Source organism: Cajanus cajan, chromosome 10, assembly GCF_000230855.2.
Source record: "Cajanus cajan strain Asha chromosome 10, NIPB_CcT2T_4, whole genome shotgun sequence".
Classification (NCBI taxonomy): Eukaryota; Viridiplantae; Streptophyta; class Magnoliopsida; order Fabales; family Fabaceae; genus Cajanus; species Cajanus cajan.
Window position 1 is genome coordinate 41,609,043 of NC_138526.1, and position 72,089 is coordinate 41,681,131.

The 72,089-nt window shown below is 29.9% G+C and overlaps 5 protein-coding genes across 7 annotated transcripts; all 5 read right to left on the reverse strand.

The window, feature by feature from the left end:
• Positions 1-5,102: 5,102 nt before the first annotated feature.
• LOC109816516 (chaperone protein dnaJ C76, chloroplastic) lies at positions 5,103-10,199 on the reverse strand. The gene is made up of 9 exons (XM_020381562.3): positions 9,862-10,199; positions 9,379-9,507; positions 9,149-9,278; positions 8,343-8,463; positions 7,818-7,899; positions 7,342-7,395; positions 6,910-6,948; positions 5,889-5,988; positions 5,103-5,423 (listed from the first exon to the last, which is right to left on the reverse strand). The coding sequence occupies exons 1-9, from the start codon at positions 10,090-10,092 to the stop codon at positions 5,293-5,295; spliced, it is 1,017 nt and encodes a 338-aa protein (XP_020237151.1). The 5' UTR covers positions 10,093-10,199; the 3' UTR covers positions 5,103-5,292.
• A 1,681-nt stretch (positions 10,200-11,880) lies between these two features.
• Positions 11,881-16,795, reverse strand: LOC109816493 (shaggy-related protein kinase eta). Of its 3 annotated transcripts, none has more exons than XM_083064548.1 (12): positions 16,514-16,795; positions 14,965-15,057; positions 14,461-14,520; positions 14,064-14,336; positions 13,888-13,962; positions 13,754-13,810; positions 13,287-13,427; positions 13,119-13,169; positions 12,937-13,032; positions 12,788-12,871; positions 12,518-12,619; positions 11,881-12,262 (listed from the first exon to the last, which is right to left on the reverse strand). In XM_083064548.1, exons 1-12 carry the CDS (start codon positions 16,634-16,636, stop codon positions 12,083-12,085), a joined length of 1,335 nt encoding a protein of 444 aa, XP_082920674.1. In that variant the 5' UTR covers positions 16,637-16,795; the 3' UTR covers positions 11,881-12,082. The 3 variants fall into 3 exon arrangements, with proteins under 3 accessions (XP_082920674.1, XP_082920676.1, XP_082920675.1); XM_083064550.1 differs by having other exon boundaries at positions 11,881-12,265; positions 16,514-16,789; XM_083064549.1 differs by lacking the exon at positions 16,514-16,795 and adding an exon at positions 15,303-15,442 and having other exon boundaries at positions 11,881-12,265.
• A 15,839-nt stretch (positions 16,796-32,634) lies between these two features.
• Positions 32,635-36,301, reverse strand: LOC109816509 (peroxidase P7). The gene is made up of 3 exons (XM_020381552.3): positions 35,936-36,301; positions 34,973-35,164; positions 32,635-33,656 (listed from the first exon to the last, which is right to left on the reverse strand). The coding sequence occupies exons 1-3, from the start codon at positions 36,140-36,142 to the stop codon at positions 33,096-33,098; spliced, it is 960 nt and encodes a 319-aa protein (XP_020237141.1). The 5' UTR covers positions 36,143-36,301; the 3' UTR covers positions 32,635-33,095.
• A 5,046-nt stretch (positions 36,302-41,347) lies between these two features.
• On the reverse strand, positions 41,348-45,859 carry LOC109816503 (Protein kinase superfamily protein). The gene is made up of 6 exons (XM_020381547.2): positions 45,549-45,859; positions 44,797-45,041; positions 44,418-44,553; positions 42,266-42,524; positions 41,990-42,122; positions 41,348-41,807 (listed from the first exon to the last, which is right to left on the reverse strand). The coding sequence occupies exons 1-6, from the start codon at positions 45,694-45,696 to the stop codon at positions 41,547-41,549; spliced, it is 1,182 nt and encodes a 393-aa protein (XP_020237136.1). The 5' UTR covers positions 45,697-45,859; the 3' UTR covers positions 41,348-41,546.
• A 10,029-nt stretch (positions 45,860-55,888) lies between these two features.
• Positions 55,889-59,644, reverse strand: LOC109816487 (multiprotein-bridging factor 1b). The gene is made up of 4 exons (XM_020381533.3): positions 59,410-59,644; positions 58,803-58,886; positions 56,400-56,482; positions 55,889-56,194 (listed from the first exon to the last, which is right to left on the reverse strand). The coding sequence occupies exons 1-4, from the start codon at positions 59,549-59,551 to the stop codon at positions 56,075-56,077; spliced, it is 429 nt and encodes a 142-aa protein (XP_020237122.1). The 5' UTR covers positions 59,552-59,644; the 3' UTR covers positions 55,889-56,074.
• Positions 59,645-72,089: the final 12,445 nt, after the last annotated feature.

A 72,089-nucleotide genomic window follows, 5' to 3' on the forward strand; every position in this document is an offset into this window, starting at 1 on the left:
TAACTTTGATGTTGGAAATGGTCAACAACACTACCAAATAAAAGGGGTATAGGGTGTTGTTTTACTTCAAAAGAAAAATAAGGAATACTAATAAAATTAAAACAATGCATGAAAATAAGAAAACAAAAGGAGAGGAATAGAAAATTTTGCATGCATGTATAAATAACACCATGCTATAACCACCAAAAACATTCTAATTATGAGAGAGAAAAAGAGAGATAGAAAATAAGATTTTAGAAAATAAAATTTTATTTTATGTGTGTATTTGGGCTATGAGTTGAGTGTTTGTAAAAACTATTTATATTTTCTCCTTTTTTTTTCAATAATATATCTATAACAACCTGAAGATGTAGACACAATTAACTGAAGTTCATTATCAAGTTTTGTGTGTTATTATTTCACATTTATTTTCTTTCTGGAAAATTTGATTATCAAAAATCCTGCATAATTTCTCAACAATTGGTATCAAGTGCTTTGATGTTGAATTTTATCAATTCTTAAAAGAATTTATAATCGATCTAGAAGGAATTAGATTTGAGAGAAATAATGGTCATAGATGAAAGAAAGGTAAAAATTGAGAAGTTCGATGGTGCAAATGTTAGCTTTTGGCATATGCACATTGAAGATTATCTATATCAAAAAAAGTTGTATCAACTTCTTTAAGGAAACAAATCAAAGGGCATGAGGGATGAAGATTGAGCTCTTCTCGAGAGACAAAGCCCTTGGAGTAATTTGATTGACATTATCACGCAACTTTACATTCAACATTGCAAAAGAAAATACCATGGTGGGTTTTATGGTGACTCTTTCTAGTATGTATGAAAAGTCATCATCTTCAAACAAAGTTTATTTGATAAGCCAATTATTTAATTTGCGAATGATAAAAGGCGCATTGACAACATAACATCTTAATGAACTCAATATAGTCACAACCCAATTAAGTTCAATTGGAATCAAATTTGATGAAGTACGAGCGTTGATACTTATAATGCACAAAATAAACATGCCTAACTTAGCATTAACACACATCAATATAATTTGCACTCTTTTAAACATGAGAGGAATTCTTTGTAATAATCAAGATAAAGTAAGCTTTCATCATGAACTTGGTCACCAATAAGGAAAGACTTGAGCTTCTTCACTCTAATGTTTGGGGTCCAACGACTATTCCATCCATTAGTGAGAAGCAATACTACATGACTTTTATTGATGATCACCCTAGGAATGTATAGGTATACTTTCTGATACATAAGTTTAAAGTATTTGAGGCTTTCTAGATTTGGAAAGCCATGGTAGAAAATGAGACAAGTTTAAAGATCAAAAAACTTAGAACAGACAATGATGGTGAATATGAAGACACTAGGTTTAAGAAGTTTTGCTATAAACACATGATCAAAATGGAGAGGATCATGCACGATATGCCTCAATAGTCAACACAATAGTGTAACTGAGCGTATGAATCAAACATTGATTGAAAGAGTCAAAAGCTTGCATTTGCAATTAGGTTTACCAAAGCAGTTCTAAGCAAAAGTGGTGAACACAACAAATTACTCAATCAATCGAGGTCCATTAGTACCATTGGAGCAAAAAATACCAGAAGAGGTACGGAATGGAAAAGAGGTAAAACTCTCACATCTTAAAGTCTTTGGTTGTGTAACATATGTGCACATTATTGGTCAAGGTAGGGATAAACTTGATCCTAAATCAAAAAAGTGCACTTTTATTAGTTATGGTGAGTATGAGTTTGGCTACTCGCCTATGGAATCAATTGAAAATAACAATGAACAACAACTTGACACACCAAAGCCTTCTACTCCAACTTCTGTTTTGAAAAGGTCTTCTCGGCCTCATGTGTCTAATAGTAAATACCTAAATTATATATATATTGTTAACTGATGAAGAGGAACCTAAAAACTACAAAAAGAATGTCAAACTACAGGTGCTATTAAGTCAAACCTTGCCATGAAAGATGAGAGAAGTCTTTAATATCCAATCAGACGTAGGAACTAATAGAATTACCTCTTGGAAAAAAGGTGTTTCACAATAAATAGGTGTATTGGGTGAAGGAGGATCATAATGGCTCCCGTGGATATAAAGTTCGTCTACTTGTTAAAGGATTTCACAAAAAGGAAGGAGTTGACTGCTCTGAAATCTTTTCTCTAGTTGTAAAACTAAATACTATTAGATTCGTCTTAAGTATCATTGCTAGTGAAAGGATCTATCTCGAGTAATTGGATGTTAAGACTATATTTCTTCATGGAGATTTAGATGATGAGATTTACATGCATCAACCTAAAGGTTTCTCAGAAGAAGGAAAAAAGAATATGGTGTAAAGATTAAAGAAAAACTTGCATGGCTTGAAATAAGCTCCAAGATAATGGTATAGGAAGTTTAAAAGTTTCATGCACAAGGAAGGTTTCTAAAAGTGCAACACTGACCACTATTGTTCCTTCAAGATATATAAGTTCAATTATATCATTTTGCCACTTTAGGTCGATGATATGTTAGTAGCTAGTTTAGATATGGACGAGATCAGAAGCTTGAAGCAATAATTGTCAAAAGAATTTGACATGAAAGACTAGGGCTTAACAAAAAGGATCATCGAAATGCAAATCATATGAGATAAGCACACTAGTGCAAAAGAGGCTTTTTACGTCTGTTATTTTAAGGTTTTTACATTAGAAAAACATCCAACGTTAATGTGAGATACTTAAATTTACGTCAGTTTTTAAGATCGACGTAAATTTACGTCGGAGATTTTTGAACACCGACGTAAAAAAGTTGTAAACCCAAAAAAAATTTATGCTAGAACGGCCCGTTCTGCAATCAGAACGGGCCGTTCTACTTGCAGAACAAGTCGTTCTCCTTGTAAAAAGGCATTAGTGACGTTTCTATGTTGTGTACAATTGCTATCATTGGAATCGATACTGAGAGTCGTGTCCCTAACTTGAACTAATAGTCCATATTCAAGATCCAGAAGGCACACTTGACAAACATTTTTCAATTTACTACATGTCTGGCAAATCTCAATTTTCTTATATCTTGCATCTTGACCAGGTCTCCATCTAAAAACAATGAAAGGCCTTGTACAAATTTTGCACTCCTTGTCATACTCTGCTCTTGTCTGCAGCCAAAGATAAACATTATAAATAAAGAAAATAGAAAAGCGAAAGGAGCGAAGAAGATAGGAAAGGAACCATTCAAACGTAGGGGCTGTCGTTGAGGCAGGATTTGCAGATGATGGGAAAATCAGAGCGCTCCCAACCGTCGGCTTCGTGGCTAGTGGATATATAAAAAACTCTTTTACGTCGGACTACATAGGGTCCGACATAAATGCAACAATCTACATCCGATGTAGCTGATGTCCAACGTAGATTGTTAAATTTTACGTCGGATCCTATATAGTCCGACGTAAAAAAGTTTGCATTATTTTCAAAAATGCCACCACGTCTTTTTTACGTTAGATATGTTTAGGTCCGACGAGAAAATACAGACGTAAATTCTTACTTTTGCACTAGTGGCAAAAAGGTAGTTTGCAGTTATCTCAAGCAAAGTACATCAACCATCTTTTGCAAAGATTGAACATGAGCAATGCCAAGTTGGTTAACACACCTTTGGTCAGTCTTTCACTTATCTAATGATTAGTCCCCTTAGTAGGAGGAGGAAAAATAATTCATGGCTAAAATTTCGTATGCTTTAGCCATTGGAAGTTTGATGTATGCGATGGTATATACAAGGTTAGATATTATCAATGGGAGTTGTTAGCAGGCTTATGTCAAATCTAGGTAAAGTGAATTTCGAGGTATTTGTGAGGCATTATAGAGAAGTTTTTTGTACTTTAGTAAAGAAGAATCAAAAGTACAAGACTACGTAGATGCACACTTTAGAAGTGAAGTCGATCACCAAAGAAGTACCACTAGTTACATTTTTAGTGTTGGTACTACAATTGTTAGTTGAATGCCACAAATATAAAATATTGTTGCTTTATCCACTATAGATGTTAAGTATGTAGTAGCAATAAAAGCCAGTAAGAAATTGATATGGCTTTATGGATTATTAATTTTTAATACAAATGAAATTCATCAAAGAAAAGAGTGTTTTGCACAATGATAGTCAGAGTGCGATACATCAGACTAAGAATTTAGTATTTCATTCTAGAACAAAGTACATTGGTCCTTGTTATCACTTCAATAGATCTTTACTTGAGATGAGGTGCTAAAATTGAGAAAGATTCTAGGAAGTAAAAATCCAATAGACATGTTGACAGGTAATAACCATTGACAAATTGAAGTTGTATTCAACTTCAGTTGGCCTAATAGAATAACAAATAAGATCAGACTACTGCATTGATCAAGATGTAAAGATAAACTGAAATCATTTTTCAAGTGAAAAATTGTCATAAATTATCAACAACACTATCAAGTAAAAGGAGATAGGGTTTTGTTTTAGTTAAAAGAGAAAAATAAGGAAAACCAATAAAATTAAAAATAATGCATTAAAATAGGAAAACAAAATGAGGAAAAAAAACTTTGCATACATGTATAAATAACATCATATTATAACTATAAAAAATATTTAAATTACAAGAGAAAAAAAAAGAAAAAGATAAAAAATAAGATTTTAAAAAATAATATTTTATTTTGTGAATGTATTTTGACTGTGACTGTGAGTTGAATGTTTATAAATACTATTCATATATTTTTTTTTCAATAATATACTTATAACAGTTGATAGAAGTAAGCACAATTAACCAAACTCCGATATCAAGTTTTATATATGTCATTATTTTTCCTTTATTTTATTTCTTGTAAATTTAATTTTAAGAAATTTTACGTAATTTTTCAACATAAAAAAATTATTTGTATAGAAACAAAACGTATAATTTCTAAGTAAAATACTAAACGCAACTGAAGAGAGGATTTCTATATCCGTACTCACAGAAATTTAAGAACTATTTCATACACTTATTATCTTTAGCCACTTCATCGACTTAAACAAAATAGTTCACTTGTTCTTCAAATATAATTATTTCAACCAAAATATTCGTTCTTTGCAACCTTCCCAAGAATTAACAATCAGTACAGAGCACACTGCAAGCATAATTATGAAGTAAACTAGCTTTCTTTTATACTTTTCCCTTGTATTACTATGTCTAAAGATTTACCTTAATCATAGTTGTTGCATATACAATCATGGCTAGTAGAGTGAGAAGATCTCACTGGTTTAACTTAGAGGCTATAAATGAATTAATTACATGGGACTAAATGATATAGAAGGTAAATCAAATACTAATCAATTTTCCTTGCCAGGGCTTGCCTCTGGAAGTTTAAATGTAGGAGGCTTATCAACACCCCTCCTTGAGTATTCCCTCCATCTTCGTGCTGCTGAAGCAGCTCTTTTTGCTCTTTCTTCAACTTCCTCATCTGCAAAATAATTTCCATTTCAAAGACTAACTAGGACAAACAATATCATCATTGTATAAAAGTAATTGTGGCAACATATTTTTAGGTAACCATAATATTAGTATGAGATATTCATCACAAGATGCTGTAATTTATCTCTGTTGAAGATCCTTAATGCATATAAATAGGTATTCTCTTTTTAACATAGTGTATTTTATACACAAGGTTAATATTCAAATCATGGATAATTTGATTAAAAGACATAAGTTACTATTACTTGTGTGAATCAATGTTAATAATTGTCGTAACATATTTCCGACCTGTTTGCTAGGGAAATTTTTTCTTGATAGGAACTTAACATTTAAAAATTACAAATATAAGTCCTATATGATCAAGAATTACTAAAACAATACAACACTTAAAAAAGAAGACTTAAACAGAGATTTTTAGAAATCAATTTTTTATAATTTCCAATAATCCCCATACCTGAACTTTGATACTCTTTCTGTTTGCCCCAAAGATTGTCCCAGTACGAATTTTTCTTATCAGAACCTTCTTGCTTCATCATTCTCAATTTTGCTTTTTCCTGCAAGAAGCTCGTTAATATTTGGTTGTGCTTGAAACTAATTAATGTGCATCACATGTTTTGGAACACTGAAGCAGGAGTGGAATTTCAAAAGACTAAACTTAAGATTTTGTAGTTCATTTGTGTTTAAGAGTTTGGTCAAACATCACCGATTTTGAGGACTTCCGTACTCGTCAGAAATTATTGCATTGTCTTGTGTGCAATAAACTGCAGAGCCTCCTATTTGTCTTAAAGAATAGTGCTTCCCTCATTCCATTATGTTTGACTAATATGATTTTAGTTATCAATATAATTAATATGTTTGATTTCATAAAATAAATCATACATAACTTACCAATATATAATTAAAGAATACATTAATAATGGTTATTAGTTAAGAATATAATAGAAAACAAATATTTAATGTTACATTGATTTTACGAATTGTTAAAAATCGAACAAAATAGAATTGAGGGAGTACAATGTTAAAAGTAAAACGTTCTTTTACTTACATGGACCACTATGGCATGCATCATTGGAATGCTTAAATTATTCTTCAATTATATTCAACATTGACAAAAGTATATTCAAATAAACATTTTCTGAAGCATTGGTCCCTAGCATTAAGCTTGGAGTAATTAGTCACTGACCTATTAGAAAGTTAATCATGTCAGCACAATAAGGACCAAATACCAATGAACTCAGAACTCACAAATATTTAAGACAAGGAAACTTGTGCACCTTGTCTTTGAACTCTCAGTAGCATACTTCTTTTTCTTTTTTATTTTTTAAAATAAATAATATGATCCAGAAACAACCCAGAATAATAATTATAATATAATCAAGAGAAGTAATAAACAGTCATAAGATTAATTGCATGTAAATAAGTGACACTTCACATATTAAGCAAAAACAGAAGGCTTTGAAAATAGGAGTTCTAACCAAGACTTTTGACTGCCTCTTTTCCCATCTGGAACTTGCCTGCCAATAATACATGCAGCTCATGTTAGAGAACAACAACATTGCAGTACTTAATCTACTTGAAACTTAAAAATCCTCAAATCTTTGATTACAAGTTGAAAAATGAAATATTGAGTTATATTATTCTGAAAAGAAAATGTGCTTTCTCAATCCATGTTAAGTTGACCTTTTAATCATTTTTTGAAAGTCAGAACAAATATCCAATCCATGTTTCTCAATTGATGGTCTTTCAATTAGTTCATACGTTACACACAATATGATTATTACATTTTGCAACCCAAGAAATCCCCATCAAGTCATCGACCCACAAATTTCCTCCAAATGTGGATAAAAAAAAATAGAACAAAGCCTGTGAACATTTACTTAACCTTGTATTCATTTCATTATTCTTACCATTCTGAAAACATCAATTGATGCTGTTCCCATTCCTGATAGCATTAGGGCAACCTGCTCGTACAAGAGTCAGTATATATACAAATAGTACTTTACAGAACACTTGATACGATCATAAGCATTTCCGTGTTCAGAATCAATTTAGGGATAATGTTATAGCATTTATTTATATAACAAAGCAATTTTCCACTCCAAATCGCTATTTGGTTTATCGATTTCATATGGAAGTTGAGTATCTATGTTTCATTTTAAAAAATCAACTAGGAAACTAAAGCTTCGTGTATTAAAAATAAAGGAAAAAAGGTATAATCCTGGAGACTATACACTAAATTATCAAGAAAATTGTTAAGAAACTCAAACTTAAATCAAAAGCATGTACCACAAAAGAATTGATGTTTTTTCTTGTTTCGTAAAGGTGGTGAAATTTTCTTAGGAATATAGAACTGGAATATTTATATGCTATAACAAGACCTTACATTGACTCTTTCTACACGGCGCATCTCATCTTCTAGTAATGATAGTTGTGCAGCAGATGTCCAATGAATGCAGCTAACAGGGCTAAAATTAAAAACAAAAAAACAAAAGTTAAATTAGTTCCAGCAATCTTCATTAGATTAGTTGCATCAGAGGCAATATCAAGGTGATGCCAAAGGTTATAAACCTCAAGTATCTACCAGCAATAAGAAGTTAAAAGTTAAAAATATATACTATAGAAACTTGATTTATTAAAGTTGAATGGATTATTGTTGTCTGTAAAGTTATATAATGTAGCCAATTAGTGAGAAAAGTTTAATCTTAAATTCTTAATTTATATAATAAAAAAATTGGAATATCGCACAAAAGGGCATCATTAAAACAACAATGGCAATTTTAATCATATTAAAGCAAGTTACACATTAATAAAGCAAGTTTTATTATACTTCTATTATAATCATACATTAATTATGGTAGTAGACATAACTGTTAAATACAGGTAATTAGAGAGATAAACATAGACATACCAACTGTCAATTGCCTGTTGAACTAGGTCAGGATTCCCGCTTTGGTTGTATGCTCTGGCTCTTCCAAAGTCTTCCTCAATTGCAAATACATCAGGGGCTACATTTGCACAATTTTTGCAGCCTGTAGAAGGATTTGCAGCTTTTTTTATATAACATGCTTTGTAATTTCTCAATGCAAAACTTTCTAGATGTATAATTGGTGTCCACAAGGAAGCATCACTTAAGACAAAATCATTAAGCATATTATTTTAAGCACTGGATTACTGATCATCCAGGAACTTAGATGCCAGTATTTGTCTTTAATCCATGATTTGACTGAATCCTGGTAGATTGAAAAAATGGTTATTCGATTCTCAAACCACTTTTTTAAGAAAGTATCAGAGTCTACATCCTAGTAATTATTGATTATTGTTAGATTTATTAGGTCACCTACTACTGGACTGCTATAGGACTATTTGTAGATATCCAGTTCTGCAAACTTCGCAGTCCTTGGCGTAAAGGGATATGTTGGAGAACCCACTTCAACTAATGAGATGGCCATACATATAAATGGAGAACAATTCTCATTTTACAAATCTGTTTTACAAAGTTGAGTTAGGCTTCAAGTCATTTTATTAAGACATCACTCATTTAATTGCATGTTTCTATCTCTTCACTTTCGATCTCCTAGTTGTAGAAAACAAGAGCACAAATAGAATTTCTTGTTGAAAAATTGTTTCCCTAAAAAAGAAGTATTACCAAGAACCCTCATTCTTCTTTCAAAAGAAGTAAAAGAAAAGGTAACAATGTATGAGTGAGTAAAGTACCTATGCAGCTGAATTCATCAACAAAGGCATGATCCTTTGGGCTTGAATCATCCAGGAAAGGGTTGATTGACGTTAAAGAATACCCATGAATTTCATCATAAATCCTGCGTTGGATGGGATCGCTGAGCACCTGCACTGCAATAGTCAATTTCCAATAAAAGCACAGGACAAAACTTCAACTTGCATTTTCCCTAAAGCTTAAAATTTAAGAAATTTAAAATGGAACCAACCGTGTAGACTTCATTGATAAACATGCAGAAATTTGTAGTCTCAGGATCATTTCCACTCAAGTCCGGGTGGCAAGATTTCATGCAATTGTAGTATGCCTTCTTGATTTGCTCAGGTGTGGCGTCTGGAAGCTAATAAAGAAAACAGACCCACCAAATACTAATTATTACACATACTATATAATATAATTTTTTAGTCTAAAGATATATTTCACACAATATTTTAAAGCTGACCATCAAAGATTATTCTACAATTTTCAAAACTCTCAATCAAGGACTTATCAGGAATCGTGTATAATTTTACTAAAGGGTCAAAAAAACTAAACTTGCCTTTAGGAAAACTATCAGATCATGACTAATGATTACTTTAAGTTCAAACAAATTGGTTTAAAATTTTTAATCTCACTAAGACTTCTTAACTTATATGTGTGTGTGATTATTTTCAGCAGAAAGTAAAGAGAAGAAAGTCAAAGTTTGATGCCTCACCAGTCCCAGAACTGCATAATAGTCATCTGCAACAGCCTCAGTGGGAGAAACCGAGTCTTCAGCAGTAACTCTTACCCTGCCACATCCTCTTCTCTTTCCACTGTGTGTCACAAAGGTGCATGGACTAGCAGCCTTCACCATCATTCTCCATGAGTTTTTAGAACACAAATTCAATAGTGGGTTGTGGATGTTGACAGCCTCCATACACACTGGAGACAATAACTGAGCCATGATTCTAAATCCAATGTAAAGAAGCTGGTTCCAAACGGACACAGTATATGTGAATTTTGGTTGCTGCAGTTGTAAAATAATGGACACAATCTCAACCACAGATATTGCTATTGTTATTATTATTATAAAGTAAAAATTAAACAAGGAATATTGAATGCAAAAGCTGCACCTAGAGTGATACCGAAGTTAAACAGGAAAATAATATAATGTTAATTATAATTATACAGTTTATTGGAAAATGGTATATTTTAATTTTTGAGGAGGAAGAAATTTTGGCTGAGAATTGAGAAAGGGGAAATTGCTGATATGTCACTCTTATAGCCACAAGACATCCTTAGAATCTGAAGGAATCTAGCAAGTGCGAAATAGGAGGCAATGGGCCTTTATAAATTGAACAGTGCTACTTGCATTTCAATTTGGCTAGGCCGGTCCATTTCATGATCCATTGCAGTTCCGTCAATTACAAATTTAATTTGCTATGGGTTTAGTACAAATGCACAATTTAAGTTGATAAATAAATATTAATTATTTAGTGGTTATTTAAAATAAATAAATATTTTATTAAGTAAAATATAAAATTTTAAAATTAAGTAATTATAATTATTAACTATATTTTGGTAAAATTTTAAAATTGATCTAATCAAGCCCGATTAAATGTTAAATTCGACTACAATATATTTTTGCTTTAATTTTATTCACTAACTCCAATTGCTTTATCTAATTATTTATGCCAGATGCCAACCATCGACCACGTCTATTTTCACATTCTAGTCATATCGTGCACGTTTGGTGCTTTGGTGTAAATTGTCTTCGCTTGACACCCTTTTTGTTGCTTCAAGCAAATGATAGCCTACAACCGATATTTGCCGTGAGTATTGGAATTTAAGACAATATTAAAAAATAAAAATAAAAATAAAAAAAGATATTTGGTTTAAAGTTGATACTTGTTTGCATGAAAAAGAAGTCATATTATCTAAACTAGCGTAAAAAAAGTATTTGTATTTTGTTAAAAATAAAATAAAATAAATAATAAAAATAATTAAAGTTAAATATTAGAACGTGGTTTTATGAGTTATTTGCATAAGTTATCTCCTCATCCTCCACACTACCGTGGTTTCTCCCAATAACCATAAAAACGACGACACTATAATTGAACCCCTTCTTAAAGAATGATTATTTAATTATTTTCCATCCTTTCTTACGAACTTTTGGGATGGATTCTTTTCCTCGTGCTCGAAAAATCCTGTGATTCTTTAGCCTTTAAATTCGCAGGCTCAAAATTATAGCGCAGGTAGAGTAGTGCGTCTACCTCTTTGGGATAAAATTGAGTGAAGAAGAGAAAAATAGAAAGAATAAAAGTAAAAAATAAAAAAAAAAGCTGAAAGTTATAAAAATGAGAACGAAAAGGGACAAATAGACTAATAAAAAGATATTGGAAGAATAAGAAGAAAATAATAGACTTTACTAAATGTGATAAAAAGAAAAGAAAAAGAAAAATATATACAAACGAGAAGAGGGGAAAATAAAATTATAGTAATAAATAAAAAATAAAAAAATAAAAAGGTTATGCCCAATTCATCGCAGGTAATGTTCATTATCTTTTTTTTGAGGATTTCAATGGAAATTTTCTAATATTAGTTAGGAAAGAAGAGGTCTTGATGTACTACGGTCCTTCGAATTTTGGTGGGCTCCGACAGCCCCCTACCATTGTAGACAAGAACGCAATGATTTCAAACTCTTGGCAATATGAGGTGGAAAAAGGTAGAGATGCAAGGTACAAGTATAGTATAACTAGAATGAAATATTAGACATTTAGACATAATCAACATTTCCGGGTTACACTGAGTATCATCCAGTACATGTATACATCTTCACAAGGGGAGAAAAACTGCATCTTTAGGCCTGACCCCTGTTCTATTTGACCACAAGCAGGCCATCATGTGTTTCGCACTAATCACTACAGCGGTAGACTCTATGTTTCACTATCTCTTTACATTTGAGTTTGAGCTTGAGCTTGAGCTTGAGCTTGAGCTTGAGCTTGAGCTTGGGCTTGAGCTTGGGCTTGAGCTTGGGCTTGAGTGTCCGCTGGATACAGAAAGCTTAGACCAGTTTGCCGCCTGATATGCTCGGGGATGAGTTTAACAACCAGTTCAGGGTCCGCTCCAGCTAACTGCTGTCAAAGTTTTCATTGCAGAATTATTAACATGCATGGACATCCCACATAATTAACTTCAACAAAAACAAAGCATTATATAATCCTTTCAGCAGTACAATGCTATCATGATTAACTGATATTCAGTGCACATAGATGTGTATAAACAATTGAACAGTGCAATTTGTTGTTGTGTTATTCATGAAAACCCATGTTGAAATACAAAGAGCCTTACGTATCAGATCTAATAGAAGAAACCAATTAGATACATACCTCCTCTTTAAAGTTAAAAAGTGGAGGCAGAGGACGACCATTAGGTAGCCGGGCATTGGGCTCACGAAGCTCGTCAAAGAAAGGATGTGCCAATGCTTCCAGCTGGAAAATAGAAGCCACCAGTGAAAACAATGCTAATTATAGTTTATCATAGTGTATGAACAATGAGGCTGGACGTTTTAACTTTAAATATACTAATATGCTTCTGTAGTATATGCGCCTTGAAAGGAAAGGAGTGAAGGAGGTACAACAAGGGTTTGCCCTACTTACTGCATTGCAACGTAATTTTGGTGAATATTGGAGAAGCCTTGATGCAAGGTCAATTGCTTCAGGAGGCATTCGCTTGTGAAAAACCTGAACCACAGATCAGAATAACTATTGTGTTATAAAGCAAAAGGAGTGACAAGGAATGCAGTTACCTTATGCCAAGGGTGAGCTTTGATATGGGGGAATCTGAAATCGGTATAATTAGGATTCATGCATCGAATTTCTTCTCGAGTAGGAGTACCAAGAACCTACAAAAAGAAAAAACATTAATAAGTATCTCTCTGTAGCTAGATTCATACAATCCAGGGTAACATCAACATAGACAAGGCATCACCTTGATAATTTCCACAAGTTGGTCGACCTGATTTTCTCCTGGGAACAAAGGCTAAAGAAATATTTTGAAACTATGAGAAACCAAGATAACATATTTTCATAAACAAAGAAAAAATTATCAAAATGTATGAGCAACATTAGTGCATAGCTGGCCTAAAATTTTAACAACCTGGCCTAGAAGAAGTTCCGCAAGGACACAACCAGCTGACCAGATATCGATAGAAGTTGTGTATTCTGTTGCACCAAATATTAGTTCTGGGGCTCGATAGTACCGTGAACATATGTAAGAAATGTTTGATTCACCCTTCACCTGACATGAAATAAATTATTAAAATCACACCTTATTTTTTATGAGCAAACTGTAATAAATTTAACATGTGATTACAACCAATGACCTTCTATTTATTGAAAATGGAAAGAGTTGGGATTCAGATTAATAGCAACATTAGTGGCTATTTACTAAAATGTCATCATAACATACACAATTAAAATTGCACTTGTGAACATATCTTAAAAGAGCTTTTTGAATTCTATGATCTGGGTAGGTAACACATGACCTTAGTGGTCCACGTTCACCATTAACAGGTAGCATACATGTATAAAGTAATGAGATGCACAGGAAGAATACCAACATACCAGAACTTTTGCACTCCCAAAATCGCAAAGCTTGACTTGGTGAGTGAGTGGATCAACCTACAGAACAAATGGACAATAGGTTTAGAATACATGTAAGCAACTCCTTGAGAAAAAATAGCAAATGAATAACTTACCAAAAGATTTTGAGGCTTCACATCCCTGTGGCAAACTCCTGGTACAGTATGTATATATGCCAGTCCCCTAAAGATCTAAACATCATATCCAAACTCAACCATTACAAAATTTCAAATGAAAAAGCGAAGCATGAACAACATATCAAACCAAATTGCAAACAGAGAAAACCTCATACTTGATATGTATATAATTTCACATAGATTAGGGGCATTCTCTGGTTCATACTACCATAGTGCTTTATAACTCGGAGCATCGTCTCAGGGACATATTCCATCACCAAGTTCAGAAAAAGTTCATCTCTGCTTGTCGTAGAGAAAAAACAGTGCTTCAGGGAAACTACATTTGGATGATCCATTAAACGCATTAACTGCAGTTCACGATTTTTGTATCGCCTGTCCTGCAAGACCTTCTTTATAGCCACTGGCTCCCCAGTCTCCAAGCACTTTGCCTTCATTTCAGGTCAAAAAGGAACATACCCCAAGGGTGTGAAGCAATATGAGATACTTAACAGCATGAAAAGCTAACTAGGAACAGTTATCACCTCAAGAGTTTATTACTTCACTTATCCTTACCTGGAAAACAATTCCAAATGATCCGGTGCCAACAACACGTTCAGCCATGTAACTGATGGTCTGCAAGTGGTATTAGAACACAAATTTATGAAGAATAAAAGAAATGGGAACTTGTGAATGTCATCATTAATCTTTAGCATTCAATTTTATTGAACCATCATTGACATATGTATCAAAATTCCTCAAAACCATACCTTTTAAAGCCATAAATAATCAATCAATAGAAAGGGAGGAACAAGATTAAATAAATAAAACAGTTAGATTAGATAAGGGTGGAGGAATTACGCCAACTTCAGCTGGCTACCAGCATTATATTTTTGAATGAATCCTTAATAAAAAAATTAAAAAAATAAATAAAAAAAAGCTTAAAAAGTAAACTACCCAATCCACAAATGTAGTTCAGCTGAGTCCCAAAAGGAACTAAATATTAATCTATAGTACAAAATGAAATGTTTTTCTTTTTATAAAAAAATGGAAGAAGAGAAAGGTTAGAACGCGCCGTACTCGTTTAGGTTCGCCATTTTTGCCTCCAATTGTGGTTGAGATTATATGACCAGTGAGTGCATCATTACCCTCTGCAACAGGAGCTGACATTTCCTGCAATTTATACCAATAAATAGATATTTAATGTGGTAAAGAAATAGAATATCAGACTCTTAATACAATATCAGCAATTGCTTATTGAGTTACTTCAATGAACTTTGTCTTAATAGCAATTATCACCAATAATTTGGTTTAGAAGCATTTACTTAACATGGCAACTTCATATGCCTATGGACATACATATGCTCAACCTATGCACAACTCAGCCGAGTCACTTATGGACATACATAAATACTTACATAAACGGAAATTTAGCAGTTAATACTTTGGTTTAGACACCTACTCCTATGCCGCTAGATTAAAAGTTTTATATGATAAGAGGAACACAGAAATGGAATATAACCAGCAGAAATGGATAGATAGTCACCAATCAATGTCAAAGTTGAAGATAGGCGAAGTATAAAGAGCTCAAAGATAATAAGGTATATGCATAGAAAAAGTTAAATCAGGTTGCCATGGTCCACAAGAAAGCATCAAATGCCAAAGAAAAGCTTTAATATCAATTATGAGACAACAGAGGGAGAATCAAAGAACAATAATTCCCCAAAGCAAACAAAAACCGTTTGAACAACAATCCACCAGCAAATCAAGGAAATCCCATTTGAAGCAAGGAACCCAAGTTTAAAATGAATATATGCAAAAATTATACAGAAAATAACATAGAGCCATCTTTCAAACAAAATCACCATATTCTCAAAGCCATTTGAATTTCCCAGTAAAATAAGAGATTAAGTGAAAGTAACCTGGCCTAATAGAAAAAAAAAAAAAAAAATTACAGCATGGATGAGGACGAGGACAACAAAACAACCTAATAAAAAGCGAAAAATTTGGGAGGAAAATTGCGACACATTCCAACCCCATAGAGTTTTAGTGGGAAAAACAAACCCGAAGGATGAGAAACTCAGGAACTCACATGACACAAACTAGAGGGTAAGCCAACTTTAAGTTAAGCTAAGTACAAAATCAGATTCTCTCTCTCTCTCTCTCTCTCTCGTGTGTTTGAAGAAATGAAAAGCCCAAATTGAAGAACAGGATTCCACATTTTCACTTCACTCGATTCCATTTCCCTTTTCTGGCCCACTAAACAGAAAGCTCCACGAACTTCAATTTTTCAACACTAAGATCTCAACCACGAAAACACAAGTTAAAACCAAACAACAACAGCAACAGCAACAACAACAATTTATCCACGCTCACAAACTTGACAATTCCGCAAGAAAACAACGCCATTCCTTCAAGGCAACGTTAGAGCCACTCCAGCCACCGCCGGAGCGAAATTCCGGCGACCTCCGAACAGGCAAAAACAATGCCGGAAACGAACAGATCGCCGCAGGCTACGCTCTAACCGAGGCCTGTCCGGCGGATCAACGACGATCCGAGCACCGCGAACGGCGGTTGCAAACGGCGCGTGGTCGCGCACAATGAGAGAATAGTCGAGAGCGGAAGTTACCTTGTCGGACGACACGTCGGAGCTGCGGCGAGAGTCGACGCTCAATCGGTCATTCTCCGCTTGCGGCGGAGCCGCCACTTCCGGTGGTTGAAGTTGTTGCGGCCCCAACGGCATAGAGGCCATGTGAGATAGCAACAAAGAAAAACCACTCACACAACAACACACTCTCTTTCCCTCTCTCTCTCTTCTTTCTCTCTCTAAAACACACTCACTCTCTCTCTCTCTCTCTAGTTTCTCTCTCCTTTGCGTTTCGGAATAGTGCTTGCCTCTGGGTCCATCTTTGTGAATAGAATATATATATATATTAGAGAGTAAGAGAGAGAGAGTGTCTTTATTTATGTTTTCTCACGCGCGTTGCTTAGCGAGTGAAACCCACGTTTCCATTTGAACCGTTTGATTTCTGTTTTGCGTGATCTGGTGTGGCAGGGTGTATGGGTTACGTGGAAAATAGAAGGGAGACAAGGATCACATGGAACCTCCAATGTTTGCATTTACGGGAAATACGTATTCGGAAGTAGTAATGTTGACGTAATAGCAACATAAAATACTAAGGTTTAATACTCTACTCATTAATTAACTCACAGTTCTACTTGGTTGGTGAGTAGTTTATTGAGTTTGCTTATAATAATAATACTTTTTAATGTATAAAATCTATGAAACAAAATCTTGGAATATAAATAATTATTTTTTATAAAATGTCATGCCCTTGGTTTGCATGGATAAGTGGGCGTTTGGTTTTTTCTGATTTTCATCAGAAAAATATCTTGCAACTTGAAATTTTTAGGATATTCTTTATTTTTCTTTATGTTTATAGAATTTATTTGTTGAATAATATAAAATTTTGTTAAGAAGAATAACGGTGTAACGGTGAAAAGTATCAATAAGAAGAAAAACGTGAGGATAAAGATGACTAAAGACCGAAAAACTGCAGAAAAATCGAAACTGTAAAACTTGTTATTACATAACGTATTGTTATTTTTTAAAAATAAAAAATTAATATGTTAAATAATATAATTTTTATCGGCAATTTATGCATTAAATGCGAGTTTACTTTTTTTAGAATAACGACGTTATAACGGTGGAAAGTATCCATAAAATAAGAAATAACATGTAGATAAAGATGACTAAAGACTAAAAAACTGCAGAGAAATCGGAACCGCGAAGACTTATAAGTTGTTATTATTTAACGTATTGTTATTTTTCTTTAAAAATACAGAATTAATACGTTAAATGATATAAAATTCTATCAACAATTTAAGTTATTAAATATGTATTACCTTTCAGTTTATAGATCCTTAACCACAAAATTACTTAATATATTCTCATAGATTACCATCATAAGGTGGTGCTTAACCTTTAAATATATAGTTATGGGTCTAAAATTGTCTGATTACTTTTTCATAGATCAAGTAGCGACTGACCTGGGATGTTCTCCATGCATCGACCTAGTGTTCAGCGATTTAAGCAATTGTAGTACAAGAAGCTACTAGTAAGTGATTATTGTTTTCCAAGGGATTTGTGTAATATATAACAATAGATATAATAAACAATTAATTTAGATAAAAGAATATTTTATAAAATAATATTGATTTGTTAAGAAATAAAAATCATATATAAAAGAAATATAAAGTTCCTTTTGGTATTTTATCGAATAATTAGAAAGTGATTTAGATTAGAAATAATATCAGATGTTAATATTGGGATTAGGTTTTACCAAACTTTACTCTCATGTACTTAATCACTCAAATTTTCTTTCATTTAATGTTAATGTCAATCAACTAATTTTCTCAAACTTTAATTCCTTGGAGGAAGGAGCTTAAGTTCCTTTGTTATCAATATGTTGAATACCTAATAAATAAATTTACATTAAATAAGGGTTTAAAATAATTAATAGGTTAAGTTTTATTCTTAAATACAAAATTCATCAGTTATTTTGTTCCAATTCTAGATTACAAAAGATATTTTTTAATATTTAATGAATCAAATATCAAGTCATGATTGATTACTTCATAACAAGCATTAAGAGTATAAACAAAATACTAACATGGAAATGAAAAGACCTATGTGTGTGTATAGATTGAGTAACTATATTATTTTGTAACATTTTTTTTTTTTGAAAAATGTTACTATAGATAGAGTAACATTTTTCATCTCATTATTATTCTTCCTTATTATTTCCAAAATTAAAGTCTCATATCAAGTAAAAAAAGTTATATACAAGAGTACATCTCTCTAATCTTTAATTGTTTTCCAAAATTAAAATTTCACATCATGTAAATGAATGATACATAAAAGTATATATAATCATAGAGTTATACTTAAATAAATGAACTTTAATATTTAATATAAATATGATTGTGACTAACTTAGAATATCTTTAACCTTAAAAAACTTATAGGAAATTAGGAGTCATAAAATATAATTGATAATAACATCTATATTAAAATTAATTATTATTTTAAAAAATTAATTAAAACTTAACAATATTATTAAAATGTTACAAAAATATCATTTTGATAACACTTAAAAAATATTGTCTAATTATGTAAAAATGTCATTAAGAATTTTTAATAACATAAACTATATACAATAGTTGATAATATGTCACAAAAGTAAATTAACAATATTTATACACAATTAGGTAACATTTTTCAAATACTGTCAAAAGCTCTTTTTGTTATAATGTGTCAAGATAGTTCATGATTGTAACAGTCCAATTTTCAATGGGCCGTAGGCCCAATTCGTTGCCCAGAACGGGCTGTTTCAAAAGTGAAACGGGCCGTTCTAGAATAAGTTAAAGGCCCAAAATTTGAGAAGCAGGACGGGCCGTTCTGGAGGGAGAACGGGCCGTTCCGGTTTGGAGAACAGGTCGTTCCAGAGGGAGAACGGACCGTTCTGGTTTGGAGAACGGGCCGTCCTGGAAGCAGACCTGCCGTTCTGCTGGGTTTGAGAACGGGCCGTTCTGGTTTGGGAACGGGCCGTTCCAGTTGAAAAATTTACGTAGGTTTGAAGGGCCCAGAACGGGCCGTTCCGATTTTGGAACGGGCCGTAGTGGTAGGTGGGCGAAAAATCCTATAAATAGGCCTCAAATCCTCTCATTTCTACACACCTCTCATTCTCACTCTCTCTTCTCTTCTGTTCTCTCTTTCGTTCCTCTTCTTCTCTCTGAAGACCAAGGGGAACTCAAAGGATGAGGTTCTGCTCCAGTCTTAGTTCTGATCCTTATTTAAGGAAAAAGAGGAGGTTCTGCCCGAGTTCCTATGTATCCAGGTACGGGGAAAAAGGGATTATTTATATGTGGAATTACATGAGGAAATTGGGTAGAAGAAGAACCCTTAGGATTATGAGCAATTTTATAATTATTTCTGTTTTAAAAATTATTGGCATTATTTGATTCTGTATGAATTTAGGAGTATGAATATATGATTTATTTGTAAAAATAATGCTCTGGGAGAGAGAACGAAATTATAGAAAAGTGCTTGTAGGCTAGGTTTTGGAAAAGTTGAATTATTTCTGTTTGAGGAATTAATTATACCATTAGATTCGGTATGTGTCGAGGATTATAAATATGCTAATAATTTGTAAGAATGATGATCTGGGAGAGAGAACGAAATTGTAGAAAAGTGTCTGTGAGATAGGTTTTAATTAAGGGTTTTACTGTTTATGCTGAATTATATTAAATTGATAATTTCATTGTTTATAATATTAATTTATGAATGTTATTATTGTATTGATTGATAAGAATGAATGATCTTGATGTGAATTACTTGCTTATTTTGTTGGGCTTATCTGTTGTGTATGTGAGGTGGAATTGTGTACGTGATGTGAATTTGAATTATGAGATGAGATGTTGTATGAATGTGATTATGATTGTGATTATGGTGCCTCACATCAGTGACTAGGGATGGCACGGCCCCTGGGTAAGTGGTGCTACAGGGAGGGCGTGACCCTAGCATGGTGTGGGATGAGTAAGACAGTTAACACACACCACTTATGTCGATTATGGCAGCCCTGACATAGGGTTAATTGCAAGAGACTGTATGGATTGTAATTTGATTGTGGTTCCTCACACTAAAGGATCAAGGATGATACGAACCCTGGTAGTTGATGTTTCAGGGACGAGCGTACTCCCGGATGATCAGGGATGATACGAATCCTGGGTAGGTGATGCTTCAGGGACGAGCGTACTCCTTAATGACTAGGGATGGCACGGCCCCTGGGTAAGTGATGCTACAGGGAGGGCGTGACCTTGGTTTGGTGTGGGAGGCAATTAACCTGTATCACTTGTGTCAGATGTGGCGAGGTCTTGGCATAGTGTTAATTGTAAGATTGATGTGAATTATGGATTTGGAAATGATATTGTTAATTGTAAGATTGACATGAATTATGAATATGGAAATGATGTTGTAAATTGTATAATTGGTGTGGATTATGATGGATTGAGATATGTATGTGAAATGAGATATGTTAAATGTGAATTGAGATGTGAAGATGATGAATGATTGATATATATATATATATATATATTTTATTAAATAATGAATTATGATGAGATTATATTGTGATGTGTTTGTATGTACTTTGCATATAGATATTTTTTTTTCTCACCGTATAAACTGGATATTTTAGGTGAAGAAGATCCGGCTACGAGTGGCATCTAGAATGCCAACAGTTAAACTATGGGAATGCTCTGATAATGTGACATCGGGGCAGAGGATTTCTAGGACAGAATATTTATATGGCTTTGGTATTGTAATAAATGTGTTTAAAATTGTAAACTCTTAAATTTTACCTTTCAAGTTTTATTTTTCAGTCATTTTCTTATATTGAAGAAAGAACAGTTTTGAAGTTTTATGTGAATCCTTTTACGAACCTTTTGAAAGTTTATTCTTCTTAATTAAATTATATTATATATGTGTTGGGATAGTAAGGGTGTCACAATGATTCAAGTTGAGTGATGTATGGGATTGGAAAGCTTGATGCTCTTTGCCAAATTGGTGTGGAATGTGTAAAGTTATGCACCTAGTGCTAATGATGCCTTCATAATTTCTTCTTTTTTCACTTCCATGTATTTAATTTCTCTTGTTTCTTGTGCTGGAAATTTATTCCTTAATCAAATATTAGGGAACAAAAATAAGGAATTAGTGTTATAATCAGATAATGATAACCAATATCCAATTAAATTAAAAAAAAATCATCAAAAAAGAGGATTAACATTATCACCAAGGGAAGGATTAAAAGTTAAAGAATAGTTAATTTTTTTTAATATAAAATGAACAATAATTATAAATAAGATTAACATTATCACCGAACTTACCACAAGAGGGATGCCAACCAAACGTATGACAAAAGGGAAATCAATCGACCTAGTCCAATATTCATATAGTAACTCAACTAGAAACACAAGATTTTGGATATAAACCACCCACTACTTATAAGATAAAAGATAAATATGTCTCATATATGTGTACCCGAAAATCATAGACATAACTGAAAAACATTCAATTCATGAAAAAAGATACAGGCAGAAAAACGGAGGACTACGTTAAAGAGTAAGAGATGCCTTGAGGGAAAAAAATTTACTCTAGCTAGAAACAAAACACACCAAAGAAAGAGAAAAAAACATTTAAGTGTTCCAAGATCTTTCTTATGGCTGAAACAAAAAATATCAATAAAAATAAGAATAACTTGCAGATGAAATGACTAAAAACTGAAAAATTATAAAGAAATCGAAACTATTAAACTTTGAATAGATAAGTCGATATTATTTAATATATTGTTATTTTTCTTTAAGATTATAGAATTAATATGTTAAATAATACAAAATTTTGTCAGTAATTTAAGTTATTAAATATGCGTATCGTTTACCCTTTTTTTTTTTTAGAATAATGAGTGTACAACAGTAAAAAGTATCATAAAAGTAACCATTAAAGTAGAGATAAAGATAACTAAAGACTGAAAAACTGCAGAAAAATCGAAACCGTGAAGACTTTGATGACATAAGGATATGTGTAAATAATGTAGAAAGCAAACCAGTAACAAGGCTTAAATTATTCGTTTTAACGCATAAAAGAATAGATGTGATTCTTTCTTTAAAATTAAGAATATACTAAGCCTGCGTGAAGAATAAGTGATAAAATACAGAGTGAAATATATCAAATTCAAGTCATGAGTTTAAATTTCTTATATTTGATGTCAAAACCAGTGTGTTTTAATTAATCTTATATATATGATATGATACGGTAACTAAATGAGAACCATTGATTCTTTTATTAAATATGCATTCACGTTTTGGGAGAGGGTGATGATGTAACGGTTAAAAAACGAGTAATGACACCAAACTAATTGAATGAAGAACTTTTACTCATTTTTTTATAATATTGTTATTTTTCCTTTTACAATATAGAACTCATATATAAAATAAGATTTTTTTTAAGTAATCAATGTTATTAAATATGCGTTTAATTTAGAGATAATGAATGGATGAATTAGATAAGCGGATCATAATGAATTGGAAAAAGAATATTAATTATTTAAAGAATGATTTAATTCAAGCAACACTTGACTAATTTAATGAAAATTTTGCCAGTCAAAATTTTTATATTCTTGTTATCTTCCTTTTTAAATTATAGAATTCATATATAAAATAATATAACTTTTTGTAAGCAATCAATATGCTCAATCAATTGAGTTAGATCATATATTTGATGTCTAAAATTTAGGATTTTATAAATCTTACTTAATAACATATAACTCAAATAAGAGCTATTTATTCTTTTGTTAAATGTGTTAACAATGAGTGGCAATGTAACGACGAAAGAAAGAATAAATTCAAGTAAGATAAAAATGTGCGACTAAAATGAATGAAGAATTTGTTGATCAACTTATTCTTGTGTTATTTTTCTTAGATTAAGAATTGATATATAAAATGATATAGATTTTTTTGTAAGAAATTAATTTACTAAATATTCACTATTGGTAAGGCCCCAAAATATATGTAACTTAGTTTTTTTATATATAAAAAATACCCTTTTTAATTATATATGTTAACTTTTAGCTTCTCTTCTCGTAGTTCAATCTTTAATTAATTAACCACAAACTACTATTAAGTTTTTAACAGATTAAATATAGTATTCCCAAAACATTAAAAGAACTCCTATCATTTTCTAAATTCAGGTCCATTATTTTTTTTTTAAATTACATGTTTATCTTTTTATATAATACATATTCAAATTATGAAATATATATAAGAGACTTCACTATTATATTGTTCAACATCCACAAAATGTCACCATCGACCTTGACAATTTCATGTGAATAAAGATTAAAAAATGTAGAGATGATTTTTTTTTCTTGGACATTAAAAAATGAGGCTTAAGTTATTCATATCTAAGACACAAAAGAAGGGATGAATTTTTTTCTCGGACATTAAATAAATTTGTCAAGTCTACTCAAGGAATAAGTAATAAAATATAAGAGTTAAAGGTACATTGGGTTCATTATGGGTGTGTTTATAAGTAAAATTAGTTTATAGGCTAGTTGAAAAATTACAAGTATGGAGTTAAAAAGTTAAAAGTATATAAACTAATTGGTTGAATTAAAAGTGTTTATTGATAAGTTAACTAGTAAATGTAAAATAGCATTAAATAATTTTTATAATAAACGTGAAAAAATGACATGATAGACAAAATAATTTATAAATTAAAAAGAATAAAAAAGAATTTTAAGTAAATTAATGAGGATAAAGAGAAAAAAAAATTACTAAGAATTTATATACTACTTTAATTAATTTATAAAAATAAGTAACAAGTTCTTAAAATAAACTTGCATAAACTTTCGTATAAACAAGTTTATTTTATTTGAATTAACTTATAAAGTAATCAAAATAACTCATTAAATTTTTAAAATGTCTTATCAAATATACTTTGAAATGTGAATTCATGAAGTTCATATTTCTTCTATCATGTCTATAAAAAAATTGTTTTTTGATGAATCTTACCTAATATAATATGATAACTTAATGAGAGGAGTTGATTCTTCTATTAAAACTTAACATTTTGGGGGGAAGGTGGTGATGTAACGATGAAAAAATTAGTAAACTCAGGCAAAAGAACAATGTACGTGAATAAAAATAACGAAGAACTTGTTACTCAATATTTTTACAATGGTCCTATTTTTCTTTAAATTATAGTATTAATATATAAAGTAGTATAATTTTTTATGAGCAAATAATGTTATTAAATATCCGTTTACTGTTTTTTTTTCTTTAAAGAATGACTATATAAATGTGAGTAATATCAATAAAGATTACAAGTAAATTTATATTTATAGATAATGTTTGAACTTATCTCAATTTTCGACAAAAAAATATTTAGTTTGACCAAATATATATGGATATGGGTACTAATAATATCTTATTAATTAAATTAGATATAGAGATAAAAATGAATATATACATATTTATATTGTACTTATATTTGTATCCGTTTTAAATTCTTATATTTATTTAAATTTTACTTAACATTTATATAATTTTTATTCTATTTTTAATTTATGTTAAATAAAGTTTAATTAATATAATTTTATAATTATTATTTTATGTCAAAATTCTTATTTTTTTAATATATTTTTTAAAAATAATATTTAACTAATGTTTAGACAAGTATATGATAGATACAGAAATGAGGACATAAATTTTATACCCACTAAATATAAAAACAAAAATATGTACAATGTATGAGAAGAAAGACAGAAATAAATAAAAATAAAAATAAAAACCATACCCCCATTACCATCCCAAAGTCTCAATAAAGATAATACAATGACGTACAAATAGAGATGAATAAAGACCCAAAAACAGTTATAAAATCGGAAGTGCAAAGACCTTAATTAAGGACGTTAAACCCCACAAATGAAAGGTGGGAATATGATACATGAATAAGATGGACAAGGGTTAAAAAACAAGAAACACAAGACCAATGAATGAGGCATCATTAAATTATTGATGGTAAAATTTAGTGATAACTATATCCGTAAAATAAATCCTGATTTCTGGTGATTATATATTATTTTATAACTTAAAATTTTATATAATATTAAAATAAAAATTATTTCCACTAACACAATTTAATCACAGTTAAACATTTAAATTTTAAATTAATGTCAACCATCATCAATATGCTTTTAAAAACATTGACTCTAGCCTAATATGATGATCTAGTAACTTGACAAGAATAAATAATTTTTTTAATTTTATCAAATGTGTTAACTTTTGGAAGATTGAATGTAATAGTTAAAGCATAAATGAGTGAAGATAACATGATGACATGAGTAAGATGTACAAAGACAGAAAACAGAATGGATGGAAACTAAAGACATGTTTGGAAAAGCATTCGAAACAACGCAAACAGCATTTCCTATTTTTCAAAGTAAAAAATATAGAAATAAAAGGGAGAATTTCTTTAATTTTAAAGTGCGTTTTTAGAAGTTGAATGCCAACACAAACACACTGCAACTATGAGACATGACATGAAAAGCACAAAGACAAGAAAGCATCAAGACACCATTGAGACTTAGGCAATACATAAAAACAACTTAAATGACATCATATTATGGGATAAGATTTTGTTTTATTGGACATTAAGAAATTATATTTGCTCTTAGCTAGTAAGGTATAAGCAACAAAGCACAAGTTAAAGATGAATCGAGTCATCGTATGAGATATCAACTCATCGAGTTTAATTTTTCAGAATTTGATGTCCAAATCAACTATGATCGAGTTTTGATAAACTAATTTAATTTAAAGAGTCGTCAATGAAAACAATAAATATATATATATATAATTTATTACCACATGTTAACTATTTTGGGAGAGTGATAAGGTAAAGGAGAAAAACATGAATGAATGAAGATATCACAATATTCATGAATGTGAAATTTAACACAGACAAACAAGAAATACAAATTAAAGACGCAACCTAATTAAGGACGTGATAACAAAAGCAAGCAAAGCAGCACTAGGCGTTGGCAATGTGGAAAACTCCTCAATCAGAAATAAAATATATGAAATCAAAATGGAATCTTTTAGTCATTTTAATAATTATTATACTTTAATAATGAGAGCTAAAAAATAAAGCACCCAAGTTGAAAATGAAACAAGTCACTAAGTATGATATTGAGTTATTAAGTTTAATAAACTTCTCCAATCATGCCTAAATTGATTATGGTTTTGAGAGATACTTGATCCAACATGATTATTATTATTATTATTTTTGCATGAACATAATTTATACAGTATTTTAAAAAATTAATTTAAATATATATCTCTAATTAAAAGCTAAAATATATAATGTGAAACGGCGCTAGATAAAAGTGTGAGAGGATATAAGTTTATCCCTCCAAGTAAGTGGATAGTTAAAATTGTTTTTCTTATAGATTTTAAGTAGAATATGTTAATAATGTAAAATTTTCATCATTCAATAATATATTCACCTTGCTAGATGATTCAGAATGTTGTTTTTTATTTATTTATGATAATTACTTTAAAAATTATATCTAGAATAATTTTTAATTAATTGATGGTATAAAAATATTATAAAAAGTCAAACACTCGATTGTTTAAATCCAATCTTAAGCATTGATATATATACAATTTTATTTTATTTTTCACAACTATATATTTCTTCATAGACAATCTTATTAATTTATATCACTTATTGATGACAACACTAAAAGTAACTCCTGTCTATTTCCTTTCTACTTATTTAAGATGCGAGTTACTGAGTTAGTAACAACAACAAAAATGTTTGAAGCACATTATAAATACACGTGTTAGAAGTTGAGAAGTATTTAACGCTAAATATAATTGGAGAATTCATAATTTTATGAACTTGTTTAAATTTTAATATTTAGATAAAGAGTATGACGTACTCGGCACTGTATCTGTTTATATTTTATTTATATAATATAATACAATATGTTAAACAGAATGTATTATTAATATATTTATAGATTTTATATTGTTAGTTGCGATACCGTAGGTAACTGACGAAGTGTCGTGAAGTTGAATAAAATTTTAGATTGTTTTGTTAGTAATTTGACACTGATCCCATCACAATTGCTTAGCTAGGATTATGTCATCATTATGGCGCTAATTCCATAGAAAATATGAATCACTAGTTTATTGTTATTGGGTTTAGGGTTTGCATATTAATTTAATATGTCAAACTGAATAATGTTGTCGCTAATCAACACCAAATCTCATGCAAATAGCTTCGAACACTGACATCTGTCATTTCCTCACAACTAGTTCGATTATATCCTTAATCCAAAACAAAAATCCTTGGATGACCCACTTTTGTTGAAGATTCGCATCCAAGGCAAAATACATGAAACATAGACCATAAAATACTAATATACATGCTTAATTATTAGAAATTGTAGAGATTAACGCAATCTTAGACAATGGAATATCAAGTAAAAAAACAAACCTAGATGGACGACATTCTTATCGTTATCTGTGAAAACTTTGATGAACTCAACAATAATTTTAGGTTGATCACTATATATTATTATTGAAATTAAATTAATGATTGCGATGTATCGATACTTCATTCCTATACTACTCACAACTTGGACAAACCAAGTTTATACTCGTGATTCTCAAATAAACCTAAATTGTAAATTATAATATGTTACTAACTATAGTATCCATCTAAATTTTTAAGGGTTTTTGGTACAATTGTATGATAATTTTAGCTTTAAAAAAATCTATAAATTAACCTATTTTTTCTCCCATATTGATTAGCTCTAAAGGATAGAAGGATATGGCATGACATTTTCAAAATTTACCTCAATATCACTATTCTCTCTCTATATATATATATAATTTCTTTGATTTTTTTAATAGTTTTTCTTCAAATTTGTTTGAATAAAAAATAAAACTGAACAAACACTAGCTAAAGTGCTTGAAGTGTGCACAAAAGCGGGGGAAAAAGATACTTCTAATATATGTAGTTCCCTAAATCTAAATAGAAATAAATATTAATTATTTTCAAAATATTAACGAGAAAATTAAATAATACATATCGTTACTTGTCTTAATTACTTAAAAAAAATATTAAGGGATAAGAATGGTAAAATGAATTAATTTTTAATTCAATCCACTTTCAATCTGGCAGGGAAGAAGTAATTCATTGTACTTATAAATGGGTTGACCCATTCTAAGATGTTGGTAGGTCATAAGATGGAAGGCTAGTCGGTTGAAAAAAGAACCATCTAGCTTATTATTCTAAGCATACATAGTTATTGGTGTTTTTGTTTTAAAAAATTCAAACAATTTTCATGATAAAGTATTATCCGCTTTAATATTTGATTTATTGTTATAATTTTGTTTTGGAGTAGCGCTTCAATGAGTTAAGAGACAAAATATTTATAAAGCATTCTTAACTTCAATTTTTAAGCTTTTCTTTTAGAAGTTTCGATTCCTAATGAGACTTTTTAATATATTGAAATAAATAAATTTTTTCTATATAAGAACTTTTAAAAGTAATATAATGAGAAAATAAAATAAATTTTTGGGTAAATTATATTTTTTGGACTTATATCTTATTTTTTAGATTTATTTCTATCCTTTATCTATTCACTACATCAAAATTTATTATTAGCAATAATGATTTAATGACAACAAATTAATTGTCTCTAATTATCTAATAAAAATATTAATGGCTAATAAATAATAGTCATTAAAAATATTTTTATAAAAATAGTTATTGAAAATGGTTAGTAAAAAAATAAAGATAACTTTTAATTCATTTCAATAAGAAAATCCAAGTCTCATATTGATAATAGATAAAACAATTAAAGATTATGTAAGTAGAGAACAATCTTCACCTTACAAATTAGTTTTGTAGGGTTGAATTAGGTATATAACTCACTATTTTAAAATGGTATAAGAATTATCTTATATTCACTCTAAAAAAGGTCATTCATCATTGACACATGCACCAAATTCATGCAATAGTATTGAACGTAAGAAAGTGTATTAAAAAAAATCCAATTCTCACCTATCCCAGATCATTAAAAGGATTACCCATCATTTATTCACGTACAAAATTCAATAGTGTTCGATGTAAAAGGGTACATTGAAAAAAATTCAAGTCTCACATATCAATAAGACAATTAAAAAGTATACAAGTGGAGAGTATAAAAGCTAGGAATCCTTTTTAAAATTTTAGAGGTAATAGTAAAAAGTTAGTAAATAGGTTAAACATTTTAAAAACCAATATTAGTGGCTATTATAAAAGTTAGTAAAAAATATCACAAAAACTCATACATTTTTTCAATCTTTATAAGGGTCTTTACCAACATGTAGAATAATTGTTGATAAATGTTTTATCGACACACTAATGGAAAATAAGTCTTTTACGTCACCTCTTTCTCATCAGACATAACAAAAATCGACGTAAAAAAGATGTGGTGGCATTTTTTAAATTTTGTGAACTTTTTTACATCGGACCTGGTAGGGTCCAACGTAAAATGTAAACTCTACGTCGGACACAACATACAACCGACGTAAGTTTTACATTTTACGTCGGACCCTACCAAGTTTGACGTAAAAAAAAAGTAGCGAAAGCGATAAGAAGAGTGCATGAGAGGCACACGCACGCACACACTCACTCGGATCTCATCACTTTTCTAGATTCTTCTCTGTATAAACCCTCTCCCTCTCCTTTGTTGATGATTTTTTTTTTGTCTTCTGTAGTATGGGGTAAACTCTTTGTTACTCGTTCACACACTGTTGCAGCTCAAGTATGAATCAAGGTTTCGCTAGCACCTTTTTGCTTCGCATTGCTATTATGGTTATTTGTTCTATTCGATCTTTTGGTTGTTCTATTTGTTTGGGTTGTTAGCCTTTTCTTCTGGGTTGTTCTATCAAGCAGAACGACCTGTTCTCCAAGCAGAACAGGCTGTTCTGCTTGCACTTCTTATGTTTTTTTTTGTTTACAACTTTTTTACGTCGGATCTCCGCGTTAATGTCAGACTTTTTTCTAACGTAAAAAGTTTAAAATAACAGACGTAAATTACCTCTTTTGTACTAATGACACAACATGCAATAACTAATGTGAAAATGTTAGTAAAATATTTTATAATCATTTTTATTGTCAATAAAAACAATATCGAATGCCACTAAAAGTCTTTTATGTTATAGTGATGATTAAAATGTTCAATTTAATCCTTTTTTTATATTTAGATCAATTTGGTCATTTTAAAGTAATGATCATTTTTAATTTTGCAACACAATGTTAAATCAATTTTTGATTGATTCAAGCCATAAAATTTGTAACATTAGATTGACCCATATAAATTTTTTGAAAAATAATCTACATTTGAATTTAAAAGAATTTTAAGTAAAAATTATATGAAAAATATATCTTATGAACAAATAAAAAATATATGAAACTAGACCTTTTAAAATTTTTAATTTTTACCATATATATTACACTTTTAATTCAAACTTTAATTGCATTTAATGATATAATGTGACGAATTTAAAATCATGAATCAATAAAAAAAAATTAAAATAATTATATTGACTCAAATTTAAAAAATAAATGACCAAAATAAATATTTAAAAATTAAAAATTAACAAATTTAAAAAATAAGATAAAGAACTAAAAGCATAAACTAATAACAGTTTCTCTATAAATTAAAAACAATTTTTTTAAAAGAAGTTAATATGATAAAGTTTTTACAAATCAACTTATATTTAAATTAATCTTAATTTTTAAAATAATTACCTTCTTTATTTTTCTACAGAAATATTTATAAAAAAGTTTGTTTAAACACATCCCAAATCATTGTGATAATTAAACCATATCTTATAATTATAAAAACATGAACTTAATTAGAGTGTAACGACCATATAAAGGTTTTTACACTATAGTCTAATTATGATTTGTCAAAAAATTTATTAATTAAATTGTAAAATAATTAGTTTAAAAATCACATTTAAAATAATTTATAATTAATCAAAAGTGTAAAAGCATTTATATATATAGCATCATCCATATGAAAGTGTGTACAAAGAATAATCACCGTATATCATTACTCATCACATATATAGATACTATATATATCCTTCACAAATTATTCTATTTGAGGCATATATTGTAAAAGAAAGGCAGAAAGAGGCATTTGTACATAAAGTATCAAAGTTCACCATCATCAATATATTACGAAAACTCTCTATCAAAATGTGCGATCTAGATAAGGATACCTGCACCCACTCCTCCCTCATTATTCATCAAGACGAACAACACTCGAATTATATTTTAGGGTTTAGGATTCTATATTTCTATTCTTATCATGCAGGCTGCTCTTAATAATTGTCCACACACAAATATAATTTTTTTCCATTATTTCCTTACTACTTAATTAAATTGAAAATGAAAACTAAAAATATGTTAAAAAATAAAAACTGGCATAGGTCAAGAGTGCATACCACACCCATATTCTTTATAAGAGTTTATATATATATATATATATATATATATATATATATATATATATATATATATAAAGTATTTATTTATTGTAAAATTTAAATATAGTATAATTTACATATTCAATTATAACTTTAAAATATTTAGTATTTGCATTGCACAAACTAAAATATTAATCAATAAAATTTTATAATTTTTTTAATCTAATATGAAAGTTATTTAAAATTACTTCAAACTCAAAATCAGTTTTAAATCTAACATCAACTCTTAATATATGTCTAAACATATGTAACATTAACTTATATTTTATCATGCATTTGGATCATACCTAGTGTATATATATGAAACGCACTAAAATACACATGCATTGATGAATCGTATGAAGTCAACAAGGTACGAATGAAAAACTTCATTATTTTTTTATATACCGTACGAATTGAAAACTATATATTTTGTAACTTTCAACTTTTATCGTATCTATGTTTAAAAAGTTGCTCTGCGGTATATATAAAATAATGCAGCAGTACCATAGCAGATAACGACGTTGCGATGCATAAAAAAAGTAGCAAACCAAACCAAGTCCCCTCATTTCCTTTTCCCTTTAATTCGGTGACAGAATTTGAATCCAACTTGAACCATTCAAATTAACAAAGGAAAAAGTCACTAACAACATTACAATTGCCAATATGTCCAAGATCTAGTCATACTTTACGACCTAGACCTTGTAATTTATGCCTCACATAAATTCAAAAGAGACAAAACTTTATTACATGCAATATCATAAATATATATTGTTGTTATTGTTCGTTTATGAGGATTAAAATTTTACCTTAGTACGTAATATGCACAAAAATATTTTCATTGCATATTAACACATGTTACTAAGATAAAATTCTAATTTTGATGGAAGAATAACACTAACTAAATCAACGTGCTTCTTTCCATTCAAAAATATCTCATAAACCATTTATTCGAATGCTAACATCCCCTGTTATTAGCCCCACATGCGAACAGAGAAAAAAAAAAGTGACAATAATTAAAGAGAAAATGAAAAAGAACGTGCATGCATGCATGATCGATCAATTGACAAGCCTGCAATTTTTTCTGATTTCTCCACTAGTCCCAGTGAGAGGACTGATGTTGCTCATCTTAACCATAGCATCAGCAAAGTCAGTGAAAAAAGCAGCATTATTGGTACTATAAGTCGTGACCAAAGGGTCACTAAGAAGCACTTGATCCGAGTCGAGAAGGCCACGGTTAGCCACAATCTCTGAGTAGTAGTAGTTGTCGAAGTGATTTGGAGTGAGGGATTCCATAGGGGACAAATTGGAGTCCCCACCAAAGGGAGGGCAAATGGCCCTTCTTGATGCCGCAAAGTCGGCATCAATATTGTTATTGTTGTTGTTGTTATTGTTATTGTTATATATGCGAGTTCTGAAGAACTGGCATTGGGCTTGCCCTATGGTGTGGCCGCCGGAGAGCACGGTGAGGTCACGTGCGCTTAGGCCTTTGGCGGCGAACATGGAAGTGAGTGTGGGAAGGTCAGAGAATGGAGAAGGGATTTCGTTGTTGGCTGCACTCTGGCTTGCTGTTCTTGCATCTCTTCTACCTAGAGGTACTGCCCATGAGGGCCCTCCAAGCTGCCAAAATGAGTACTATTAGTAGTGTGTTTGGTTTCATCGTAGAAAACTATGATGAGTATAAAATCACGGCAAGTTTATCATAAAAGTTATAAAAATCATGAATAGTTTAACTTACCACCGATTTAAACACATACTAGATGAATAATGGTAAAATTGATTTTGAATGACATTGATTTTGAAGTGATTGAGAGTCTTTATACTAATATTTAGTGTAAATGTTTTTATCTAACACAAAAGTTATTTCAATTCAAAATTATTAACTAAATAGGTTAACATTTGCTTAAAATCACACTAATTAATTAATATTTCAATGTAATTTTTTTCATTTGTAGAAAAGGTATTTTCAATTGATCGATACTCAAAGACTAATTGTTTTCAAAACTTAAAGATCACTAGAGTAAGCTTTTCAATGTAATTTTTTGTATGTGTGAATGAGTATATTTTCAAAATTAATATTTAATTAAATTGATTTTAGATTTTGTTAAAATCGATTTTGAGATGTCGTGATTTATATTTGGAACTTTGTATCTTAAAAATTAATATAAATTTTGATCCAATACAAAAACTATTTAACTTAAAAAATAATTTTTGGACCCAAGATCAATTCTTTAACAAAGAATCAAACATATAATATATTTAACTAAAAAATTAGGTTAATTAACATTTGAACACGGAAGATCCAACACAAATTAATCAAAGACATGCTTAAATCACTCCAGAGAAAAACCAAACATACACTGAATGATGGTGAATTATTGAGACAGGAAGTGGGGAGTGAAAGCGAAAAATGGAAAACACAGCACGAGACAAAGGTTTGAGGGTACTTGTGTTTTTCAGGTTTTTAAAAGGGAAGATAATGAGTGCTCTTTTTCTCGAGAATAATGAGACAAGGCTGACACCAGAATTTGATTATATATATATGGTTTTTATTTTATTATTTCTTTATCTTTTATTATTGTTTTGTGTGATATAGTTTCTTTGTGCAAAGGACGGGGACCCCGCTAAATTACAAGAGTTGACATGGTGATCAATTACGTGTGAGGGAAAAAGTAAAAACCGAAAGTGGGGAACATGGTTTGAAAATAATCCCATGCCAAAATGCACATGTTAGGTTAAAAATAAACATCAACTTAGAATAGCTATATGCTTCTGAGAATGACTTAATTATTATTTTTTTCATATGTTTTTCTTATGTAATTACTTAATTACCATATAGTCACTGCCAAATGTATATAATAATATATTCTGTAGAAGACAGTGACAAATAAAAATGAAATTAATGGGTCAAAATAAAGGAGGAAAAGATGGCTCACCAGAACTACCCCATCTCTTGCTGCAAGTGCAAGAATATCTGCACAAGAGACAGTGCCATTGCAAGCAGATTCAACGATGGTTTTAATGGTATCAATCACTTCGAAACCCCTCGCTGAATTTTGGTTAGGCACTGCATTTTTCTCACCGACGAAGGTGCCAGTGTCATCCAATAAGATTGATGCATCGCAACCCTGAAATTTTAATTACAAAGAAATAAAACTAATTAAGATGTTAATGTTGATATCTATCTCCATAAGTCAAGACCTAACTAAAATAATTGTATACCGTGATATTAATTCATTTTATAAAAAAAAAACATATATTTTCCTACTACTTATTGCTTTCCTTCCTTCGGTGAAATTTGCATCAATAATTAATTATTTCACATGAATTATATAAGATTTGCAATAAATTATTAATTTTAGTGATATCAAAATCCTTTTAAAAAAAATATTAAATTTTAGTCCTATGAATAAAAGAAATGTAATTAATTAAAAAGATAAATTACTAAAAATAATCAATCAAGTCTTCTAATAAAAATTAGTTATCAATTGAATCAATAAATAATTCATATCAATGATATGATAATTATAATAATTATAAAAAAAAACATAATTGCACGGCATATTCAAAAAGTTTCAGTACTAAATGTAATTCTTTTTGGCTCTTTCGAAGAAAACTATAAAATTAACCTAAAACGTGTGAAATTTTGTTAGAAGAAGTAACCTTAACCTTAAATACATAAAATACACATAAATACTTCAATTTAATCTTAATTATTTATACAAGTTTAAATGGTAAAATCTAACTCAGTATTTCTAAAACAAATATTAGTTAAAATTTATTAAAAAAAATTACAAAAAAAAATCACAAATGAAACTCATTAATAAGAATATTCACACGTTTTTTTTTTAATAATTTACAACTAATAATAAAGAAAGAGTAAGAAGTTGTGGTCTTACATTCACGAAACAATCGTGGAAGAACAATCGAAGTATAGAGGCTCCAAGGCGAGCTTCTCCATTGATAGCTTTTTCCATTGCATTTCTCACAATGCTTTGAAGGTTAGGACAAGTTTTATCATAGAAGTCGGTAGAAAGTTGTGCATTGGTAGAGCAAGCAAGGAGAGAAAGTGCAACAAAGAAGTGGATACGTAATGAGAGGGCCATTTATCTAAGTAGTGATTTGTGTTGTGTTGAGAAGATGAAGAAGCCAATGCAAGAGGGTGTGCAATATATAGGGTTTCGGTGCATATGCAGACACAACAAGGAAGTGATTGAGATATATTATTAAAGAGAGAGAAATGTGAAAAAAGAAATTAATTGTACCAACTTTCAAACATGGCTGCACCATATCAGCTTTAATTTACCTTTTTAAAGTTTTTGGGAGCCACATGGAGAGAAGATACAAGTAGAAGATGGCTTACCACTAGAGAATTCATATGTTTAGATAAGTACTTTTTCACAAGTACTTATAAAGGAAGAAAATAAAATAAGAAAGAATGATAAAATAAATTTTTCTATAATCTAATTAATTAATAAGTTAATTTGTAGAAATTTTCTAATATTAATTTTTCTAAAATTTATTTTAATTTGTGGAAAAATTATTTCATTTGTTTTTATTTTATTTTCTTAATTATAAATATTTGTACTAATTTTTCATTCAAAAATAACAAACAAGAGAGCAGTTACATAATTGAAGATGGTGAAACACCAACAAAGGGAGAAAAATCTAAAGTATGAATTAGTCCTTCTGGATATTTAAAGTTGAAAACCAAATTTCTTCTCAACTAGCTCAAGACGACTTGGGGAAATGTGTTTATTCTCCAGTGATCACATTTATTTATTCGATTAGCCTAATTAACGAGGTTTCAATTTAATCTTGAAGAATATCTGGGAAGATGCCACAAAGATCTTTCATACGATGCCCTTCTCTCATTGCTAGACATGATCAATGCTAAAATGTGATAATAACAATAACAAAAATTGCATGATGTATTTTTCTACTTATGATTTGTGTGCCTCTTCTTTTCACCTTTTATCTTAATGAAAGGATATGCATGATTGCTGTTACTTTACACGTCAGTACTATGATTTTAATTTCATATATATATTCTACTGAACGCAAAGAATGTAGCAAAAAGCATATAAAAGATGATTCTAATCATAACAGTAGTATCCTTTTTAGGAGAACCAAAGGAGGGATCAGTTTGACCTATTTTTACTAGTTATGCATGTAATTAAAGCACTGCATATAACTTGAATTAGATTTGGTTAAGTCAAACACATCTTTGTCTTAATCGGTTATTTTGTCAAATCAAAATTAACAAAATAAATGAATAGAAAATTTTTTTGGGTATATATAGCTTCCACGTTTCTATAAAAAAAATAATAATAAAAAAAATGAAAAAGAGTTAGTTGTGTCCACTTTTTTATAATGATGTTCAAATGAAAATTAATTTTTAAGACTTTGTATAAAGGTTGACAAAGGTATATATGGATGGAAATTCAGTGAATTGAACTTATATGATTTGACAAGAAATCTGTAGTCTACATTCTAGTGGTCAATCATTATAAAGATGTGTCTTAATTGGATAAGGATAGATTATGATCGCAACCCACATCACTTGCTTATTATGATGTGTTTGGCCAGGGGATGAGTATTGTAATTAATACCTTAGAAAACTTAGCTGCATACTCACATGAATTAAACCATGTAAAAGTCAGAACTGTAGCTAACTGATTCGACATCTGAGAAATTATAAAGTTGAAAATTTAGATTTCGCCTTTTTTTAAAATAAAGTTGTTTGTAAAATAAGTGTACATTGGAGATAATAATTTAAATTTATAAATAATTTTTTTCTGAGAAAAAAATTTAATTTTATGAAGTTGAAAATGTGAAACTTATAATTATTTTTTGAAAGTTTTTTTTTTGTTTTAACTTGATATACTACATAATAATTGATTATTTGTTTTTTTACACAAATAACTGATTATTTGTTATATTAAACAAAAATTAATTACCTCAAAATCATTTTTTTTATCAAAATTTATCTAAAAATAATAATTATAATTATAATCAATTATACATATAATTAATTATTAAAATAATTTAATTTTTATATATTTTCTAAATTCACCCTTATTATTATGATCATTATATTTGTTGGAAAAAAAAGATACATACTAAAAGGGGTTGAATAATATATATAAAAAAACTCGCGCTTTTAATATGCAATGAAGTAGTACATGTTATGCAGACGAAGTATTGGAATTCAATCATACGAAAGGACACAAATATTTTATACTAGTTCATCTCAAACACAGAGATTATGTCCAGTTCTCAAGTCAACCACTCAAACCTTAGTATTCGTTGACTTACCTCTTCAAACAACTACTTAAGTATTCTTTTAACAAGCCTTTCCAGGCTCAAACCAAGTATTCTTTCTACAAGCCTCTCGAGGCTAAACATTAATTATTCTTTCTACAAGCCTTTTTAGGCTAAACACTAAGTACTCTTTCTACAAGTCTCTCCAGACTAAACATCAAGTATTCTTTCAACAAGCCTCTCCAGGCTTAGCACCAAGAATTCTTTCAACAAGCCTCTAAGCTCAAACTTAAGTATTCTTTTAAACAAGCCTCTTCAAGCTCATGAATCCTTACAAATAAATTTGACAAGAGTTACAAGGATAGCTTCATCTCTTCTACACGTGATGCTATGAAAATACAACATAAATAGACTACAAAGAACTATGTACAAGATTTACAATGAAGATTTTTTTATAGTGCTTCAGCTTTGTTCTTAGAATGTTTGATAAGAGTAACTATATATATATATATATATAATCTTCACATTTCGTCTAATATGCTTTGTCTTTGAAAAATGTCGACTTTGCTTAAAGAAAATCTTTAGTTTATCATCATTAAAACTTAAGGGATCGTTTGTTGTCTTAAAACATGATTTTTGATTTAACAATATTTCTATTTAAAGGAAAAGTCCAAATTGATTCATTGGCCTACCAAGCTAGGTCAAATTATTCTCTCTCTTTTTTTTCTCTCTCTCTCTAAATGAATTTGAAAAGAAAAAATACTTAATCAAACACGTTTGGTTCTTTTTAGACTAAATTCAAGGGTTTGTCCTTATCATTTAGCCCAATAATATGAGAGTTATAGCTAATCTACTAAGTCGGTCAATTTTAGCACCAAATAATGAAGGTAAATGATCCAATGTTTTGTAATTGAATTTTTTTTTGAGTGTCATATAATAAGTGTAAAATATCTACTAATTTTATGAATTATTAACTTTTATTAGATAGTTTGAGTAATCACTTTTAATAAATTTTTCCTTCTACAACTATATATTCTTTATTCATAAGACAACTTATTTAAGAAATTTAAATCAATTTTAATGGGACCAACCACATATTGGTTGTCTTCTTCAATTTTTTGAGACATGATGAGGGAAGATAAATATAGAAACTAATTAGGGGTGGGAGGCAAAAATAAATAAACTTTAGAAAATGTTAGAAGGAAAAAAAATTATGCTTAAAAATGATGATTCCTAATAATCATAAATTTCACCAATCATAATTGTTAAGAATGAATAATATATTTAGTTGATAAAAATATATATGGGTAACTTCTTCCCATTCATTTAATATAGTCATAACTAAATTTAAAAAATATTTTTATTTACAAATGTGTCTATGCTTATAGATAGGTCGACTGAGGTTAGAGGTATTCATGGATCATATTTTAAAAAAAATTCAAACCGAATTGAATCGACCTGTTTTTATAAAAATAGATTGATTAACTTATCCATATTTTTATAAAGTGAATCGATTTAATTTTTTTAAAATATGGATCGATTTTTTTGAAACTAAATCGGTTAGATATAGTGTAATTATCTATTTTTTACTCACATATGGATCAATTTAAAAAAAAACTTAACTGAATCAAATTGATCTACTTTGTAAAAATGAATTTGATAATTAGAGCACTTTTATAGAGTGGATCAATTCAAATTTTTTTCCAAAAAAATAAATCAGATTTTTTAATACAAATCAAATCGATTATGCATCGATTTAAATTTTTTGCACACTCTTAACTCTCTCAAGATAAATAGGAACGCCATTATAAAAAATAATAATAAAAAAAAAATTTACATTTGTACCAAGGGAGTTTCTTAAAATTGGTATACTTAGTCCTCAGACGTAAGAATATTAATTACAAAATGTTAACTTAGTGATATGACTACAAAATAATATATTATTTCATAGAATAATAATTGTTTCTTCAATCCTACTTCTGGTTCTAGCAAAACTTACAGGTCATATGATGATACCATTCAGGGGAAAAAATAACCAAAATTTTCTCAACTTGATGTAAAGTTAAAGAACGATAAGCATGACTTACGACATAAGCAAATATTTTATAATGATACAAAGTTTTTAAAACTATTAAATTCTTATAATTTAGTTTACTAATTTTTATATTTTCCCATGTATCGGGCGAGAATGTTCAGCAAATTGAATAGTAATTCTTTATTGGAAGAGTTTAAATATAGCCTACTTTGTCCTCATTCTTTTATTCATGAACTCATCAGTTTGCGGGGTTTGTTATTATGCACTCTTAAAGTATATTTGAATGTCTATTTAAAACCACATTTGACAGATAAACGCACATTTTCATGAAAAAGAAAAGAGCAAAAACTTGTAAATTCAACTTTCAAACACCCTTAGACTTGGTGATAACGCATGAATTGGTACCTCTTTTAGACAAGCAAAATTTTATAGACTGCATTTGTTATAGAGACTCATCAACGAAATTAAAAATGAATTCGATTTTCTATACATTGCCATGAAACAGACCAGGATTTAGGAACATACAGATATGAACTCATGATCAAATGCGGCAAAACAATAGTTGAAACACGGGTTCTCAATAACGTACTAAAATTAGAAATAGGGTTAAAACTTTGAGAATCTTGCGCTCATTTCGTCAACAATGTTTACATATTTAACCAAACACAACTTAATTATTTCCCCCATGATACGTTTAATAGTCTCCAGGTTTAGCTTTTTATCTTCATGCCATGATGTTGACTAACAAATATCAACCTCCAAAGGAAACCTATGTCCCAGAAAGAAAATACAAGAATGGAAAAAGTCATGCGAGGGGACACTAGGATGACGAATCCCCTAAGGCGTGTTTAACTGTTTTCTCTCTCTCTCTTCATTTCTTATTCTTTGTTAACCTTCAAGGATACAATAATTGAAAATTGAGAGCCATGATGATTAGTAAAGCAACCATCTTATCTTATGGGAGACATTAGACATATAAGGTGATTCTTAAGCAGAACCCCCCACCACAAACTAAAATATAAACAGGTCTATCTTTCATTAATTTAAACTATTAACATTAAGCCCAGCATTTTTTCCCTCTTCAATCAGCATCACATGGTTTAAGAATTAAGATTACAAAGAAACAGCAACTACCGAGGTTACAAATCTAAGTTTGGTGAGCATGTACCTATCCTTCATTTAAATGTTGATAATATGTGACATTACATGCATTAAATGGATGTGGGGCCTGGGGACAACTTAGGGGAATGGAAACTAGAGCTGCCTACCTTTGAAGGGGACCTTTGAGTCTTCACCAGTGGAACCAATGACTGCACAACATCTGCCATGAGCGGCCTATAATCGGCCTCCGGTTGCACGCACATTGCAGCAATTGCAGCCACCTGGACAACCTCTTTCATGGAGTACTGTCCCTCCAATGAAGGATCCATAATCTTTACAACCTTCTCTCTATCAGTCAAAAGGGGGAGAGCCTAAACACAAATAGCAGATGCAAGTTTGTTAGAAAGCACTGGTGCTGAAATATAAATGTTAGTTGTCTAATATTCTTGTTCCCGTAAATGGAAATACTAGACTGCCATTAATTAATTAACTTTCACTGCGCGATACATAATCGACATAGAACTTGATTGGTGAAAAGAATTAACAAACGCACCCAAGAAACAAGAACACCTTCCCCTGGAGGTCTCTTCATATCAACTGGCACTCGGCCAGTGAGCAGTTCCAAAAGTACAACACCATAACTGTACACATCTGATTTTGTTGTTAAATGTCCTGTTAGTGCATATCTGCACAATCAAACATTAGGAAACAAAACACTAGTTTGTCATGAGATGAAATTACTCAAAGAACAACTATTGTAATAAAAATAAAGATTAGACAAATAGAATAACCAAAACAATGTAAAAACAAATTGAGGCAAGATTTGTACTCGGGAGCAACATATCCCTGGGTGCCCAAAACTCGAGTTGAAACATGTCCACCAGCTCTATCAGGTCCAAGCTTTGCCAATCCAAAATCAGAAACTTTGGCATGAAACTTCTTATCCAAGAGGATGTTGCTGCTCTTAAAATCTCTGTGAATCACTGGAGGACTGACATGTTCATGAAGATATTCCAAGCCCCTAGCAGCTTCAAGTGCTATTCTTAATCGAGTTTCCCAATCCAACTTTACAGCTGTAACATTAGAATCTACAGGAAAACCAACTCGTCAAAATCAATACAGACATACAAGATGACACAAAATAACGGACAAAAAATAGCAACTATCACTGCAGACGCAAAACTTGGGCATTTTATATTAACTAGACCGCCATTAAAAAATTTACACGAAAATGGGAGGAGACAGAACAACGTAATTTATGATCTTGTAATGTCTGCATTAAGAGACAATGGCTCCAAAATAAAAAAGAATGAACAAAAATGCTTTAATACACACCTAGATTTACGGAATAAGATACAATATAACACTTCATTACAAATCATTGCAAATTTTGTTTTCATGGTAATGGGAGAGATATTAGAACTTCTGCTCCAGCTTCTGATCAAGTTCTCACAATAGCTCAAATTGACAAACTAAGAATAGAAATTATTTTAAAATAAACTTTATGTCATGCCTGACCCATAAGAAATTTCCTCTTATATGTCAAACATTGTACATTTTCATCCTCGTTCCTCATACACCGGAGATTCTAGAGTTCAAATCAAAAGATAACGCTTATGATGCATTGGTTCATACTTCATAAAATTGTTTAAGTAAGACGTTTTTGCAAGCATTGGTACATTTCCTGTTCTACATAGGGTTCAATACACCTAGTGATTTATTTTAGAGGAAAGGATTGCAACTTCAAGTAAGCCTCTTCTTAAGAAAGTAGTTTGGAGCCTAACTCAATCTTACAAAACCAGTTTGGAAGGGGAGGATTGCTCCCCACTTATATATATTATTATGATCTTATCTCTAATCGATGTGGTATGCCCAACACACATCCTTCACGTAGCTAGTTGGAGATCCCACATCGACTAGTGAAATGGTCATACTAGTAATATATATAATTGGGAAGCAATTGTAACCTTACAAACCAGTTTTGTAAGGTTGAGTTAGATTCCAAATCACTTTCTTAAGACCTCTCTTACAGCCACTCAACTCTTGTTAGAACAGATAAGAGAACTCCTGTCTTTCCTACCTAACAGCTCTCTCTCCCTAAATGAGAGACTGAAGGCAGTGAAAAATCAATAAAGTGGCTAATTTTTTTACCTCTTGCAAGATGATTGATTATATAAACCGCCTGACTTAGGACCTTTCCTCAAACAAGATGCATATAAATTACTTTTGACCACCTAACAGCTATGTATGTAAAATTTAGACATCTGAAAAAGCAATGACAAATTAAACAATTAATGTAATTTGAGGCTTAAATACCATGGTTATCACTTCAAGATCACTGTCCAGATTGTGTAACATGAACGGAACATAGTTTAGTGTCACTTCCAACCCATAGTCATGATAAACTTTAGAAGGGAAGAATAAGCTTTGCAGAGTGAAAAAGTTCAAGGGAGAGATCACAAAAGACAGAGTTTGGCGAAAATTATTTTCATTGCTTAGATGGACATGCCATTAAATTTTACACAACAGAACAAAGGCATATATGTAAGAAATCAGTTACTAAGAGTACCAAATGCAACCAGTCAAACTGGGTGCATGCTGACAGGACTGTTTTCAATCAATAATTTCATAAATTTAACTCTGATGTTCAATACTGCAAGATTAATAGATTTATCTATCAACAAATATATTCCTTAACAGGTTTGGAAAGCGTTACTCATTCAAACTAAAAATGATTCTAATCAATTTTTCCTAACTTGGCAGTTGGCACCGGGAGTAGCAAACGGAAAAATTGTAGCAAAAGTGGATATGGTTATATCAAAATCCCAGGGACATATGACACATCCATCCCATCATGAGAAATTGAGAATCTGAGCTACTGACTGTCAAGTAAGAAAAATTATCTGTAGTCTCATCCATTCACAACATTTAAATTAGCAAGAATAAAAGCTTATTAGCAAATATATGTTTTCATGACTTACTGCTGACAGGATAAAGATGTTCCTGCAGTCCACCATGTGCCATAAATTCATACACCAGCAATTTATGATTACTATCAGAGCAGTACCCAAGCAATGCCAGCAGATATGGAGAATGCAAACGACTTAGCAATTCCACCTACAGTGAGATGTGATCAACCAATTTAACTCAATTACCAAAAATGAATTGGTTTCTTGCTATCTAATTAACAGACACATGGCCAAAAAAGTATGATGATTCATAATCTACAAATTTCATTGTTTTGATAATTTGATTACGAGGGAAAATAAGAACATAAGCACGAAGAACAATGCATTGGGTTTTTCATAGCTTCTAGAAAAGAAACAGGGCTGGCCCAAAATGTTCAAAGAGACAACAAACCTCTACTTTAAATTCTTCTTCCCCTTGCTTTCCTGCTTGATCCATGAATTTTATGGCAACTTTCCTGCCATCATTGAGCACTCCCCGGTAAACAAGTCCAAATCCACCATGACCAATGACATTTGACTTGCTGAAGCCCCCTGTTGCAGAATGCAACTGCTTGAAAGTGAACACCTGAAGTCCCTTCTCAGCGACAACTTGCAGATTTGCAAAGTCACTTTTGTCGTTAAGGTTAGCGTCCTCAACTAATATAAAATCAAGAATAACACGTGAGTAAGTGGGACATCAATTTACTCAAGTAAAGTAGAAACAGGAAAGATACCAAAAAAAAAAAAAAAAAGCTTTAAAGTAAACCAAAAGTTACTTGCAATTCTCAGACAATACAAATGAGAAATAATCCCAGAGGAAAAAAAATATAATGAATATCAATGAACAAGCAGTATCAATATTGATTGCATCATACTTCAGTTTTTTTTTTTTTTTTTTACAAGTGCAAAGATCGATATGTGATTATTAATTAAATTAATTAAACATAAATACAAAAAAAAAATATAAGGACCACCTTCGCTTGAAAAAGTACTATATATTTTTATTTCTAGTTTTAAAAAATATATATCACATTACTTCAACTATTTTACGTTTTGAAAGATTTGTAAAGTGTAGTTTAGTTTGATGAGTGTTATAGTTATAGACGTTTGAGAAGTGAAAGTAAATATAAAGAAGGTATGAGTAAGTTAGAGAGGGGTAGGAACCTTTTTTGAGGGTTTTGCGGCGGTTAGAGAGCTTGTTGAGGATGTAGCAGTAGTAAGAGAGGGCGATGAGCAAAGCAAAGACAGCGAGGGAAGCGAGCACCACCATGGCGACCAGCGCTATGTGCGCCTTCCTTCTGTATCCCTCCATTTCTGAGAAGCCAAAGCCCTAACCCTAGAACTGCTTAAAGCATAGTGGCAATGCCAGAAGACAAGAGAAGAGAAGAGAAGAGAAGAGAGAATGTTGGGAGCTTCGAAGTTCGAACTCACTCACTCACTCACTCTCCCGTGTTTCTTTTCCACTGCCTGGCGCCTACAACGTTGATTGATACTGACACTTCTCTTTGCATTTTCGTCCCCCGACTTGTTGCAATTTCCCATGCTGCCAACTTCTTTTACACTATTTTCGTTTCTCTCCATTTGTTTATATTAAAATTAAAATAATTTTTTTAAAAAAAATTAGCATATTATACGTTGGAAGCAGGAATGGATCTACGCGAGGGGAGACTGGAGAGTGTATTAATTGTTTTGTTCCTTATATTAATTTTGTTTGTTTCAATTTAGTCCCACTTTTATTTTTAATTTCAATTTAATTTTAAATTAATTAATTGATTTCAATTTAGTCCCAAATTAATTAATTGGTTTCAATGTGGGACTTTCGTCCAAATTATTTAATCGGAGTTAACTTTTGGCCATGTGAATGTCACGTAGATGCATACGTGGATGTCACGTGGATGACAATTTTCTTGAAACACCTGGACCTAGAACGGCCCGTTCTGAAACCGGAACGGGACGTTCTAGTTGCACTTTTGATGCGTTAATTTTGCATCCGGAACGACCCGTTCTAGGTGCGAAATTAACACACCAAAAGTGCAACCAGAATGGCCCGTTCCAGTTTCAGAACGGGCCGTTCCGATTTCATCTTTTTTTATATATAAAATATTAATAATTTAATAAAATATATATTATTAATTATATTTTAATTATGTTGTTATATCTAATAAAATAAATTATTAATATTTTTTTATATTTTATTTTATTATGTTTATCTTATTAATTTTTATCATTTTATTCCTCTAATTTTAAATAAGTTACAAAAAATTATAAAGTGATACTTAAATATTTCTTCAAACAGAAAGAGAAAAAGAAAAATTTATTACTCTATTTATAAGACAATTGTATTTTATAAAAATAAGTAATTTTAAAATTTTTACCATAAAAAAATATTTTTCAAAATTATTATATTTTTTAATAAAATTAATAAATAATATTGGTTTAATTGCATTTTTTATCCCTCAAGTATTACAATTGTGCTGTTTTGATCCCCAAGATTTTAATTGGGTAATTTTAGTCCTTAAAGAATTGCAATTGCGCGATTTTGGTCCTTCAATTTTTAATTGAACAATTTTAGTCCCTCGAATATCATAATAGTACGATTTTAGTTTCTCCCATTAAAAATTGTTCAATTAAAAATTGTGAGACTAAAATTACACAACTGTAATCTTTTAAAGACTGAAATTACTCAATTAAAACCTTAGGGATCAAAATTACATAATTATAATACTTGAGCGATCAAAAACACAATTAAGTCAAGAATATTATATTCTCAGTTTTGGAACGGGCCGTTCTGAATCCAGAACGGCCCGTTTTGAAACCAGAACGGCCCGTTCTGGTTTCAGAACGGTCCGTTCTGCTGCACTGGTGGTGTGTTAATTTTTGCATCTGGAACGGCCCGTTTCAGTTACAAAATTAATACACCAAAAGTGAAACCAGAACGGCCTGTTCTGGTTTAGAACGGGTCGTTCTGGGTCCTGGTGTTTTCAAAAAAATTGTCATCCACGTAGCATTCACGTGGCATCCACGTATGCATCTACGTGGCATCCACGTGACCAAAAGTTAACTCCGTTTAAATAATTTGGACGGAAGTCCCACATTGAAACCAATTAATTAATTTGGGACAAAATTGAAACCAATTAATTAGTTTGGGACCAAATTGAGACCAAAAATAAAAATAAGACTAAATTAAAACAAACAATTAATATAAGGAAACAACATTGTTAATGATGCCACGTGAAGCACCATTAACAATGTCGTTTCCTTTGGGGTTAAGAAGAATTATGTCTGTTGACTTAAGATCATCAAGATCGTTGTCACTTACCATGATTATCACAATAGCAACAAGTGAGACACTTTATTGAAGAAGGGAAGTCGGTGGTCTAGCTCCACCACCACCAACCGCCAAGATGCGACATTACACAATCCTAAGAGGGTGTGCTTAAAGAATATGATGAAGTGATAACAGTAAAGTATGTTTTAAAATTTTATCTAAAAAAATAGAATCAATTTATTTACATGACAATAGTTAAGTGGAATATAATATATAATATGTATTTCATTTATCACACATATGAGTTTTTTTAATGAAAGTTGACAATAAAACCTATTTTTAAAACATCATAAAATATTAGAGATGAAGCAATAAAAAAATTATAGAGAATAAAAATAAAAATAAAAATTATATAGACAAAAAATATATTTAAATCTTAAAAAATAAGAAAAAGGAATATGCCTCTATATGTTTGTTTAAAATATAAAAATATAATAAAACACAAGTATTATTGTCATTATTTTCGATTTTATAATTTTTAGTTTTAATGTTTATAGTTTTGATATTTTAACTTAAATCCATGTTCTTTGTTTAAATACTAGAAGATTGAATTTTGTTGTTAATAGTGATTTTAAATAATTTTGTTTGTAAAAAATAAATATAGTCTTTAAAAAAATACATGTTCTTTGCTTTTGAATTCAAATCCATTGAATATTTACTATTTGATCAAACAATATTACTAAAAAAGTATTTATTTAATAATATTTTTTACACATCACTCTCTAAAAATTTAAATATATAACTGACATGTAAATTTAATAAGCTCACATCATTTATATGAAAATGATGTTAAAAAAATTAATGACAAAAATATAAATATAGGACTAAAAAAGTAATGTTAGTAAAATTATATAAACTAAAAAATACTTTAATCATTTTTTATAAACCACTTTCATTTCATTATAGATAATTATGATTGAATTAGATACGATTACTATGGATAGACAAAACTTTTTTTCAAAATATTTAAAATAAATATATATCTAAGATTCAATTTTTAGATCATTGATTAAGTGTAAATATTTCTAAAGTAATGTATTTGGTGGTAGTTTTACATTAATTGATTTACACATTCAACAATGTGTATATAAATTAATTTTTTTGGAAATTACAAAAAATAATTTGTTAAAATTTTAAAATACATTCAAGGTAAGTCTTTAAAATAAAGGAAGTGTTAAATGAGTTGGGTCTTTTCAAATTTTTAGAAACAATGAGTCCAATGTTAGAATATCATGATTGGAAGGGAGAAGAAAAAAGAAGGAGAAAGGTGAGGGACATGAGAATGCAATTGCAATTTGCAAGGAAACATTGAGGCCGGCACCTTTGTCAGGCCTGATTGGACACTAAGACTAAACAGTGTTAATACTATTTACAATATCCAAATAGGACAAACTCTCCTCATTCAACATTCATTGCTTTCGGTCTCAAACTCATTCTCAATCTCACTCCACAACATGACCCTCATTAAGATATTCTTGTAAAAAACTATGCAAGTGTCCCCTTACAAATAAATAAATGCCTCCTTTGGATGCGTGACCAGAAATATAAATATTTTGAAAAGCTAAGGTAAAATGGACTCCACTTATATGACAATCGTGGTGAACAAAAAGGTTGCAATTATAATAATGATATATGTTCACGTTTGAACTTTGAAGAGTACTTAAGCTTTTACCTCTTTTAATCAAACAATACATGATGAGCCAATCAAAACAGTTTAAATAGGCTATTGTTTGTTTTCGATTTGTCGTTGAAGTTTGTGACGGCTGATCTTTTGAAAAATTCAGCATTACATTATGCTCAGTAGCTCAAATTAATGGGTTGTTGTAAATTTCTTATACTAAATTTGATTTTTGAGAATAAAAACATCCTATAATGTTCTTTTCTTAAAAGAGAAATTATTTGTTTTTAAAACTTAATTTTATTTGAATGAACAATGTATATTTTATTTATTTATAATTATAAAAGTTTATTTTAATGCTTTACATTAATTAGAAGAAAAAAAATCAAATTGAACCAACGTGTACATGTGGCTGAATGATAAGAAAGAAGAAAACAAGAAAGGCATGTTTAGAGTGTGGTCGGCAAATGTTTTATTGGACAGATACCTTCATAGCCGGAGGCCGGCAACAGCAACACAGTATGCCTTGTGCTATGGTTGATTTGAAAAGAAAAAAAACGTAAATGAGAAAAAAGAAGGAAACAATAAGTAAAAGTAAATGTAAAAAATTGAAATTTTTTAAAGCTAATTTTCTTTTTTCTTTTTCATAAAAAAATTATTATGATTATAATAAGGATCAAATCTAAGTTTAGGATTTATGATTTAGAATTTAGAGTTTATGTACATTTATCATAATTTTTTACTAGATTATTTTCTTAATTGTTCAATAAAAAAGAAAATAGAAAAAAATATGTTCAGTTATGTAAAAGGTAGGAGGAAAGAAAAAAATGTTACTCCTTCATATATTTTTTATAATATCACTAGTAACTAATTTACAAAGATTAAAAAAATTGATACTTGATAGCATTTAAATATTCTAAATTTATATTTTATTCTTAAATAATTTTTAAAGGTCAGAAGTTTAAAACTCATTTATAATTAGGGTGGTGCGGATTTGATCTAATTTGATGATTCAATAAATCTAATCCAATTTAAGTCCAAAAAATTGAATTAGTTTAAATTATTGGATTAGTTTGAATTTAAAAATTGAAAATTTAATCAATTTAATTTAGATATTGAATTTTGATTTTCAGAAATTGAACCAATTGATTCATTTGATTAATTTAATATTTATTATTATTTTATTATATTTATTTTGAGTTATTAAATTTGGGTTACTAGTACAAGATAGAGATGGGATAAGGGACTCATTCAACCTTTAAAAAAAAAAAAAAAACAACTCATTCATTTAGTACTAAAGGTAAAAAATAAAGCCCAAATTTTCGACTTACCTCGTTGTAAGTGTCTCTCATTTATTAAAGTTTAGTGCTAATTACATATAGGGTTTTGCAATGTTGGTTTGTAACACTTCAAACATTTTTGTTGAATTTGTATTGTTGAGAATGATATAATAAATTTATAGATTCTGGTGTTGGACAAATTAAGTTTTAATTTAATGATATTTGTTACATTTTAAGTTTCTAATTTTAATGTTTTAAGTTATATTTTACAATGCCAATAATCAAATTCTTATCATTAATATATTTTATTAGTTGATAATGTAACGACCTGTATTGGTCGTCACACAAAATGAAATCATTACTACTAGCAATAGAAATTAATCTACTAGAACATTCAAGATTAAAGGAAAGAACGTGTTATATATACATATATAATATGAATATAAAAGTAAAACGCCTATATTAATATAAACAGGTTATATATATGTATATAGTAATCACAAAATAATCCTATTTCCTATTGTTGGTTGAACACAACTATACAAGCTACACATAGTAGCACCGTCGTCAACAAAAGATCCCACCACTTACTAACAATAGCTTCTCAAGCTTAATCTTATATGCTCTTATACAACGTATGATCATCGCAATTCAAATCACATGAAAACAGAAAGGGTAAGTTAGAGTTCAAAAACATGTAAGTATAGAAAATGATTCTATGACCTATATAACATCATAACAATACATACATGAAAGCCAAACACCCTAAAACAAACATGTATCTTATCCACACCATGTCAAGCAAAACATTCAACAATGCACATGATCATGTTGCATACATACATCATATGCAAACACTTCAATTAATGTGTCGTCAAACATTCGCCTACAGAGATCTCCTAACAACATAAGCAGTTTAAGTGAATCCACCATACCAAACCAATCGAATCATTTTCGCACTCAAAGTGCTGGCTCAATTACAGTAAAATGAAATATCAATCCCTCCTCTAGCTTATCAAGTCTTGTCACTTACACTAAGAAAGTTTGACTCCACCATTAGGAATATTACAATTAGGTATAGGCTTACCACGACCTTGACATGCATTACTAAGTCACATATGGAGTTTGCCTACAAATTATCCTCAAAGAACTATGCAACATTTCCAAGTACTTGGTTAAGGGTTGTAACCCTCAACCTCCTACCTTATTTAACCACTAACTAAGGACCTAGAGGAGACGTTAACACACCTCAAAACCCACTCCAAGAGATAAACCTACTCAAGGAGAGTTTTCTAATCAATGGCCTACTCGAGCACCACTCCAAGATTCCATATGTTGGATCTTTAATTTTTAAAATATTTTCCTCTCCTCAAGGAGAGTTTTCTAATCAATGGTCATACTACATTCTCAGCATTCACCTCACCATGCATCATCTATATGCATCACATTCAGTCGACACATATAGAAATCAACAACATCATACATACATCCTTTATATGCATTACATCTGGTCAATACATACAAAGATCAACAACATCACGCACACATACACACACATATATATAGCATACATATGCTCATGGTCATCCAACACCACACAAATATCTATATATGCCATATCTAATCAACATATATAGAATAATCATCATCCATTGTATAATCATATATATATGTCATATATAATCAAATATATAAAATAATCCTCATACACCATGCAACATGCAATAATATACTCATGTTCATCATGCAAGTTCACCAAAACATCAACATATCATCAAAGCATCTCACGCTCGGTGTAACATACCTTGCACCCAACTCCATCGAGGCAGGGAGCTTTTTGTCTCGCTCACACTAGGTGTCATCCAAACTGCACTTGACGTGATTGAGGTGGAGATCCCCTAAGCCTCACGCCTGGCGTGCAAAACTCACACTCAGTCTCATCTCATGCAAAGAATCTCTGTCTGACTCACACCTAACGTCACCTCAACAACATCTGACGTCACCAAGTTAAGGACTTTCACACTTTATCATGCCTGATGCCATTCAAATCGTGCCCAACTTCATCCCAACTCAAGACAAGTCTCTCTCTTCATGCCTGATGTCATTGATCCTGCATCTGGAATGATCGAGATAAAATTTTCTTGTCGAAACTACGCTCAACGCCATGAAGGCATACTTAGTGCCATATAAAAAATCTGATATGGCAGACTTAAAAAATTGCCTCCTAAGACCTAGAATTCAACCCAACCAAGCATGTAACACCATCAAACAAGTATAGACACTTCATACAACTTAATTTTGGCATCAAAACTCGCATGCAACCACTAATCCAACAAATCATCCAATTCTCACTTTTATGAACCTAACCCATTCAAGTTCAACATTTTCGTCTTATCATCCATAAATCTGCCAGTATAATCAGGTTTTAACCATAACCTAGCAACAAGTAACTTCACAAAATAAAAGATGAATTGACCTTAGTTTCCCTTACTGATGGGCTGGTTCTCCATCACTTACCTTTACTCTGAGCAATCGAAACGAAAATAGAGGAATGAAGGATTTCGAGCTTCCACAAGCTTCGCAACCAGCCAACTCAACTCCTTAACCTCTAATGCTTGAATCACTACTTTGAGGATCCCAAAAAACCTCTCACACCTACAAGGGAACCTAAAAGAATGAAGAAGAAGATGTAGAAATCCAAAGCTTTACACTCTACTCTCTCTCTCTAAAGTCTTTAAGAAATTGAATTTATAAGGCTCAACTCTTAAAGAGAAACCTTATATACTTTTCACCCAAGGTCAAATGAACTTTCAACCAAAGATCCTCACAACTCACCTAAGTACAGTGTTACAGATAACATGAAAATATATTTTAAGTTATCTAATATGATTTTATTTTATTAGCTTAGCAATAAATTCAATGAATCAATCTAATCCAAACCTAATATGATTAGATTGAATTGAAAACTGAAAAAAAAAATCCAATCTAATTAAACTGATATACTTCAAATCTAATCTGATTCAATCTATGTTCATAGTTATTTATAATAATTCTTTTATGATATTTTTCTCTTATTTTCTCAAGTTATCACACCATATCATTTATACATCAACATAAAAGTTTAAAAAATTAATATCACATTTATAATATTTGAAGACGAGATATGCATTTAAAAATTCTTATTAAAGGCCAAATCAAACATGTAATTTAGTTCTTATAATATATATATATATATATATATATAATAACATAAATATCTTAATTAAAAAAGAGTTGTGACATGATTAATAATTAAAGGTATTTGTGTTTTTAACCGACACATGCACTCCATCATTTCCTTTAATTTCCATCCAAATTTTAAAAGAGGACAAAACATTTTTCACGTGAGACTCACAACAACCTCCTTCTTCCTTATTTTTTTTTTAACATAGAAATCAAAACAATGGAAGAATTGATTCTTGTGTTATTTTCCTTCTTGCGGGAATCCTCTCACTTTCAATCAAAACAAACAAAGTGTTTTGTCCTTTGAAACTTCTTAAGAAGAGATCAAGAAGGATGAAATTTGTAACATCCTGAGTTAGTAATATCATCGGGACAACCTTATTACGACTCTAATTTTCAAACAAAGTATTTATGTGAAACTCTTTAACGTTGTCACGTCAGCATTATTTTAAACATTAAATGTCAACTTAACGAACAAAATAAAATTACAAAACTAAAGTAATTTGGGATTAAACTTGCAAACACAATAAAAAAAACAAAATTTTTAAATTCAAAATAATACAATTATACTTGTCTTTAGTATTTTTATTTTTACATTTTTATTTCACAATTTAAAGATATTTTTTTTATGTGAATTTCACATTTCTCTTTATCTCTTTGTCTAACCAAAGGTGTGTTTATTTTATTATTGAGTTTTGTTGAACGACGATAGTACACATTTCAAACCAACAAATAAAAGTAACATTTTTTATTTTTTCCGTTCAACGTGATTTTATGAGTTTCTAACGAGAAATAAATACACTAAATAACAAACTTTCCTCCTTAAATATGATAATATTATAACTGATTAGTTTATCTAAATATTTTTCTAATTAAATAATATAAAAAATCTAAATGTAAGGACAATTTAGATTTAAAGCCAAATTTGCTTCAAAGTTTTAGATGCTAAAAATAACTTTTTTGTTTTTTCATTACAAAGAATATGGAAAGAAAAAAAAATAATTTTGTCTTGGTATCATCTAACTTATAAATGCAAAAATAAAAGCAACAAAAAGACAAAAGACAACAAGAATTAATATACCAAGTCATTCCATAAGAAAGTTTTCATATTTAAATATCGTAAATGAAAAAAAAAATCAAAAGAAAACACTCAACTAAAAATAATTATATTACTCATTCAGTGAATTCTTTTATATGAATAACATGGTTGTCAAAAAAATAAAATTAATATTTAAACCTATATAGCACAAAATAAATATTTAATATAAATAAAATTTATAATTTTTAACAAATAACATCTTTAAATATTTAACCATATGTTCTACTATAATATTTATCTTGTAATACTGTTTAAGTTTTATGCTAATTTAAAAATATTAAAACTCAACCAATAAATTGGTCAAAATAGATAAATAATTAAAAAATCATATAAGAATATGGTTTGAGATGAATGAACAAATTTAGGCCAAATTAAATTTAAAATTCTTAAACATAAACATTAAAAAAAATTAAAGATCAAATTAAAAAACACAAGATTTTAAAATAACACGTAACCTAATGAGTTAAGAAAAACCTCAAGAATAATTCTTAAAATCCTCGGTAATCAAATATAAAAATAAATTCGATTTCGATCTCATGTTACTTTTCAAATGAGAAAATAAGTATTTTGTTCCTCCCTTATCCATAAGGAGGGAAAAAAGACGCATCGTGTCTCTAAATATTTTAAAAAATAAAATAAACAAAAAAATATAATAATATGAATAATTTCTTAGAATTGATTAATGACAATTATTAAAAGTATTTATTTATTTTTCTTAAAATTAAGGATATAATCATCCATAATATGAGAAAAATAAAAGGTTATTGGAAGAAATATTCCCTTTATTAAATTAGTATACATATATGGTAGGTACTCGATTCCATGTTAGTTTTCAAATGAGAAAAATTAAGTGTTTTATTCCTTCCTTATCCATAATATATGGTAGGTACTCGATCTCCACTATGAATGAAACACATTATGAATCTTCAGATATATCATGATGGCATCATATTCATCTGCTCCAAGGTAAATTTATGCTGATAACATATCCTTATTTATGATGATACATCATGTTTGAACAGTTAACACACGAGTTGTCCCTCTAGCATACACACAAAATAAGCGTGCAAATGCAACCAACCTTGGACAGTGAAATAAAAATCTAAAACTAAATACACACCCCTGTTCGTTAGATTTGCTTCCTCATTTCTTGCCACGCAGTTTGGCACCAAGGGCTCTCTCCAACTTGCCAATTATCTGCTGGTTTGGAATGGCTTTCCCTGACTCATACTCCTGGATCACTTGAGGCTTCTCATTGATGATCTGCAAGCAATCACACTCTTGTCAGAAAATATCAAGAAACCATAAATGATGAACATAAAAGACATGCAATATATGAATCACTATGATCGATCTAGTGGTGGAAAATTGTAATATACATCGAGTATTAGATTCAAATCTTGATACCGTTATTATAATTCCTATTGATAAAAAAAAAAAAAAAAAAAGACAGGAAAGAGAGCAATACTTGAGCAAGTTGAGCTTGGGTGAGTTTCTTGTCCATCCGGGCCTGCATTATAGCTTTCTTGAGCTCAGTTGGTACACGATCATCTGTGCACAGAAAGTCAAATTACAGGATATGAGAATTAAAGTAGGAGGGGTGTGTCATATGTAAGAGAAGTTTTGATGTTCAAACTTCAAATGATTAAGAAACTTCATTCATGTTCAAAATTATCGTGGCATGCTTCTATTGAATAAAGATCCGTAATTCTATCTATAAGTTATCACAACATTAAATAATTCAACCATCGCTGACCATCATAGAGCCAAGATACACAACAACGACAACAAGACTTAACCCACTAGGTGAAGTCAGCTACATCATGGATTGCATACCAATTGATAAGAACCTCAGGAGAACCACACCACAAAAGTTAGCTCATGTAGTTGGAGAGCCCAAGGCCTTATAAACCCACTAGAATCCCATACTTCATGGATTGCATGATTTGTAATTGAGCCCAGTTAAAGACACAACAACAGCCAAGATGCACAAAACGATCGAGAAAAGAAGCTTCATTGATGTTCAAAGTTATATAGTAATATCAAAACTTATAGTGGCATGATTATGTTGAATAAAGCTCCTTAATTATATTTATAAGAATATGTTATCACAACAATAAATAATTCAACCATCTTTGACCATCGCAGAGCCAAGATACACAACAACAACAAGAGACTTATCTCACTAGGTGAAATCAGTTACATCATGGGTTGCATGATGTGCCATTGAGCTCAATGAAAGACACAATAACAGCCAAGATTGACAATAACGATAAGATAATTGCTGACCACCAGAGCAGTTATCTTATCTAATAAACATAAGCAAAACTATAATAAACAGATTAAACATTGTAGGCAACAGTCGGTTTCACAATTGCAGTGGTAAACTGATATTACAATCTAATTGGGTATCAGGCAATAAGATAGTATATTAATTTGTAGGAAAAAAAATGTTTGCTTATGATTGGGGTACTACTGATAAATAATTGCTCAGGAAGGCCTTCGCAGTTCTGAGTCTAAGTCAAGCTCACCAATTATCAGAGGAGTCAAGAGAAAAGAGTTGATATATTTGATTTTAGCAAGAATGTTCAGAAACATTTGCCTGAAAAGACATTTAATTACAATGATTGTTGTTCAAATATAATTCATAAAACGCACTTTCAGATACATAAATATGGGTATGTAAATATTGTCAAAGTAATAATATAACATTAAATTATGAGAATATCTTTTGCCAATACATACATACGAACAAGATTTTTCTTCACGACCCACAAAACCAAATATTGCTTGTAGTTGGGTACCAAAACCATGCTTTGATGCAATACCAATTTAGCTCAAAAGCCACCAAAGATGTTGGCAGTTGGCACAAATTCCAAACCACAATTACAAACTTAAATGTGATTATCCCTCTCCCCAAAGCTTATCCTCCCATCTCCATGATATTCAGGCATTTTTTGAATTGTGCTTGGACAGAATTAGTCTATGATGCACATCAAATATGATATGATTATTTTAAAATATTTAGGATACTATACATGTGAGATATGTGTCTTCATATGTATCAATATTCATAAAATATAATAAATGTGTGTGATTGTAATTTTGATCTAAATGTATAAACATAGTAAATATATAAATATATAACTGAAATCTTGCAAATCTAAATTAAAAACACACTTCTTATACATTATAAAAACAGATAAAATATAAATCATTTCATCATAAAATACATCCTATTGTTTAGGAATAGAAATAAGGCTAACAATCGCATTTCTTTCTTAAAATCATCTATAAAAAAAACAATTTCCGTTTTTAGTTCATCAAGGGAAAATGTTTCTATGTTTCTACATAAAACATTTTTTTATGTCTTATTTAGATGTAATAGAAACTTCATAATTTTTAAAGATATGGATACTTCACTATACCTATCACTGATATGTATTAGTAAAGTATCCAAGAATATTGAGATTGGATAAGATTTTCATAATGTTTTTAAAGACTTGGATACTTCACCATACGTATTAGTAAAGTATCCGAGAGTATCAGTATCAGAAGCAAATTGAAATATTGGTGTTTCATAGGGATTAGTATAGACTTCTATAGCTTAAAAAAATTGAGTGATGAAATCAAAAAGTGTGTTGTGCACATGTGAGATACCCACAGTAAACTCCTGCTAACACATGAATATGATTTCCCCAGTAATTGTGAAAATGTTCCAAAGATTAGCACAAAAAATTCAAGCTAATAAAAGAATATAATCAAAACATGCTGCTAGCAAAGATGAATCCCCCAATAAATGGAGTGAGGTTTTCTCAATAATAGAAAATGCAAACAATTGAATCAGCAAAATACATATAAGCATACTTACGAGCCAGATTCTCTGTATCATCATCCAGCCTCTTCGTATTCAAGGAAGTACTACTAGAAGCAGCTTTGTTTGTCCCGGCATTAACTGCAAAAGACAATTCAACAATCACCACTCTGACCAGCCAAATACAAAAGGCCAATAAAATAATTGAGAAACATTCAACAATGTTATCACAAAAATTCAACTCTGCTTCATTACAGTACTCAGGCAAAATATTGATTAGGAAAAAAAAAATAAAAAATAGAAATGAAAATTCCGCATCAATGACAAGTACCAAGTACGGGATTATCAGCAATAATACCTAAATAATCAACTATATATAATTATATATATTATTCAACATGCAACAAATATATAAAACAGAAAACCATCGAAGGATCGCGAATCGCCTACAATAATATCAATACAAAAACAAAAGGTAATTAAAAATTACCAAGAGCCAATCCGTATAACCCAAACTTCTAATAATTAATCAGAACAGAACCTAACAGAATCAGATGCTTTGATAAAAGATATTAAAAAATTAAAAACGACATTTTATTTCTGAAATTGAAATCCGATAGTGGAAATGAAAGAGAAATGAAAGGGGAGGGGGCGAGGGGCGAACATTTTTTGACGGTGTCGATCTCGGCGCCGCTACGGCGGGCTGCGTTGACAGCTTTCTCGTCCTTGCGGGCGGCGGCAGTGGGGGCTTTCTTGCGGAGCACCACCGGTTCCCAATCCTGAGAGAGAGGTCCAACTCCTGACATGTTTCTAAGGTTTTTTCTTTTTCGCTTGTTGGTGTTGAAAACTTGTTGTTGGTGTTCTTCGCTGTGTTGGGTCGGTCGAGGCTAGGGTTTTATTAGAAGATTGAATGAAATGAATGTGGATATTTCTTAGCTTGGATTGCACGTATGGGTGGGCCCGTTTTTTATTCGACCCGTTTTCGCTTGGGTTTGGTTTTGGGCTTTGCGTCCATACTGTTGAACTAGTTGGTCCATACGGTTTGACTCTTATAAATCTAGAGTAATGTTACTATTTTAGGATGAGAATTTCTTACATTTAAAAACAATACTATGGATGAAAATAGAATATGACAGACAATACTTTAAATATACAGTTTTTGAAAAAATAAAATTTAAGTTTAGTTTATTATATATGATAGATTTTTTAAGTTTGGTCTAACTTTTTAAAATGTATAATCTAAATTATTTAAATATCTATTTTATATTAATGATATTAAGTAAATTAATATACTTAATTTTAAATAAGTTGAAAATTTTATATTTAAATACGTGCATAAGTCTTTTTTTTTAATTTGTATGATAAAATATAGTTTATTATATTATTATAAAAAAAATTAGAATTTAAAATAAAAATAAAAGACTAAGGTAAGAAAGCTAATTCATAGACAAACATGCATGTATATTAATATACATTCACGCACAAGTATGATGAAAGAAGATAGTCTTGTAAAAAAAAATTAAATCTCCCTTATATCCCATGTAAAATATTCTAATATTTCTAAAATAGCATATAAAGAGCTTCTACCAGATTTTTTATTTTCTATTTTTTGATTTCGTTGTTATGAATAGAGAATGCAAAAGGTTCTAGTGTAGTAAAAATGTCAAAACTATTAATAATAATTTTTTTATTAAAATTTCCTTTATTTAATTATATTAATAATATAATATGTATATTACTTTTTAATTATATAATATAGATAAATAAATTGGTTTATTAGAACTAATAAATCTTTTTATAAGTTTAAGTATAATTTTTTAAATAAATAAGTTTTTTTTTAAAAGGTTTAAATCTATTTTTTTTATCAAATAGGTTAACCAAACCTTAAACATGTCAGATTATAGATCTTTATTTAAAGTCTAACTTATTTTTATTTCTAAACAAGATCAAAGATTGATGTTTTTTTTTCTTGAGAAAAAATTTGAATCATAAATAATTTAATTAAAATATATAAATTGTTACTACTTTTTTTAATCAATTTTGGTAAATAACTTTACTCCCTAATTATGTTGTATGAGATTTTGTTTTTAGCTATATGTATAAAATATAAGATTTTCAAGAGAGATAAAATTTAACACAGAAATAAAGTTTACTTTGATGATTTATATGTCTTGAAAAGAATTAATCTTTAATTATCTGTTCAAAATATTCATGAGGCAAACAAAAAAATATATATTCTCTAACATTTTTTAAATACACTTTCTTTTATTTATCAAGTTAATATACGCAACTCAATAATCTAGCAACTCTAGTGATTATTCCCAATGTAATTCTAAAAGCTTATTATTAGGTTCCTGTGCATAACTCTATAATTTAGTAACTACGGTTAATCTTCTCATTATTGATCGAACCTTCAATGTTGTGCATCTTATGCAAGCCATCCACCAATAGGACTACATGAATATAGAGAAGTGCAATTACTTCACCATCCAGCCTTTGACCATGACCAAATGCATGGTTTAATTTTAAAAGCCAGTCAGATTCAACATATTTAATCTTGATAATTAAAAACTTTGATAAGTTTAGTCATTGCCATTCCAAAATAATTGACCCATGCACCTATGTTATCTTCACTATTGGTGAAGCTCTAACTGACTTTAGGTTTGACCACTTCTGTACAGTTTTAGCTGAAAACAAATTCTCACAGGGAATTTATGGTTTGAACTCTAAAGCATGGTGACCAAGCTATTGATGCAATGCTAGAACAAGAAAGACAAGTTGCCCTTATTAAGACTAGCTGAATAGCTTCAATAGGTGCTTGAAACTCATTCCAATTGGTTCTCTTGTATCACCTACAAAATAGCAAAAGTTGGCAATCATGTCCAATCATTCTTGATTACCATATCCAGCAGGATCAACTTGGTCACAAACATAGTGAACATTGACAATCAAGCTAACATATACAACAATCAACAAAACTTGACCAAAGCATCTCAAAACATCACTAACTACTACAACATTTACTAGACATGTTGAACACAAGTCTAGCTCATATCACATGCAAGTCATTCTATCAAAAAGAAATCATAACTCAGCCTTTGCCAATTTCTCTCTACTTTAATTTTTAACACCCATTTCTTTGCCACACCTCATTGGGCCCCATTAGTGTTGGGAGAAAATTACCTTTAATGGTCATGGCCTAGTTTATTAAATCAAAGCATATAGCAAACTCTTTAATACTAATATTGACCCTTCTTCCTCCCTCAAATTTGTTAGTCTTCTTTGATCTCCACATGGTTGGGACATAGACCCATATCAACCTAGATCACCTCCATTGACAAATCCACATTTGGTCATCTCGGTGGTGGATTTGAAATGACTAGTTCTTTTATTCTTCAAAATCTAGTTTTATAGTCTGATCATTTTTCTGGTGTCACCATTCTTTTATACTTTATTTTACTTTTGTCCTCTATATTTGATTGATTAGGCTTGTCTTGCACTCCATTTATTGTAATGTTTGTTCCTCACTTTTTTGCTTCCATGTTATAGGTTCCTTCTTCACTGCCATGGTTTTGGCCTTGATCTCTATCCTTCATATTCTCTTTTATTCTCATGCACTCAAGATTCTCCTTCCCCATCTTGGGCAAAATTGATGGATCTAAGTTGACCAATACCTTCTCAAAGGTCCATTAAATCACATTCCAGTAGTGCCATTTCCACCGAAGCCATCAATTTAGAGCACAACTTTTCAAAACCATTGATTGCTTCTCTGCCTTGGTTAGTAAATAATGCTTGCTGTTTATCAACAACTAGCAAACCTTCTCTTCATTAAATGTTGGAATCATCTTTGGAATTCTTTACCATTGGCTCTAAAATTGAAGTTTTTGTACATGTTGATAGATATTGATTAGAGAATAAGAATTAATAAAATAAAGAAAAAAAATAATTAGACTTTTTTAGATTAAGAAAACCCTAGTCTAGAGGATTTTTTGGCCCTTTATTATTTTAACTTGATTTGGTTCAGCAATATAGTTCTTAACTTTAGTTGTCTGATGTAGGAAAAAAAAAGGCATTTAGTCTTTATTTATTTATACTTTTTTTCTTATAAAAATTTAATATTTTTTTTAATCTTATATTCGTGTTTATCATCTTTTTCTTTCATGGTAAGTTTCCTTTTATAATGCCATTTTTTTAAATAAATTTTATTCTCTTTTCAATTTCTTACATCAATCTCTTTTTCTTTTTCTTTTTTCTATCTATGAGCATGGTTCACGCAGTATTCCAAAACTGATAATTAAAGATTAATTTACGCTCACGAGACGTGATTTCTACCGACCAAACATTATTTTTATGCAGATAAGAATCAAACTTGGCACCACCAAGTCAACCCTCCATTGATAATTACAAATGTAATTGTATAAGCCTCTTGATCATTAAAAATGTAACTTGAAATTTGTCTTGTGTAATTTGCTTTGAGCATATTTAGTTTTGTACTTTAGTGTTAAATCAATAATTAGTATGCTATCTTTCATATAAGTTGATTATTGATGATGTAGATTAATAATTATGCGGTTTAAAATTTGATTTGGAAAAGATCTAGAGTGAAAAATCAAAGTATTAGATTTTTACTCAAAATAATTGGTTATCTTTAGTTTTAATTGATTATTTGCCTTGTTTTCAAGTAACCTAAAAATAGTTGCGAAAATAATTGATTATTTTACTAAATAATCAATTATTTCATAAAATTTTATGAAATAATTGATTATTCTAAAAAATAATTGATTAAAGTGTTCTTAGTGAGCTTTTAGATTTGCGAAAAACAAAATAATCAATTATTCATCACATAAAGAAAACTCTATATAAGTTTTTCATTTTCAAAACATAGAGAGAATTGAACTTTTACGATTTTTGAACAACTATGTGAGCTTCTAAGTTAAGGGTTCTTGATAGAAAAGGAGTGTTACCCTTTATGCGTTGTTCTATCATGAATCAAGAGAATTGAATCATCATCATCATCAATCTACTTGAAGAATTGTGACTAAATGATTTAATCTTTCACCTATTCATATTGTTCTATGCATCAGATGATACCTTTACTTATTATTTATTTGTTCTTGAGTAGGTTTCTCAAGGTAGAAAGGTTTATTGTAGGGTTCAAGAAGTGGGTGTCTTTAATTATTTGAATTGAATTACATGTGAATTGTGATTGTAAACCTTCGGATATTAAAGATTAATGGAAATACTCAATCGAGTTGATTAAGGACTAGATATAGGTCATAATGGTGGTGACTAGACCAATATAAATCTTTATGCAAGCTTCTCTTACTCTTACTTGATTTTTATTAATTTGCCTATTTAATATGAATGCATGTTGATTAATCTATATATTGCATCAAAAGCATAACATGTAGGATAGTTTGATTCATACTTGCATTGGTTAATTTTTAGCACACTCATTCCACCATGGTTTAGATCAATGGGTTCAACTAAAATTTCTAAGAAGAGTTTTTATCCAAGAAAGTTGTAAGATTTAAAAAAAAAAAATCCAATTCACCCCCCTCTTAAATTAACCATAATCTTTTCTAACACTTGTATCCTAAGATAAACCTTATAATCATTGGGTCAAGAAACTTGGCTAATCTCTTTTTATTTGTTAATGGATAATCATTAATAATTTTGGTGTTTTGGTCCTCAAGCAATTTGTTCTTGGTAGCTAGAGCTACAAAGCTTGTTAAAGATATCGAGATGATAACACCAACTTCAACAACAATTCTTTATCCTACCCTTGGAAGGAATATACATTGTTTTAGGGAAATAATTTGATGTATTTTCTCCACCTTATTCCTCATATAACATGAACACTACACTTTTATGAAAATCTCAGGTAATCTTATTTATATCCTTTTCTAGTTCCTTCATACCTTGTGTCCCAAGTGATTGATGTTTCACTAGTAAATTAAAAAATGTCAATGACACTCTCTTTTAATACATTATTGCTAATACTCTTTCTATTATTGGTTGAAAATCATAAATTTTAGTAGGTCCCACCACTAAATTAGGAGAAAACTCATGATATGTGAGACTTACAAAATTTATTATTTCCAATAAACTTTAGTCAATAATAATAAAGAAAGCATTAGAGAAAGTGATGCTAGCATTCCTTCTTATAAATTTTTAACTACACCATATTGCTAACATTCAATTCAATTGCAGGTAATCTTTAATTGAATGGAGTTATAGTTTTTGATGTGACCTAATTGGAATAATTTCGACCTCTTGATGACTTTGTGATCCAAAGAGGGATTTACAAGGGTCTTGTCATTAAAACTTGAAAATTTTATTGTTTTGTGTATTTTTACCTTGAAAAGAATCCATTTTTTCATCATTAGGTTACCACAAAGGAAATTATGGAACGAGTTTCAAGAAACATAAATGGATATGTGTCTGTCTGAAATATAAATGATTCCGACGGATATTACCCTTAAGTCATCATTATACATGAGGAATGAACTTGTTAAATTGTGTTTGTTTATTGTAGAGAATAGGATACGATATATAATTTTTTGTTTCTCTTTCCTTTTTTTCCATGTGATGTTTTATGTTTTTCATATCCTGGCCCAAAACCCTAATCTCCAAGTAGGAATGATAAAATAGGCCAATCTGACTTGTTTAAACCCAACCCATCATTGACTAAGCAAAAATGAACTAGATTAGATTGTCAAACGAAAATAAGTTAAAAACCTTGAGCTGCCCTATCTAAGGTTTGAAAATATATATATTAGAAAAACATTATTGGCCCCTCTTAATAAAATCTTGGCTTCGTCCATGATGATTTGAACAATATTGTATGATTATCACTACAAGAAAAATTAGCATTATCTACAGAAGAAATTCGTAGATAAACATGAAAATTCGTAAGTAAGTGTTAATTATCTATGGAAAAAAATTCATAGGTAATAAGGTTGTAGATAACGTTACCTACGAAAAAATTTTCGTAGGTAACTTTCCATAGGTAACGCTACCTACGAAAAAATTTTCGTAAATAACCCACAAAAGTTGTTATTTACGAATTTTTTTGTAGATAACGTTATCTATGAAAATTTTTCCGTAGATAACCCACGATAGTTGTTATCTACGGATTTTATCTGTAGATAACTTTTGAAATTTTTGTTTAATTTTAATAAATTTATTAATGTAACAACCCTCATATTTGACCTCTCAAGGATGCTATTTCATGATACTTCACTTTTCAACATGTTTTGTCTTACTACACATTTTCTGGGAAACTTCCCTGAAGGTCACCCATTCCTATATTACTCCAAGTCAAGCACGCTTAACTGTGGAGTTCTGATGAGATAAGCTACCGAAAAGCAAATGCATGTTATCAGTATAAGTAGTACAAATTAATTCATTTAAGTCATCCTCAACTATACAATCTCATACTTATACTATTTTTGAATCCCTCTCATTTTGGTATGTCCAGACCGCTATAAAAATATAAAAATATATATGATAATTATATTACCAATAATAATAATTATATTATATTTAATTAATCTTTATATATATATATATATACTTACTTTATAATAAACAATCTACTTATTTCTATTTTAAAATTAATATTATGATACAATTTAAAATTTTTATTATAAATTTAAAAGTTTAAATAATAATTTATATATTTTAAAATGATAAGGGCTATAATAACACCGGTGTAACTTTTACTAAGTATTACACCGCTCAATAATTTTATATTAAATGTGAATTTTAATATGAACTTTCAATCTAACGGCTGAATTTATAAAATTCACATTTAAAATAAAGTTATTAAGCATTGTAATACTTAGTAAAAGTTATACTGGTGTTATTATAATCTTTCTCTTTTAAAATATTATTTTTATAAATTAAATTTTAATATTTTAAATAAATTATTAATTAACTTAATATATTTATTCATCTTAAAATATGACTAAGGGAGGCGCATGCGAGGAAGAATGACTAAAGGAGAGCGTTGTATTTTTTAAATAGTTACAGTACTTTTAAAATTGGTTAAAATTTAACCAATCTTAAATGTATTCACATTATTTACAAAATTGTCATCGCGTCACTATTAAGATCGGTCATCTTTTAACCGATCTTAAAACCTCGATTTTAAAAAAAATTTGTACTAGTGAAATATCATAACATTAATTAATTAAAACCAAATCTTGTCATGTAAAAACTCAAGTGTTAAGCTAGTACAACAAGGAAATGCATGTAAGTACAAATGTTATTACATATTAGAAAAAAAACCAAATCTTGTCATGTCGTTTCTTAATCGAATTTTTTTAATAAACATTAAAACGGACAACAAAATTCTGTCTCTTTTAATTTTAAGAGTGTACTTTATGACATTGTTTTTTTAATGTTTAAAAAACGAAACTCTTTATAATTTGTCAAAGAATCATAATCTTTTCGTACCTTCAATGTTTTAGATGTTCACACCTTCCTTCCATAGGAAAAAAAAAAAAAGAAATAAAGAAGTCTGGCAGTTTTATCACAAGAGTGGGGTATAATAAAAAGTTAAAGGGTGTATTAATTAGTGTGTATGATAAAACAAAAATTAGGGGGGGTGTAAAAATATTATAATGATGCACTTTATGCAGATTGATCTAAGTTTTGTAACCTACTGAAACAGTAGAAATAGGTGGATTGACTCTTAGTCAAATTTCTTAGGGGGGTTTGCATTCTTATGTTTTTTATTATTTTTTTTTTTTTACTACTTTTTTACGTCGGATTTCGTAATGTTTGACGTAAATTTATGTCGGTTTTGTAGGTCCGACGTAAAATTTACGTCTCCTGCTTTTACGTTGATATATTTTTTGACGTAAAAAACTCAAAATATCCAACGTGGTACACCTCTTTTGTACTAGTGATAATCTAAATAAATTATCCTACAAGCTCAATTATTTTTTCCAGGGATGGAATTTCTTGAGATTCTGACTACTAATAAAGAAAGTTGCAAAACCACATATATCATCCATCTGAGTAATAGCACGAAGTTTACAGCTAGTTTCTTTGAAGCGAGATGAACTAGTAGCCAAAATGGTTGCAAAGTTTTTAACCCCGCAAAACATGGGCATGTGATCAATTATGAAATGATCTCTCTTAGTACAACTACACAGCATGGCATTATTCTCTCTCTGTCTGTGTCATAATAATTTCTAAGATTATTTTCTTATGAAATGTTTCTATTTGCTTTGGCGAAAGAGTCGCCGCGAAGGTAGGCACTATATATGCAAACACACCCACGCGAGAGAAAGCACTTAGACCTTGAAACGACCTAGAATCTTTGCATGCATTATTATTTTATCACGAATCCAATCTCACAGATTACTAAGATGAGTAACAGCCAAAATTCTTAGACTGTGTAATCAGATACTTGATCGAGAACATGGGAAATAATGATGAAAAAAAAATGAACTCATTTACAAAATTATCATCCTATAGAGTGTACGTTCTAGCACTACATTTCTTTTTTGAGTAAAAATTTAAATTATTCTTGCTTGGTATATATACATCAATTTCATTAAGTCTCTCCATGTTTTAGAGGAATATTTGGTCGCATATATATTATTTAGACTATAGTGGTTGCATTTATATAAGTATTACAATATTGTACTCCTTTCTTATTGTTGGAATATGCTCTTAACTCTTGAGATATATTATTAGCACATTTTGACTATTAAGGAGAAGAAATTTGAGTTCCGTTGATTGGCGCAGGTCATAAACTTCTCATGTTATAGAATTGATCAAGATATAAAGATATTGAATCCATTTACATTCGGCCATTTACATTTGGTAGCGACTATAAAAAAAGTTACTTTGATAAAAACTTGAAACTATAATTTATGGAAGAACTCTTTATATAATTTATATAATATTCAAAAGTTGATAATTAAAAAATAATCTATACAAATTAGATGTAACTTTCACTGATTAAATATTATTTTAATACTAACAAAAATCGATTTTGGAAACATTAGTCACATTAAAATGACCTTCTTATCTCAAGACAAACCTTATGAACACTAAATCAAAAAGTTAATTTCTTTAAGAAATTAATATATTCTATCAATAAGAAATATTATAATGGGGACAACCAATATTCGTAATAACGAAAAAGACAAGTTTTAGAGCCTACCAGTGGAATAGGCAAGTAGTTGTAGTATATAGTTGTACAAATTAATGCACAAACCTATGATTTTACATTTATATGATAATTACTACCTGAATCTTGTATACTTGTTCTTATATTTTGTCACTTCAGTTGAGGAAGTATCACTTTTTTCCTAAACAAAACCCGAACATCCAGTTAACACTACTAGCACGGAGAACTGTTAAATATTAAATACTCGCGGAGAAACTATGCCTATTTAGGTAGACATAAATGCTGACATTAATCTTGTTGACAGCACCTAGCTAATTAAAAAGATAGGTTATTTGTTATTTTTCAAACTATTTTGGTTACAGTGTTTTTACTAGAGAAAAAAAAAAGTAGATAAGAAATGAAATAGAAATAAAAATTGTTTAATAAAAGAGAAATGAAAGAAAGTTAATTAAAAGAAATCATATGTTTTTTGAATAAAAAAGTTTAAGTTATATTTTTTTACAACTACATTTATACATCTTATCTTACCATTAATTTCATTAACTTTTATTTTAATTTAAAGGTTATATTATCAATTATATTTCACATATAATATAATGAATTATATATATAACTGATATTTCGTAACCACATACGCATATTATATGCATTTTTAAATCAAGAGAATGATATCAATTATATAGTATGGAACAGGAGGAGTAGCGGGCAATCGCATAATCAATTATGCTTTAATGTCTTGGTAACGGATTTTTCTAATTGAGGGTAAAAGGAGGAAAAAGAAAAAAGAAAAAAGAAACATTCATCTTCACTTTCACACAAATCTCCTCAATTTTAAGGTATGATTGTGGGACTCATTAAAACAACCTGCACACTTTTATATTATGCTTTTCTATCAAACAACTATAAATAATAAACTTACCCCTTAATTCTCACAGTTCCCTCCTCCTCTCCCTGTTGACCTATTCCATCGGAGCAAACACGACGTTAATGTAACATATACAGATCTTGTTTATCATTTATTATAAAATCGTATAAATTAAGAAATAAATAAATTGGAAAATCATTACAAATAAAATAAAGAACTAGTGAAGAAATTTAGTTACGAAAAATTGTTTTATCCTCACTATTTTGAGTCATAAATATAAATTGTCATTAATTTTATTTTCTCTCGTAATGAATGTGACTAAAATCATCTTTCAAGAGCCTAGGTGCAAGAAGAGTTTCTCAAGGTATATTTTTAGATGAAGTTAAGCTAGTCTGTTTTGTTAGGCAGATTCAAGTTGACTAAATTGAGGAGTCTAGCTCATCTTGTTAGAAATAGATGGGAGGTAAAACATCCAAAGAAATAATTTCTATCAATAGGTCATGAGTAGGCATGACCAAAAAAAATTTGTTTTGGTTAAAGTATGGTTTGGATTTTCTCCCAACTTGTTAAAGCAAGGTCTAGTCTGGAACAAATATATTTGACTTGAGATTAAATTCTTTGTTTTTTTTATCTTATTTGAATTAAAATATAATTAATAACTTAACATGTATTTTATTTAAAAATAATAAGTAAATTAAAATTGTAGAAAAAGGTGTCGGGATTCCTTGGACACAATAAATTCCGATAAGAATAAAATTGAAATATAAATTTTAAACCAGCTTTTTTTTTTTTTTTTTTTAAGTCGAGAACCTGAATCTTTTGTAGGTATAGGAACAAGGAGGACAAAATTCACCTGGCTGCCCCACTGTGATGCCTAATCAATAGCTAACCAAATGAGTAAACTTTGTGAGATATATATGAGTATTCAATGTTATGGTCTAAATAACCACACGAAACTTGTGAGGCACGAGTATTAAATAGTGTCTCACTAAAATTATTTTACCCAATACACTTTACATACTCAAGTTAGTTCACATCAATTAATAGTTAAGAAGTTTTTTAACAATGGATCACAGTCACAAGTCAAAACATGTGAATTTAACATTACATGAAACCTAAAATCTCAAGGTATATGTCTGTGAGTCTTTATCACATATATGTTGCTTAACAATTAACATGTTGATCTCTATCTAATATGTTGAACTTCTTACTAACACTTGCAGTTTAGCACATCTTGCATAGGTTTTTGAATTGCTCCAGAACAATGTAAAACAATTAACTAGTGTAGGAAAATGATGTATAAACACCCCATGCTAGTAGATAATCAAAGAGAGAAATGCTAATATAATATATAGAATAATATGATAAAATATAAGAGACATAATTGTGAAAATAATGATACATAACTACTAATTATTTCATTATTATCATTAACATATTAATTATTCTATTAACTTTGACATATTAAATTGGTATTAAATTTTTTTACTAATTATTTACCAACAGATTGATTGTTTATATACAATAGAAGAAGTGATATAGATAATTTATATTTTATGTACTTTCCTTTATATTCATTATTTTTTTTATAATATTTGTGGAACTTTAATATGTTTTGATGTCAAATGTACGAATTCAAACACGATATTATGTAATTAGGAAGCAAACTTGATTTTGGGTTATACCAAATAAAATATAATTTTTCATTCTTTTATAACAATAATGATTGTTGATAAGATATTTACATTGTTAGAGTGTCCAAATAAATGCATAACTAATTATCCTTCGAGAAAATAACAACCACTGGCTTTGGTTTTAATTTAACGATAACCACATCTACCTCCGTTTCCGGTAACAATTCCAAGTAGAAGAAACAAAAATGTAAACTAGGAAGGAAAAAAATATTATAGCAGATAAGGGAAGAAAATGACTTCACTACTAATTAGAAATATAAAATCTATATTTATAAAGTGAGACTGAAATAGACGTAGCAAATTGAAAGAATTACATATATAAAATTAATAATTAAATTAGGTGGTAGACCTTTGCCAACGGGCAAAAGATGTTATGATATAATAAAACCTGTAATTCTGAGAAAGATTCTTTGCTTCTCTGCAAGTGTTCCTAAAATATAGAACATGTCAACTCCCATGCACAGAAAATGACAAACAAGAAAAGTTTTGTATAAGCCGGTACGTAGAGCTACGAGAATTCTCTCATTTCCTTGTGAATCTGCACGAGAACCGATTTCTTCTCTCCTATGTAGCCTTTCCAATCCAATACTTTTGTTTAATCCTTCGAATATTTGTCTTCATTAAGTTTCTCT

Bases quoted from the DNA above. Each gene is read 5' to 3' on its own strand.
- LOC109816509 (XM_020381552.3), bottom strand. From the start codon at position 36,142: ATGGCCCTCTCATTACGTATCCACTTCTTTGTTGCACTTTCTCTCCTT. The intron at 35,165-35,935 runs GTAAGACCACAA...TTAAAATTTCAG, and splicing joins TCCACGATTGTTTCGTGAAT to GGTTGCGATGCATCAATCTT. The intron at 33,657-34,972 runs GTGAGCCATCTT...TCATTTTGGCAG, and splicing joins CAAGAGATGGGGTAGTTCTG to CTTGGAGGGCCCTCATGGGC.
- LOC109816516 (XM_020381562.3), bottom strand. From the start codon at position 10,092: ATGGCTCAGTTATTGTCTCCAGTGTGTATGGAGGCTGTCAACATCCAC. The intron at 9,508-9,861 runs GTGAGGCATCAA...TTTCTTTATTAG, and splicing joins ATTATGCAGTTCTGGGACTG to CTTCCAGACGCCACACCTGA. The intron at 8,464-9,148 runs GTACTTTACTCA...ATCCTTCTACAG, and splicing joins TGATGAATTCAGCTGCATAG to GCTGCAAAAATTGTGCAAAT.
- LOC109816503 (XM_020381547.2), bottom strand. From the start codon at position 45,696: ATGGAGGGATACAGAAGGAAGGCGCACATAGCGCTGGTCGCCATGGTG. The intron at 44,554-44,796 runs GTTTGTTGTCTC...ATCTCACTGTAG, and splicing joins AAGAAGAATTTAAAGTAGAG to GTGGAATTGCTAAGTCGTTT. The intron at 42,525-44,417 runs GTAAGTCATGAA...GTTTTCCTGTAG, and splicing joins ACATCTTTATCCTGTCAGCA to ATTCTAATGTTACAGCTGTA.
- LOC109816493 (XM_083064550.1), bottom strand. From the start codon at position 16,636: ATGGCCTCTATGCCGTTGGGGCCGCAACAACTTCAACCACCGGAAGTG. The intron at 14,521-14,964 runs GTACGGCGCGTT...TACCACTTGCAG, and splicing joins AAAATGGCGAACCTAAACGA to ACCATCAGTTACATGGCTGA. The intron at 12,266-12,517 runs GTATGTATCTAA...AAACTTTGACAG, and splicing joins TTTTTAACTTTAAAGAGGAG to CAGTTAGCTGGAGCGGACCC.
- LOC109816487 (XM_020381533.3), bottom strand. From the start codon at position 59,551: ATGTCAGGAGTTGGACCTCTCTCTCAGGATTGGGAACCGGTGGTGCTC. The intron at 58,887-59,409 runs GTTCGCCCCTCG...TGTCTTTTGCAG, and splicing joins GATCGACACCGTCAAAAAAT to TTAATGCCGGGACAAACAAA. The intron at 56,483-58,802 runs GTAAGTATGCTT...TTCTGTGCACAG, and splicing joins TGATACAGAGAATCTGGCTC to ATGATCGTGTACCAACTGAG.